The sequence below is a fragment of the Oncorhynchus kisutch genome, linkage group LG4, assembly GCF_002021735.2.
Source record: "Oncorhynchus kisutch isolate 150728-3 linkage group LG4, Okis_V2, whole genome shotgun sequence".
In the NCBI taxonomy this organism is placed as follows: Eukaryota; Metazoa; Chordata; class Actinopteri; order Salmoniformes; family Salmonidae; genus Oncorhynchus; species Oncorhynchus kisutch.
This window is the reverse complement of record NC_034177.2, coordinates 31,118,278-31,190,366: the sequence shown is the minus strand read 5'-3', so window position 1 is coordinate 31,190,366 and position 72,089 is coordinate 31,118,278. Positions and strand designations below refer to the sequence as shown.

General features: G+C 41.7%; 1 protein-coding gene across 1 annotated transcript; it reads left to right on the top strand.

The window, feature by feature from the left end:
• The first annotated feature begins 30,854 nt into the window (after nt 1-30,854).
• On the top strand, nt 30,855-64,478 carry LOC109889374 (ras-specific guanine nucleotide-releasing factor 1). Its single transcript, XM_031822791.1, has 27 exons — nt 30,855-31,477; nt 36,784-36,890; nt 39,088-39,235; nt 40,141-40,236; nt 40,342-40,595; nt 41,007-41,086; nt 41,239-41,432; nt 42,697-42,806; nt 42,974-43,092; nt 43,601-43,761; nt 47,448-47,511; nt 47,757-47,899; nt 48,029-48,111; nt 48,239-48,487; nt 49,628-49,998; nt 50,213-50,335; nt 59,611-59,787; nt 59,968-60,074; nt 60,183-60,295; nt 60,447-60,507; nt 60,715-60,818; nt 60,974-61,058; nt 61,184-61,381; nt 61,634-61,713; nt 61,839-61,956; nt 62,054-62,122; nt 62,296-64,478. The coding sequence occupies exons 1-27, from the start codon at nt 31,202-31,204 to the stop codon at nt 62,386-62,388; spliced, it is 3,783 nt and encodes a 1,260-aa protein (XP_031678651.1). The 5' UTR covers nt 30,855-31,201; the 3' UTR covers nt 62,389-64,478.
• Nucleotides 64,479-72,089: the final 7,611 nt, after the last annotated feature.

Genomic DNA, 72,089 nt, shown 5'->3' with positions numbered 1-72,089 from the left:
GAGAGAGAGAGAGAGAGAGAGAAGGGTACATGGGGACTGGCTGTCTTCCTGGTTGACTGGCTGGGAGATGGTTCTGGAGGTTGCCCGGATTGTGCAAGTGGTGAAACAAGTGACATCTACGTCATTGCAGTAAATAAACTCTCAATCAAAAGGCAAACAATATTGTCTTGTAGAGAGCTTCACATTTAATACAACATAATTAAGGAACCAAAGATACTGCCCAAGCAATTGTAAGGGTATAGAGGTGTCACATGTTCCCCATTATTTGGATCGTTACACCAATTCGGTGCCTTTTGAGAAGTGCAACTTGGTCAAATAAAAAAATATATCTAAATAATTTTAACATTCTGTCATAAAGGGCCCATGTTCAACTTCATAAAAACAACTTGTTTTCCCAACTCAAGAGGTTAAATAAAAAATATGACTTTATTATGTACCTATTAAGTGACAAATAAAGTAACAGGGTTGACAATTTCTTCTTAAATCAGCCCTAAATCCCCTTGTGACAGGGGGAATGGAAGCTTGTTGTGTGCAATTGAATGCAAACCTTTAATTTTTTTTTAAATTGACATGTTATGCTTGACCCTCTGTTTTCTACCGCAAACACCAGAAAATTGCCAAAAATAGTAGAACCAGCTCACCTGCTTTTACACTATGATTTGACTATTAGATGTTCAATGTTTCTTTTTAAAACTTTATTTTTTAAAGAATTGTTTCATCATATTAAAACGAGAGTACAGTTCGGTAACAGGGTTGACCTTAAAATAAGGAACAGACAAACATGTATCAGTAATCGCATGAAACAAATTATCTTCAGAAATGACTTTGTCAAAGCAACAACATAATTAGAGCTTTACAATGATGGTGAAAATGTGGAGAAATGTTGGGCCTAAAAGTCACAGAGGGTGCTTGAACAGACATGTCAAAATACTGAAATGAATCTTCATTCATATTGAAAATTAAATGTATTGAATTCTCCATGTGGTCTATATTAAAGGGCACTTCATTTAATTTAACAGGCTTTTAAAATATCAAAGGGATGCCAAAGGCATTCATTTTGTGGAACGACCCTTTCCGGGAAGGACACAATTGCTTTAAATGACTAAGTCAATTCTAAAACTAGATACCAAAGGCGGCAAAGATTCTCTTGTCAATAAGATTTTCGCAGAATAACCTCCATTGTCTAACCGATGCAGCAGCCTCATGCTCTGCTGTGCAGCATGTGCATCAGTGATTTCAAATATCTTCCAGTAGAGGGCATCATGGATCGTTTCTATTTATAGCAATTGACTATTATTTCCGAAGGGAATTAGAGGCTTCTTGAGGATGTCTTCCCCCGTTTTCATGAGAAAGTGCCCATTACCCTACTCTAACAAGAGATTGAGGCAATCATTATTCAATTTTGAATGTTTGCCAATGTACATACAAGCAATCAACATCCTGCAAATCAGTGTGTTGTATATATACGTACAGTATGTAGCTACAATATGTAATTTAAGTCTTTGGTTTGCTAGTTATCTTAAATTGCTTGTAGTATTGTATGTTTTTATGACATTGCATGTTTGAATGTTGTACATTGTGTAAATTGTGTTCATTCAGGGCTCCCTTGGAAAAGAGGCTCTTTTACTTGTCTCTTTATGTGGCTCATAAGGCACTGATCATCTAGCACGCATAATATATCACACTGCGCTTTAAGACTTTTGCCTAAACCATTTTTGGCTGCGCTGAACTGCACTCAGTTGCTATGGACACAGATCATGTGTTTTCTTTTATTTTTTTTTTAAACTGTGGCCATGACAACAAAGCTGCTGTTACAGAAAACCTACAATGAAATGCATTTTATGAGTCCACAATGAGATGAGGAAAAAAACCCTTATCAATTATGGCGGTTTTATCCATCAGTGATTTTATCCATTTTCCATTGTGTGGCCTATATATTCTCCCATTCTAAGAAGTATGACATGGATGTAAACAATCAATATGTGTAGTTATAATGGACGATCTGAGAAAAGATACATGGAAATAATGTCGCTCATTACCACTGCTGGTGGTACTGTGTCTGTCAATCCCCATGTAAATCATTTAAATTAGGATTTGATTAATTCATTATTGATTTCCAGCTTGGCAGTTAATTATACTGTATTACCCACAATGCAACATAATGTGCCCCTGCATGTATGGCGTGTGTGACACGTGCACTGTTTTATTGCTTGAGAGCGAGTGGATTGTCACCCTTTCTTTTTCTGTGACACTAATTGTGGCTTGGGTGTGAAGGTAAAATAAAGAGTCTTGGCTTTAATGATGAATGGCATACAAAGATGTAATTCTTATGCATTTCAGTAGCTATTATCCTCCATTCAGTGACAGAGGAAACACTGCCTGACACATAGGATGCATATGGTGAAGAATGCTCTGTTTATTAGTATGGACTATTGTTACTTTCTCACTGCATCTATGTGTCATTATTTTTCAATCAATGAAGGTTAGGCTCACAAATGTATCACCAGCACTGTATTCCAAATACCAAATTACCAAAATATCACCAAAAGGGGTGTATGTGCCCCATGGCCTGATGTGTATGGATGGAAAGGAGAATGTCACAGGCACACAGACAGAGCAGACACAGTGCCAGCAGAGATCCTCAAATTATTGGTCACAAACCATCAACCTCAAATGACTCATTATGACACAAGCCTGAGGTTAGAGTGACCACTGATAACTGTGTGTGGATGGAGGTGAGGGGTGAGGAGGGGGTCCACTAACACTTAGGGCTCTCCCAGGATAACATTACAGCTACCACATAGACAGCGTGTGGCTCTTAGACCCCTTGTTAGGACAAGCTTGTGCACTGGATCTGATATACTAGTGGTTATATTGAGTGACAATCGCTGCCAGCAGTTATAAGTAGTCTCCATTGAATTCTCTGTGAAATTAGAGCAGATTGGGTGTTGTCTCTCCAAAATGTGTAGAATAGACTTCCCCTTCCTACACCATTCATCTTACCGAATGGATACGTTAGCATGATGAGGATGTGCACAGTTGAGTAGTGACATTGACACATGTGAATCTACACATTACGGATTTCACTAATAAATGGCACAAATTGGAAGTGTGAATGTTAATTTTAACCCACTTTGCTGATTGAAAGCTCTGCTCCTCTTTTATATCCACTAGATGGCGACCTCATGTAGACCATGGCTGAGTCTGCTGGCTGTGTGGCCATCAGGCTCATTATTTACGCATATGATGAGGCTGCACTTCCTATAAAATGCAGCTGTTTTGGCCAGCGACGTGACAGGCTTCGGCAAATAGGGGTTTCCTGGTGGGGTTTGCATGCACCTTGTGGTCTGAGATGTTTTGCTGGGGCCATTAGAACACATCAGGCACTGATTAAGTAACTTCTAAAACATCCTACTGTATGTGGACTCCATAAACATTTTATGCAGAAGATGTTTTCTTGTCTTACTATAGCTATCATTTTTATATTGTTTTGTTGGCTATTTTGTTTGGGGGTTTAACTCAGCTACCTTACCTTACTTAGGTAGCAGGGGCTTGAAGATGCATGGGAACCTATATCCCAATAAATCATTCTACAAGGACATGCTTGTATTTGTTCAGTTATGGCCAGCTTTCCTTCTCGAAGCCTTACATGGTGAACTCTCCAAGTGGTCTTGTTACGGAAACACAAGGACAGGGAAGATGGGAAAAAAGACTGCATTTCCAAGTAACACTGCAGTAAAAAGGAGAGAAAGGGGGGTGTTAAAGATCACAACCTCAAATATCAGCTCTGCACAATGTTGCCAAGTCTTGTTGCTATGGAGACCGCATCCTATTGCAGGTGTGAGTAAAGACAGAGGAAGTCAACTGTGTTTCCCCCTCTGTGTGTTTCTCTGCCTTTTCACTAAACCATTCTTTGCTTTCTTTCTTAACACTCTTAACACTCTCTCTCTATTGTGCAAAAATCAAGTGTTAAATTAGGTCTTATCAAAATGTGCAAAAGACGGTCAATTGAAATGAGCACCACCAGTGTCGGGTAGTAGTGAACTACATGTACAGTTGAAGATGGAAGTTTACATACACTTAGGTTGGAGTCATTAAAACTCATTTTTCAACCACTCCACAAATTTCTTGTAAACAAACTATAGTTTTGGCAAGGAAGCAAATGTAACCTGCGTAAATGATTACCGACCCGTAGCACTCACGTCATGGATCACATCAACAGCATCTTTCCAGATACCGTAGACCCACTCCAATTCACATAACACCCCAACAGATCGAGGCGCAATCTCGATCGCACTCCACACTGCCCTTTACCACCTGGACAAAAGGAACACCTCAGTATTTGAGAATGCTGTTCATTGACTACAGCTCAGCGTTCAACACCATAGTGCCCACAAAGCTCATCATCAAGCTAAGGACCCTGGGACTAAACACCTCCCTCTGCAACTGGATCCTGGACCTCCTGACAGGCCGCCCCCAGGTATTAAGGGTAGGCAACAGCACGTCTGCAACGCTGATCCTCAATCAAGACAGTCGTGAAGAGGGCACGACAACACCTTTTCCCCCTCAGCAGACTGAAAAGATTTGGCATGGGTCCCCAGATCTTCAAAAAGTTATACAGCTGCACTATTGAGAGCATCCTGACCTGTTGCATCAATGCCTGGTATGGCAACTGCTCGGCATCTAATCATAAGGCTCTACAGAAGGTAGTGTGTACGGCCCAGTACATCATTGGGGCCAAGCTTCCTGCCATCCAGGACTTATATTCAGGACCTATGTACTATCTATGTACTATCTTGAACTGCATTGTTGGGTAAGGGCTTGTAGTAAGCATTTCATAGTAAGGTCTATGTAAGGAATACCTTAGTAAGGAATACCTGTTGTCTTTGTGTGTGGCAAATAAAGTTTGATTTGATTTGGCTCAACAAGCTGATTCGGCCCAAACAAAGGCTATAACAGCACACTCCAGGACTGTGCAAATATAATCAACCCTTAGGCAGAGTGTTCATAACACAGACTGAAATAAAAAGATGCAAGCATCCAAATACCGCGCAGTCATGTCCAGTGAACCGGATTGTTTTTTCTTTGAATCAGCGCTGTTTGAAAATATCCAAACTGAAAAGCCAAAGATCTGACCTGGAAATGGCCACAGCCATGAAGTGCATTCATCACATTAACTATGTCAGCACTGAGCCCTCTGTTTAGTCTAAGTGATTTTGTAAATGTAAACGAATGTTGAAACCTGCAACAATGGATGTAAATGCTGTCTTTATTTACATGATGAAAGGCAATGTAGCCAAGGATCATATTGGAAATATGACTCATGTTTCTCTCTCTCTCCCTGAATTAGATGTATGCAAAACAATTGTATAGCTCATCCAGACCAGTGTCTGCAATCTTCTCTGTGTCTAGGGCGGCATGTCTGTCTAATTTTGAGCTGCAGCGAGTCACTTTGCATTAAGGAAGAATGGCTTCAGCCACTTGTGTCACTCATTCTGGAATTATGTAGAGTTCCTGGGGTTGCTGCTTGTGTGTCACACTCTGTCTTCTTGGTACTGTACCCTTCAGAGGCTTTTGTAGTAACATCATCCCCTTTAGAAAGTTATGACTGTACAGTAAAACACACAAGGGAAGTTTTGAAGGGGAACTCATTCAGTCATAGGACGGGGTGTGGGGTCGAGGAACACAGCAGAATGCATGGAGAAACTCAGGATGAGCACAGTGGGAGACAGAGAACATACTCAGGTTTAGGCCATAGAATGTTGCAATGGAATGTGAGACGGATGCTGATTACACCAATATATTGGGAACCATTTCTTCTTGTAACCCACAAGGTACCATGGTTCCTTGAGATGCTTATAGACTGTGGTCCTGAGATGAGAAAGGAAGAGGGTGTGTCAGGAAGGGGGGGGAGATTTTATTACCGTATATGTGGTGAGAAATGTTTGTGAGTAGGAAACTGTTGATAGTTTAATTTGAACCCTTTACACTTGTGGGAATTGGCCTATATGGATAGGGCTAAAGTGAAATGTTTCTTAATGATGACAAATGAACAGCATATGCATAACCATGATAGCAATTGAAAGAAAACAGTTTGGAGATTATGGGGAAATTATTAGACCAAAGGTGAGGACACAACAGTTCACTTGACACAAGACTGAATCGAAACATTACACTGTTTAATTGTATGTGTATTTTAAATTGACTGTAAATTGACTTTCGCCGCATTTGTTGATTTACTAAATCTGAAAATAATCTGGGTACATTCATTAATATGACAAGAATATTCCTCTCCAAAGTGTGCACACACCTCTCCAAGTGGCCACACCTCTCCAAGTGGCCACACCTCTCCAAAGTGTTCATACACCTCTCCAAAGTGTTCCCACACCTCTCCAACGTGTGCACACACCTCTCCAAAGTGTTCCCACACCTCTCCAACGTGTTCACACACCTCTCTAAAGTGTTCACACACCTCTCTAAAGTGTGCACACACCTCTCCAAAGTGTTCACACACCTCTCCAAAGTGTTCACATACCCCTCCAGTGTGCACACACCTCTCCGAAGTGTTCACACACCTCTCAAAAGTGTTCACACACCTCTCCAATGTGTTCACACACCTCTCCAAAGTGTTCACACACCTCTCCAAAGTGTTCACACACCTCTCCAAAGTGTTCCCACACCTCTCCAACGTGTGCACACACCTCTCCAAAGTGTTCCCACACCTCTCCAACGTGTTCACACACCTCTCTAAAGTGTTCACACACCTCTCTAAAGTGTGCACACACCTCTCCAAAGTGTTCACACACCTCTCCAAAGTGTTCACATACCCCTCCAGTGTGCACACACCTCTCCGAAGTGTTCACACACCTCTCAAAAGTGTTCACACACCTCTCCAATGTGTTCACACACCTCTCCAAAGTGTTCACACACCTCTCCAAAGTGTTCACACACCTCTCCAAAGTGTTCCCACACCTCTCAAAAGTGTTCACACACCTCTCCAATGTGTTCACACACCTCTCAAAAGTGTTCACACACCTCTCCAATGTGTTCACACACCTCTCCAAAGTGTTCACACACCTCTCCAATGTGTTCACACACCTCTCCAAAGTGTGCACACTGTATGTTGAAAGATGAGATGTTGAAGATTATAACAAATACTACTTTGATTTAATTTAAGTAAGTCCAAATGTGCACTTCACATTTTCACATCATAAAACTCATTTATGATCACTATGTTTGATGTATAGTTACAAGAACAGAATGAGCCTATGGTCTATTGCAAAGAAAATTTGTTGCGGTACACGCACCTGAATGCACCCATGACTCCATTCTATGCACACAAAAATGATTATATGTTTCCCTGAATTGCATTGTGAAAGCCTAACACTGTAGCATGATATTTTATAACTTAGGTAGTCATGTGGGCAATAGAATAAGCTTTTAAATGATTCTCACCTGACCTAGATTGCAATTTATAATGGACCGTTGTTGGACTGTGTAAACAACAACAGTAATTGTGTGATGGCGGGGATGCAAGGTTGTGTTCCTAACATAACAACAACAAGTGTGTTTGCTCTAGCTCCTCAATGGCACAGCTATGAGAGATCAAAAAAGCACCTTATAGTTGAAGACTCTTCTTTGAGTCATGAAAGGGAATCAAAATTACTTTGCAGAGGTGTGTGAACACTTTGTAGAGGTGTATGATCACTTTGGAGAGGTGTGTGATCACTTTGGAAAGGTGTGTGCACACCTTGGAGAGGTGTGTGCACATTTTGGAGAGGTGTGTTAACACTTTGGAGAGGTGTGTGAACACTTTGGAGAGGTGTGTGATCACTTTGGAGAGGTGTGTGATCACTTTGGAGAGGTGTGTGCACATTTTGGAGAGGTGTGTGAACACTTTGGAGAGGTGTGTGATCACTTTGGAGAGGTTTGTGCACACCTTGGAGAGGTGTGTGCACACTTTGGAGAGGTGTGTGCACACTTTGGAGAGGTGTGGGAACACTTTGGAGAGGTGTGTGAACACTTTGGAGAGGTGTGCGAACACCTTGGAGAGGTGTGTGAACACTTCGGAGAGGTGTGTGCACACTTTGGAGAGGTGTGTGAACACTTTGGAGAGGTGTGTGAACACATTGCAACTGAATTAAACATTTACTTTCATTTCATTTCATTGGAGGACAAATACACTACCGTTGAAAAGTGTGGGGTCACTTAGAAATGTCCTTGTTTTTTAAAGAAGATGTTTTGTCCATTAAAATAACATTAAATTGATCGGAAATACAGTGTAGATATTGTTAATGTTGTAAATGACTATTGTAGCTGGAAACGGCAGATTTTTTATGGAACATCTACATAGGCGTACAGAGGCCCATTATCAGCAACCATCGTTCATGTGTTCCAATGGCACGCTGTGTTAGCTAATCCAAGTTTATAATTTTAAAAGGCAAATTGGTCATTAGAAAACTCTTTTGAAATTATGTTAGCACAGCTGAAAACTGTCGTTCTGATTAAAGAAGCAATAAAACTGACCTTCTTTAGACTAGTTGAGTATCTGCAGCATCAGCATTTGTGAGTTTGATTACAGACTCAAACAAATAACTTTCTTCTGAAACTCATCTGTCTATTCTTGTTCTGTGAAATGAAAGCTATTCCATGCGAGAAATTGCCAAGAAACTGAAGATCTCATACAATGTTGTGTACTACTCCCTTCACAAAACAGCGCAAACGGTCTCTAACCAGAATAGAAAGAGGAGTGGGAGGCCCTGGTACACAACTGAACAAGAGGACAAGTGCATTAGAGTGTCTAGTTTGAGAAACAGAGTTCCTCTGTCCAGTGTCTGTGTTCTTTTGCCCATCTGTATCTTTTCCTTTTATTGGCCAGTCTAAGATATGGCTTTTTCTTTGCAACTTTGCCTAGAAGGCCAGCATCCTGGAGTCTCTTCCCTGTTGACGTTGAGACTGGTGTTTTGTGGGTACTATTTAATGAAGCTGCCAGTTGAGGACTAGTGAGGCGTCTGTTTCTTAAACTAGACACTCTAATGTACTTGTCCTCTTGCTCAGTTGTGCACCGAGACTGAGCCTGTACATTTGAGTTGATTGTGTTGATTGTTGTGGAATGTTGGTTTGTGACCTCCCTTATAATTTCTATTAGCACCCTTGGATTTGGTCCTAAATGACCGTTTTAACCTTTTCACTGTCATCTGCAAATTGTTTGGTATTGTTCTTGGCACTTTCACATCAACAGTTGTGTCCACCTCTACCAATATTTGCATGGTCAGAATCACTGGTCTCTTTATTTACACATGTACCTACTGTACCTGTGAATTATATGTATTCATAGTTTGTGGTTCCTGATTTACTGGATATAATGTGAGTTATTTCCTCCATAATCACAATCCCTTGAAGAATCTTACAAGGCAAAGGAATGGAAAAGTCAAGGGGCAATCAGGGATTGTTTGGGAGGGATGGGTCTGAAGCAATGTAACCACTCTCAAATGTATAGACACAGAAACGATGGCAATATATCATTATTTTAAAAGTAAAAAAATTAAATAGATATCCCAGATTGCCCCTTAAATGACAAATAATTAGTTTTTTTCCCGCAAGACTTGCACTATTGGGCTGAATTGTCCAATTCCATCAGTTTTGGAACAGCTATTATGCAAACCAGGCGGCTGCTGTTTGGGTTTCCTGTGGCTTTGAGTCTAACCAAGACAGACTGAGAGAGGCTTATTAATGCCTGCACCGCACCGTAGATCCATTCTTAAGGCCACGACTAGGAGAAATGCATCGAGCCACAAATAGATTCCTACACGTAGATGATCTAAATGTATAAAGCACAGACATAAATGTCCACTGCACTAGGATGTTTCTTGAAGGGAGAAGGAATTCAATGTTAATAAGAGCTGACATTTTCATTTTCAATTTCATATCTCTGTGTATAAACACGAGAGCAGGCCTGTTGAGTTTGGCTTGTGTAATAGACCCAAATTGTAAAGTGTGATACTTTACAACTCTTTGGCTAACCCTTTACATTACGTTTCCCCCCTGTTAATATGTAGCTACACAGTAATAACTGCAGTAATGTCATTGTACTTACATAACTATTACTATGTAGTTACATGGTTATAGGGTTTAATGGTATGAGTTATTACACAATTATACAACTGGTGGTCCTAATTCTGAATGCTGATTTATTAAAACCGCATTCCAGTTGGTGTCTATTCCACAACTTACCACCGGCCAAATCTATGATGTTAAAATAACTATTTACTCTGTTCCATCTGACTGCGCAATCCACTGTCTAATCAGCCCAGCCAGGTAATTTATACACTTGATCTTTACTATAAAAAGCATCTAGACATTATCTCACATTTCTTTTAGACTAACATTTAGTTTGCAACAGCTGAGATTTGTATAAACCTTGCTGTCTGTCTCTCCGACATTTGCAACATTGTTTCAAAATTCTAATTTGATCTCCAGATGTCCCATAGTAATGAACATGTCGGGAGTCGGGATGAGCCAGACAGGCAGGCAGCTTTTCTCAGCCAGTCAAAATCATGAATCAGTATTACTGTTATGGATAAATACAAAGAACTATCAATAGAAAACCGATCAAACGAAATTAAGTGCAGCCAGTTTTCTGTCTTTTCAGCTTTGGTTTGAAGTGATTCAGTTTGAATCGCGCATCATTAGCTCATTGTTATGGATATATCCAAATAAACGTAACTAGAAAACGACTTAAACAAACACAAATTCAGCTTCTTTGCTTCTGCTTCTGGCTACACTGTTTGATGTACCTGTAAGTTAGCCGTAGTTGACTAGCTAGCAAGCAGGGAATAAGAACGTTGCCAGCCAGTATGGCAATGGAAGATTTACAACGACTGGGTCGCGTCTCTGGCAACCCAACCTATAGAACGAATGGCCAGCCGGCTTGGGTAGCAACCCTAGATTTGTGTCGGGACTATATCTTGTGGAAGGATGAAATAATATGAATAAATTAATCCAAAAACATTTTCATGAAAATACACTACCGGTGAAAAGTTTTAGAACACCTATTCATTCAAGGGTTTTTCTTTATTTTTTTTACTATTTTCTACATTACACTATATAATAATAGTGAAGAATTCAAAACTATATAATAACACATATGGAATCATGTAGTAACCATAAAAGTGTTAAACAAATCAAAATGTATTTTAGATGTTAGATTCTTCAAAGTTGCCACTCTTTGCCTCGACTTCGTCTCGGGCCTAATAACACCTGTGCCAATATATCCTACAAACACCGGCTTCGAGGGAATTATCCCTTCATTGGAGCAAGGACTGTGTAATTACACATCCACTTGCTGAAGGTTATTCCACATGTGCAACTCGTAAGGTTATTAAACAGTTTTCTTGTTTCACTATGTAAATACTGTTTTGTAAGTACTTTTTCGAAAGTCACCTGTGAATAATAATAAAGCCAACAAAATTGCCACTACCATCAAATCCACTGGTAATCCCAGGGTTGGCACTATCTTGATCTAATGATGTAAATAGTCTAGGACCTGGTAACAAGGCACACCTTACCTACAGCTTGTTTTCAGTAGCTTTTTTCGATGTTATAACCAGGTTCAAAGGGTATATTGAATCAAATGGTATGTAACTACAATGTTGTTAAAAATGGATACACTTGTATTTATAATGCACTGTTAAGGGATAGGTTATGCAGTTTAGACAACACACAACATCTCACTATCACTTCCACACTCCATTCCCCCAGGGGGCAGCAGCAACCTTGTCCAGATGCCGAGACTAGTTGATGAGCACATCAGGTGCTGCCAAATAAGGTCAGTCAGTGTCCCAGCTTGCAAGGCATGAGGCCTTTTGTCTGTTTTTGAGTCTTTAGTTTAGGCATGCATTTGGTATTTTTCCTTTTTCTACATACAGTGCCTTCAGAAATTATTCACACCCTTGATTTTTTTCGCATATTTTTTTGTGTTACAGCCAGATTGAACATTTATTACATTTATAAAAGGTGCTTAGCAGGACACATAATAAGTTGCATGGATTCCACATAGATTCCTCCTAAATGGTTAATTTTCCAAAAATGTAAAAGTAAAACCTAGATTGGAGCCAATGTCTTAAGTAGCTGAAACTGTCATTACGACAACCCTGTGAAATTGACATACAAGTTTTCATTTATTTCAAACAACATTATATTGAAGGAGTGCCTTTGATTTGACGGCCTGCATATGCACAGTTCAGTGCGACACCACAGTTAGAACCGATGACGTGTTTATGCACATGTGCTGTGCTAGCTAACGTCGACATGACATTGCCTACAAGTGTGATCTGGGATTTCTAATGAAGAAGCAGATTCTGCCTTTCTTCATACTGTACTTAATGTATTTGATGTTGCATTGCAGAGGAGAGAGAGCGGTGTCATTGTTTCTGAAACAATCATCCCAAAAACTCACAAAACATTAAAGTTAAACAATTTGTTCACTATTTCATGACTGATACTGTACGTTTCCACATTAAAATCAAAAGAATAATAAGAAGCCAGAAAAACACTGGGCTGACACCAGGAAATAGCGTCACACTGACCTCTCACACTTTCCTCTGCAGCATAAATGCAAAAAAACCTCTGTGCAACATGCTATTTCTGTCTCCAAATTTGTGCTGTTTTTAAAGGTTTGTGATGTGAAAAAGCAGTAGCGGTGCATGGGTAAATTCACTGAGGAAGCCAAGCCAGGAAGAAAAAGCCATATTACAACTTATGTTGAGATAATTGTGTTGTTTGTTATATAACCCATTTGTTCATACGCCACTGTGATATACAATAAAGCCGAAACAAAAATACAGCATTCACACAATGGAGGAATCATTTCAACCACACATACGTTTGTTTCATCACAAAACCAGAGAGCATGACCTACAGCAGGGGTATTTAACTCTTACCCTACCAGGGCCGGAGCCTGCTGGTTTTCTGTTCTGCAGTACCTGATAATTAATTGCATCCACCTGGTGTCCCAGGCCTAAAACAGTCCCTAATTAGAGGGGAACAATGAAAAAACACAGTGGAACTGGCTTCGTGGTCCAGCTTTGAGTTTGAGGGACCTACAGCATAGTCAAGCAAAATTATGTTTCCGACAGTTTACTAAACAACTACTGATTTAGAACCACGGAGAGTTTACGCAAGTCAGCACAAAATAAACAGTAGTACTGCCTCCATTATTCCAAAACCATTTCAATGTAAACATTTAAACATCATTAAATCAACTAGGCCAGGGATCATCAATTAGATTCAGGGGGCCGATTTTTTCTTGAGCATATGGTTAGGGGGCCAGAACACAATTACAAATAATTTGTAGATTGCAAATTGACCGCAAGAAACCCAAACAGATTAAATATTTAACTAAAACATAATCATTTCAAACCTTGCTTACATTTGTACACGATCACATGTATCTCTCTATTATGAGTGGGAATACTTTCCTAAATTAAATTCACTTGGAGCTGATTTTCTGGTATTTTTACAGTCTTATGTCCAACAATAAAAATAATAATAATAATAATCTGCCCAGAAAACTTGTGGGGCAATATATACCAACAACTAATTAGTCCAATCAATGTTGCTAAATATCAATGTTGCTAAATAACATGTGCTTGACCACGTTACTGATTTCTCTGTGAGTGTGTGTGTGTGTGTGTGTGTGTGTGTGTGTGTGTGTGTGTGTGTGTGTGTGTGTGTGTGTGTGTGTGTGTGTGTGTGTGTGTGTGTGTGTGTGTGTGTGTGTGTGTTTGTGTGTGTTTTATGTGATTTGTGTGTGCAGGCACAAGCAGAAAAAAACTTGACACACAACCTATGTATTTCCACGGTATCTGACATTGTGATGTTGCACACTCCATAATAAAATCCTGGTATATGTTGATTATCCTGGTGGATAGGAGGTTCCCAAAAAGTTATTTACATCTGCAGGCTGATAAACAACAGATATTCAACATTTGAATTCAAAATTCCTATGAAAGTAATTGGTTGAAAATGTTAACAATTTTGTGAACAATTAAACATTATACTTACATTTCGCAAAGGTATTCCTTATTCTTCTGAAACAGTGTTTCAAGGTGTTATGGGATAGACTACCCGGCAAAGGCTTGCTAGTGTCACGACTTCCACCGAAGTTGGTTCCTCTCCTTTTTCTGGCAGCGTAAGGCGGTCTGCGTCGCCGGTCTTCTAGCCATCATCGATCCACTTTTCATTTTCCATTTGTTTTGTTGTGTTTTCCTACACAACCGGTTTTAATTTCCCTCATGTATTGTTGTGTATTTAACCCTCTGTTGCCCCCCATCTCTTTGTGTGGGATTGTTTATTGTAAGTGCTTGTGCACATGTTTACTGGTGCGTGTCGGGTTTTGTACCCATGTTTGTTATTCTTTATGCCGTTGGTTTTGCAATTAACCTGCTCCGGCTATTACCAAGTTCTGCTCTCCTGCGTCTGACTTCCCTGCCACCAGTTACGCACCCCTTACAACTAGCCTAACTTCCTTGCAAGGGCAATAATGAGCTAGCTTGCTACAGTAGTTATTGTGAAGCTACATCTAGTCTACATATTGAACTTCAATAGGCTCAGGCCAGTGGCACAATGTATGAATGTATGGTTAGATCAGAATTGCCACTATAATCGTTGGCCTTGACAGAGAATCAAACAATAAGTCCAAACCCCCATCTCCATCGATGGCTTAGGAAAGGGCAGATTTACAGTGCCTTGCGAAAGTATTCGCCCCCCTTGAACTTTGCGACCTTTTGCCACATTTCAGGCTTCAAACATAAAGATATAAAACTGTATTTTTTTGTGAAGAATCAACAACAAGTGGGACACAATCATGAAGTGGAACGACATTTATTGGATATTTCAAACTTTTTTAACAAATCAAAAACTGAAAAATTGGGCGTGCAAAATTATTCAGCCCCTTTACTTTCAGTGCAGCAAACTCTCTTCAGAAGTTCAGTGAGGATCTCTGAATGATCCAATGTTGACCTAAATGACTAATGATGATAAATACAATCCACCTGTGTGTAATCAAGTTTCCGTATAAATGCACCTGCACTGTGATAGTCTCAGAGGTCCGTTAAAAGCGCAGAGAGCATCATGAAGAACAAGGAACACACCAGGCAGGTCCGAGATACTGTTGTGATGAAGTTTAAAGCCGGATTTGGATACAAAAAGATTTCCCATGCTTTAAACATCCCAAGGAGCACTGTGCAAGCGATAATATTGAAATGGAAGGAGTATCAAACCACTGCAAATCTACCAAGACCTGGCCGTCCCTCTAAACTTTCAGCTCATACAAGGAGAAGACTGATCAGAGATGCAGCCAAGAGGCCCATGATCACTCTGGATGAACTGCAGAGATCTACAGCTGAGGTGGGAGACTCTGTCTCAACAATCAGTCGTATATTGCACAAATCTGGCCTTTATGGAAGAGTGGCAAGAAGAAAGCCATTTCTTAAAGTTATCCACAAAAAGTGTCGTTTAAAGTTTGCCACAAGCCACCTGGGAGACACACCAAACATGTGGAAGAAGGTGCTCTGGTCAGATGAAACCAAAATTGAACTTTTTGGCAACAATGCAAAATGTTATGTTTGGCGTAAAAGCAACACAGCTCATCACCCTGAACACACCATCCCCACTGTCAAACATGGTGGTGGCAGCATCATGGTTTGGGCCTGCTTTTCTTCAGCAGGGACAGGGAAGATGGTTAAAATTGATGGGAAGATGGATGGAGCCAAATACAGGACCATTCTGGAAGAAAACCTGATGGAGTCTACAAAAGACCTGAGACTGGGACGGAGATTTGTCTTCCAACAAGACAATGATCCAAAACATAAAGCAAAATCTACAATGGAATGGTTCAAAAATAAACATATCCAGGTGTTAGAATGGCCAAGTCAAAGTCCAGACCTGAATCCAATCGAGAATCTGTGGAAAGAACTGAAAACTGCTGTTCACAAATGCTCTCCATCCAACCTCACTGAGCTCGAGCTGTTTTGCAAGGAGGAATGGGGAAAAATGTCAGTCTCTCGATGTGCAAAACTGATAGAGACATACCCCAAGCGACTTACAGCTGTAATCGCAGCAAAAGGTGGCGCTACAAAGTATTAACTTAAGGGGGCTGAATAATTTTGCACGCCCAATTTTTCAGTTTTTGATTTGTTAAAAAAGTTTGAAATATCCAATAAATGTCGTTCCACTTCATGATTGTGTCCCACTTGGTGTTGATTCTTCACAAAAAAATACAGTTTTATATCTTTATGTTTGAAGCCTGAAATGTGCCAAAAGGTCACAAAGTTCAAGGGGGCCAAATACTTTCGCAAGGCACTGTAACTAGCTAGCTACAGCAGGACCAAAAACACAAGGAGACCAGAAACAGACACTCGTTTCTAACAATTATGTTTTGCATTTGATGTGATTAGATTGGTGTGAAGCCAAATCCCAACTGGCCTCCCTTGGGGGTGGTTTTGCTGTGCCAGAACTACCCACAGTTGAGCTTAGTATCCATGAATATACACCACTTAGAAAAACTATAATGTAAGTCTCAAATCATGAAATAACATTATTAACTAAATGTTTCATGAGTTTAATGACGATTTTGTCAAATGTTTTGACCTAGTTGGAAAACGCGTTGACATTGAGATTAGCTAGCTGCTAGCTAGCTAGCTACATTAGCGAATTAATAGGGGAATGCTAGCTACTAAATTTATCAACCTGTTTTACTCACTAAAGTAATTATTGCTGAGAGTCTGAAATGGGGAATACATTTGAATGGTTTGAATATGATAATTTTTTCTATCCATTAAACAAAAGTCAAACCGATATTCTGTTAAGTATATCCATTCTTGTGTCTCCTAATTTTTCCTGGTTAGCCTATTGACTGCAGTGGTTGTTACATTGTAATTTCACTTTAAATTAAGTTGCTTGTTCCTGGGTAAGTGCATTGTAAATACATGCATATCCTTTGTAACAACATTGTAATAACAGAGTTGATTGTTAAAGGTTGTTATATTGTAAGTACAATGTAACCAAAAGGGTTATACCTAATTTTCCTGTGCAAAATGGCTGTTAAATTGTAACTACATAGTCATTGAAAGTTATTTAACTTAACATTAAGTTGCTTTCTCCTGAGTAATTATAATTGCAAGTGTATCCTTTGTAATAAAATTGTAGTTACATATAATCTGTTGTAAAACGTTTTGTTTGGATCCTGGATGCTGATTTGACAAACGACGTTCTAAGCAGTGCTGTATGCCGCTTTCCCCTGCCATTGAAAATGGTTTCCCGAGTCGAGTTGCCGAGTTGTAATGTTTAACCACTGACCATTTACCTTTTTATCCAAATGACAACAAATCTGTTTTTGACAACTACAACCTTATCAATATGGATAATGTAGTTAGTTTGACCATATTGTCAATGTTAGGCAAGCTAGCTACCTTTATTATTAGAAACGTTAGCTAGCTTATCAAGCTAGCTAAAATCTTATTGGTTGAAGAATTGTTGCAACCAAAAATCACATGAATTAAACAAAGTCTAGTTTCTGATGTCACACCTAGGAAATAGGAAGTTCGCAGCTGTATTCGACGAATAGGAACACCCAGGCAAGTATACAGATAGAGCACCTGCCCTTTAACTCCCCCATGAGAAATGTGACTTTTCTGATTGGTGTTATTTTATTATTATTACATTTTTATTTCACTTTTAATCTATTTTCTCTCTTGTTATTTAAATGAATGTCCCATCATACTAGTTAATAAAAATATATGTATCTTCGAAAATCTTCTCGAAATCTAAAAGCAATGCCAAGATTCGAAACAACGTCAAAACAATGTAGATGGAACTGTCATTACTACTACCTTGTGAAATTTTCATAAAAAACGACTTTACATACAGTAATTGCCTTTGATTTGACAGCTTGCACATGAATAGTTTGTCGACAAAAAGATCATCAAGGACATCAACCACCCGAGCCACAGTCTGTTTACCCTGTTATCATCCAGAAAGAGCGGTCAGTACAGGTGCTTCAAAGCTGGAACCGGGAGACTGAAAAACAGCTTCTATCTTATCTATCTATCACTAGCCGGCTTCCACTCGGTTACGCAACCCTGCACCTTTGAGGTTCCTGCCTTGTATACATAGACCTGGAATCACTGGCCACTTTAATAATGGAACACTAGCCACTCCAATAATGTTTAAATTATGTTTACATACTGCTTTACTCATCTCATATGCATATACTGTATTCTATTCTACTGTAGTTTAGTCAATGCCACTCTGACATTGCTCAATCTAATATTTATATATTTCTTAATTACATTATTCTACTTTCAGATTTTGTCACACCCTGATCTGTTTCACCTGTCCTTGTGCTTGTCTCCACCCCCTCCAGGTGTCACCCATCTTCCCCATTATCCCCTGGGTATTTATACCTTGTGTTTTCTGTCTGTCTGTGCCAGTTCGTCTTGTTCTGTCAAGTCAACCAGACTGTTACTCCACGCTCCTGCTTTTTTTTTCTTTTTTTTGCTAGTCCTCCCGGTTTTGACCCTTGCCTGCCTTAACTCTGAACTCGCTTGCCTGACCATACTGCCTGCCCTGACCTCAAGCCTGCCTGCTACTCTGTACCTCCTGGACTGACCTTGTTATGATCTTTTGCCTGTCCACGACCATTCTCTTGCCTGCCCCTTGGATACTAATAAATATCAGAGACTCTAATAATCTGCCTCCCGTGTCTGCATCTGGGTCTCGCCCTGTACCCTTATAGATTTGTATGTATTGTTGTGCATAATACGCTACTACACTGCTGGAGCTAGGAACACAAGCATTTCTCTACACCCGCAATAATATCTGCTAAATATCTGTATGTGACCAATAAATTGTGATTTGATTTGATTTGATTTAGATCAGGGATTTCTATGGAGAAGCAGTCTATAGGCCTCTTTATTCAAATGATCTTTGACGTTAGTCACAAAGATCAACACCAATCCGGCAGCAAAGAGGAGAATGGATACTGTTCCCACAAAGAAGAGAATGGATACTGTTCCTGCAAAGAGGAGAATGGATACTGTTCCTGCAAAGAAGAGAATGGATACTGTTCCTGCAAAGAGGAGAATGGATACTGTTCCTGCAAAGAGGAGAATGGATACTGTTCCTGCAAAGAGGAGAATGGATACTGTTCCCACAAAGAGGAGAATGGATACTGTTCCTGCAAAGAGGAGAATGGATACTGTTCCTGCAAAGAGGAGAATGGATACTGTTCCCACAAAGAGGAGAATGGATACTGTTCCTGCAAAGAGGAGAATGGATACTGTTCCTGCAAAGAGGAGAATGGATACTGTTCCCACAAAGAGGAGAATGGATACTGTTCCTGCAAAGAGGAGAATGGATACTGTTCCTGCAAAGAGGAGAATGGATACTGTTCCCACAAAGAGGAGAATGGATACTGTTCCTGCAAAGAGGAGAATGGATACTGCTCCTGCAAAGAGGAGAATGGATACTGTTCCTGCAAAGAGGAGAATGGACACTTTTTTAGTGAATGCATGATAAATGGCAATGGACAGATTCATGTGAACAAATGTTAGCAGACATAACTAGGCTAGCTGTAAGCTAGCTAGCTAGCCAGTTTAGCTATAGAATTGAAAACCAGTTTATGTCCAGACTATTTCCTCTGGGGAAGAATGAAATAGGATGAATTTACTTATTAAAATGGTATTTTTAAAGGTCCAATACAGCCGTTGATAATACAGCTTTTATTGAGAGTGCTCATCAACAGTGGCGTAACCTTGCCTGAGCCTGACAAGCACTGAGCTGTAGTATAAGTGATGGGTCTCTGCCAGGATCTGACCACTAAGACTCATTAGTCCCAATTGATAGCCCTGATGCACTGATAGGTACTCCGAAAGGTAGCGGCGCAGGAAAAGGTCAGCGTGTGGATATTGATTTGACCTCACTAACCCATCCCTGATTGGCAGCATCTGTCATCCTTAGATTTAATTTAGCGGTGATTGAGTGCTGGAGGGGACAGCTTGGTAATAACCCCTGCGGGCTATCTCATTGCACTGGCTCTTCCAGATGGAATCTGTGTCCGCCAACCTTAATGGCACATTGACCTCTGTGCCCACTTGATCTATGCTGCAAATGCAGGGGGGGTGTTCAAGATACGTATTTACAGTAGCGTTTGCTCTCTTTTCCCATATCCATTTTATTACTTACCATGATGAATACAAACTTCATTTCAGACAACAGATGTAAATAGTTCTGGATTGTCCAGGTATGATATATTCCTAGACTGTGACAACCTGCCCTGAAAGAGCTCCACTCTCCGATTCCCCATCAGCACACCACAACATTGTTTGTGTTCTTGATACTCTAGATCAGGAGCGTCAAACTCATTTTGCCCTGGGTGCCGCATTCGGTCTTCAATGAGGTTTGGAGGGCCACACAAAAAAATGTGTTAGGAAATCGTCCTTTCTCCATCATTTTGGGAATTTACGATGCTCCCTGACGGTCTATCTTTCATTTCTGTGATTATTAGCGGGCTTGACACAGTCAAGAAACTGTATGAATGTAGGTCCATTAGCATTTCTACACAGTCTTGATTTGGTTTTAGTCGTTTTAAAGTAGATTGAGTTTGTCCCCCCCAATTTAAAAAAAAATGCATATCCTGCCCGCGGTGCCTTATTTTTGACACCCCTGCTCTAGATAGAGGAAGACCAGGGACCATTTGTACTTGAGCGATTGCACAGTTGTTCTTAAGTCACTAATCAATATCTCATTTTAATTTATGAGGTGGCTTGGCGTCTTCAGTGAACAAATGTGCATGGTGGTAGACAGCTACTTTAATGTCTCTGGCCAACATAGCAACACCTTAAATATTACATTATTCAGTTATGGGATGCACTGGACATATTTTTTTGTTGAGCAGAGCAAGATCTGCTGGTGAATCTAATGCCAATGTTAAGAATATGGGAGGAGGAGACTTGTCCAACTATCACACATTCCCAGGAGGGATGAGAGGAAGTGTGAGCCAACCGACATCAAGCATTCCATCTCCCCCACTCCACTCCTCTCCAGCCATCCTCCAGAGCAGATATAAGACATAAATAAACAGGGGTGGTGGAATGGAGGGGTTGCAGAGAGGAGGACGGGCCTGGTTACATAATGGAGGGACTTGTTTGCATGTCCCCTCTTAGTTCACATTAGCAGATGGAGGAGGGGAAGCTTCAAGACACCCTGCCTTTCCTTACTTGGGCTATGCCACACTGCATTAATGTCTCCCATTCCTAGTCACTGATAATTGGCCTACTTTGAGGGGTTTGTTTGTTTGTACAGTACCAGTCAAAAGTTTGGACACCTACTCGTTCAAGGGTTTTTCTTTATTTTTTACTATTTTCTACATTGTAGAATAATAGTGAAGAAATCAAAATGAAATAACACACATGGAATCATGTACTAACCAAAAAAGTGTTTTAAAAAATCTGAATATATTTTATATTTTTAAAAGTAGCCACCATTTACCTTGATGACAGCTTTGCACACTCTTGGCATTCTCTCAACCATCTTCATGAGGTAATCACCTGGAATGCATGTCAATTAATCTTGATTCTAGCCATCCCGGATCCAAATAAATATATTTGCTCTCAAGCTTAGCCTTTTGTTAACAACACTGTCATCTCAGATTTTCTAAATATGCTTTTGAACCATAGCTAAACAAGCATTTGTGTAAGAGTATTGATAGCCTAGCATAGCATTTAGCCTAGCATTCAGCATGCAACATTTTCACAAAAACAAGAAAAGCATTCAAATAAAATAATTTACCTTTGAAGAACTTCAGATGTTTTCAATGAGGAGACTCTCAGTTAGATAGCAAATGTTCAGTTTTTACAAAAATATTATTTGTGTAGACAAATCGCTCCGTTTTCTTCATCACGTTTGGGTAAGAAAAAAAACGAAAATGTACTTTTTTCCAAATTAACTCCATAATATCGACAGAAACATGGCAAACGTTGTTTAGAATCAATCCTCAAGGTGTTTTTCACATATCTATTCGATGATAAGTCATTCGTGGCAGTTTAGTTTCTCCTCTGAAGAAATGGAACGCGCATGGACCTGGAGATTAAGCAAAAATTTCGACGCAGGACACCGGGCGGACACCTGGTAAATGTAGTCTCTTATGGTCAATCTTCCAATGATATGCATACAAATACGTCACAATGCTGCAGACACCTTGGGGAAACGACAGAAAGGGCAGGCTCATTCCTGGCGCATTCACAGCCATACAGTATAAGGAGACATTGGAACACAGCGCCTTCAGAATCTGGGGCATTTCCTGTATGAAATTTCATCTTGGTTTCGCCTGTAGCATTAGTTCTGGGGCACTCACAGATAATATCTTTGCAGTTTTGGAAACGTCAGAGTTTTTCTTTCCAAAGCTGTCAATTACATACATAGTCGAGCATCTTTTCGTGACAAAATATCTTGTTTAAAACGGGAACGTTTTTTATCCAAAAATTAAAAGAGCGCCCCCTATCTCGAAGAAGTTAACAAGTGTGCCTTGTTAAATGTTAAATTGTGGAATTTCTATCCTTCTTAATGTTTGAGCCAATCAGTTGAGTTGTGACAAGGTAGGGGTGGTTTAAGGAATATAGCCCTATTTGTTAAAAGACCAACTCCCTATTATGGCAAAACAGCTCAAATAAGCAAAGAGAAACAACAGTCCATCATTACTTTAAGACATGGTCAGTCAGTGTGGAACATTTACAGAATGTGAAAGTTTCTTCAAGTGCAGTCACAAAAACCATAGAGCGCTAAGATGAAACTGGTTCTTGTGAGGAACGCCACTGGAATGGAAGACCCACAGTTACCTCTGCTGCAGAGGATACGTTCATTAGAGTTAACTGCACATCAGATTGTAGCCCAACTAATTGCTTCACAGAGTTTAAGTAACAGACACATCTCAACATCAACTGTACAGAGGAAACTGTGTGAAGAAGACAAAATTAGAGACAATTAGAAGAAGAGACTTGCTTGGGCCAAGAAACAAGAGCAATGGACATTAGACCGGTGGAAATCTGTCCATTGGTTTAATGAGTCCAAATTAGAGATGTTTAGTTCCAACCGCTGTGTCTTTGTGAGACGCAGAGTAGGTGAACGGATAATCTCCGCTTGTGTGGTTCCCACCGTGAAGCATGGAGGCGGAGGTGTGATGGTGTGGGGGTGCTTTGCTGGTGACACTGTCTGTGGTTTATTTAGAATTCAAGGCACACTTAACCAGCATGGCTACCACAGCATTCTCCAGCGATACGCCATCCCATCTGGTTTGCGCTTAGTGAGACTTTCATTTGTTTTTCAACAGGACAATGACCCAAAACACACCTCCAGGCTGTGTAAGGGCTATTTGACCAAGAAGGAGAGTGATGGAGTGCTGCATCACATGACCTGGCCTCCACAATCTCCTGACCTCAACCCAATTGAGATGGTTTGGGATGAGTTGGACCGCAGAGTGAAGGAAAAGCAGCCAACAAGTGCTCAGCATATGTGGGATTCCTTCAAGACTGTTGGAAAAGCATTCCAGGTGAAGCTGGTTGAGAGAATGCCAAGAGAGTGCAAAGCTGTCATCAAGGCAAAGGGTGGCTAATTTGAAGAATCGAAAATCTAAAATATATTTTGATTTGTTTAACACTTTTTTGGTTACCTCATGATTCCATATGTGTTATTTCATAGTTTTGATATATTCACTATTATTCTACAATGTAGAACATTTTTTAAATAAAGAAAAACCCTTGAGTAGATGTGTCCAAACTTTTTACTGGTACTGTATATTCTGTAGAATTATACATTTATATAACTATGGTGTGCAACATGCAGACTGATTTCCCCGATCTGTAGCCTAGTAAACGTGCAAAAGCAGAAGCAAAGAGAAGCAGAGAGAGTGATAATGCAGTGAAATCAAATTGAAAATTGAAAAAATACAGTACATGGCTAAACTGCTACTGGAGGCTAGATTCTTTCATGCATCAGGAATTGTTCTGCATTTAGTCCCTGAATTATTGTGCACAGTCTCATTGTTTGACCATTGCAGACAATGTTAAATATCTACAATAAGAATAAAACATTTATACAGTATTCAGATTAGGATTGTATGCATGGTTGCAATCTGTATTTTATCACTAAGTAAGATACATTTATGCTAAATTACTGTACAAAATAACTGTGGTGTTTCCTTGTACACTACAGCCCAGTGAACGTGTTCTGTTTTTAATTTGGCGAACATGCAACAGGAGAAATGTTCAGGATATCAAACCTTTGAAATGGAACTGTTTAGACAAAATAAGACATTAGCCAAGAGAGGCGATGACAGTCATTCCAAAAAAGAAGCATGTTTCCCTAGAAGCTTGCACCACACACTGTACTGCATGTCTGGGATGTTGCTTTTAAGGTTTTTTTCCCCACTGTGTGACATGCCATCCCTAATAACACACTGTTTTAGCTGTGTGATGACAGAAATGAGACAACTAGAGAATCGAAGGACGTTGACAGCTTAGATGGAGTTGTTAATGCTGCATTTCTCGTAAAACTACTTTTGTCTACTTGAGGTATACGTTTAAAATAGAGACTGAAAGCTTCTTGTAAGCATATTCACAGATGTACAGATATCGATTTTTTAATGATTCTATGATACAAAATGTCTGAACAAATATTGAACAGAAATACATACTATTATAACTTCATGATACATCAAAAAGTTACAATACAGCAAGTATTTATTCATTGTAATAATTACTGAGAATTTTTCACGGAGGATTTTTGCAGTACTGAACAGTTAAGTGGACTGTGTGGCATGTGTGAAATTCAATTACAGACCCGCTGTGGAGGCCCTCTGTGCAACACTGTCTGATTGGAGGAAGCACTAGCCAGGTGGCGACCCTGCAGGCAGTATCTAACACACAGCACAATGCCCTGGGCCACGGCCAAGAGCTGGGGTTCTGCCACCTCTCAGCCCACCAACACCACCACTCACCACTCCACACAACAAAAGTAAATGGACATGGTCACTAGTCGCAGACATGCAGTCTCCACAGATGGCTCTAGCTGCCTTTCTGCACTCAGGTCACTAGGAAGGTAAAGTACATTGTTGGGCACTTTCCTCTATACCTCGTGTCCTGCTCCTGAAATAGCACGTTCTGATTGTTTCATCTCCACACACTCACAGAGTAGAATCACTGTATATGGGAGGTTTTTGAGGGGAAAACATGTGTAGAACTGTGGTTAGAAAAACACACAAGTACCGAACATTACGATGACATACACTGAGTGAACAAACCTTTTTGAACCTGCTCTTTACATGACATAAACTGACAAGGTGAATCCAAAGCTAAGATATTCTTAAATCCACTTCAATCAGTGTAGGAGAGGAGACAATGAGAGGAGACAGGTTTAAGGAGGATTTTTAATCCTTGAGACAATTGTGTATGTGTGCCATTCAGAGGGTGAATGGGCAAGAAGGAATATTTAGGTGCCTTTGAACAGGGTATGGTAGTAGTTGCCAAGTGGACTGGTTTGTGTCAAGAACTTCAACGATACTGGGTTTTTCAAGATCAACAGCTTCCTGTGTGTATCAAGAATGGTCCAACACCCAAAGGACAGCCAGCCAACTTGACACAACTGTGGGAAGCACTGGAGTCAACATGGGCCCGCCTCCTTGTGGTGTTCCTTATGTTTGGTATACTCAGTGTATATTTTGGGGGTTTTCTCTGTGGACTATTTTCCTTTGGATTATTATACTAAACTGTGCCACTGAACTTGTAAGTCTGTTCTAAGGAAGGTGTTCTTAATGTTTTGTACCCTCAGTGTATATTGTACCCTAAACATCATGGATTCCTTTGGAGTTTGAACTGGTGAAGTGTTTGTTTATGATACTGAATTCATGGTTATATATGATGTATTAGGTGAATTGAACCACCTGGTGACTCTGCCTGTCTCTGCCACTCTGAGATATAGGGACAGTAAGTGCCAGTGGCTGGGCTGATGTGGGATTGAAGTGGAACTAAGGCAGAGGTCTTTCTGGTTGGAGAGGGCTCACCCAGGCAGACATGACACCTCCATGTTGTTCAAAAACGTACTTTCTACATGTGACCAAGACTCAGTGCCTTCAAGAAATACTGTACGACAGTAGATGTACAGTAACTAGTGGTAACAGTAAAACTAGTGGTAACAGAAATGTATTATGAAATTGTCAATGGCACAGTAACAGGCAAAAGTAAAGACAAAATCAGACAAGCATTTCCTGGGTCCCCACATTCCCCCACCCATCACCATCACCTCTGACTGGCAGACCAGCTAATGGGTCCTGACAGAAGAGAATCAGCTTCAGTTGAGAGGGAGCAGCTGTTGGAGAAACACCTGCCTGCCACTCTGTTTGGCCATCAGCAAGAACGACCAGGCTTCATTCATTCAATATTCTAAATTCCATCTCTTACTTTCCTTTACCACAACCCAACCATTCCTCCTTTCTTAGCCTGCAGAACAGCACCCAATACCAAAGCTACATGATAACACCTATAGCATGATCCAAGTTTTTTTTTTTTAAGCTGTGAGGGTTGTTTGGTTACGGCTTATTGGTCAGTCATCACCTGTCAAATATAATCTCCAATGACAACTGTGTGGATCGTTACTTTACATTGGTCAAACTGTACTAGCTAGCCACCAGAAAATAATTTGCTGATGTGCTGGCATCGTTGGACTACCAGTGTAAGCTCTTAGACAAAAGGCAGAATTCAGACAGATTAGGATGCCACATTATCACTGCAATGCAGCTTCCAACATATCCCTTCGTCCTCTGCATTTTAACTCAATGAGTCCAATCGTGACACTGGTGCGATATGGACTTCTAACCCCTTCTAAACATAATGTGCTTGAGCTAAAGACTTCTGCATGCGTTGGTACGTACCAACCATTCGTCTGTGTGATTAACTGGAGCTAGAGTGGTGTTTGTAAGGCAAGGACAGATCCCGAAAAAAACATCTGTAGAGTCAGAATGGTTTGAGATGCAAACTAGTAAAAGCTATCTTTGACTGATAGGGTCAACCAAGCTCTATACCTTCCACTCTCTCTTCCAGATTCTTCAGAGGAAAATCATGTTTCAGTGATGTTAATTTGAATGTTTTGCTTACTCAGTTTCAAAAAGACAGCTTGGGACTGCCCCCACCCCAGCCACCCTGAGTATGCATAAGATCAAGAAGACAATGAGCATGAGGAGGGGCATGATCAAACCAAGCAGGCTGTTTCTAAAAAAGGAAGGAGTAATTAGTGAATTTCGTTGGAGAGGAGTATGGCGAATTAGAAACCTGCTGGGTCATGTAATTAGGAGTAGGCATGTCTGGACCACAGCACTGAGAGGAGGGTACTGTAGGGATCTCAGGGTGGGAAATATCAGAATCACATTGGTCATGCCTTCTTCATTACTACTTTAACGCTTGTGGAAATCATTCGAAAATATATTTCACACAAATATTAGAACTGTGTTTGACCATGACTATAATATTGTTGCCTTTAAATCAATATGTGCACTTATCATTCAGAATGAATTGAGTGTTAAAACAGACTTTGAAGAGGCATGGATAACTAGCTGATCATCCGTTTATTGTATCGACAGACAAGCAAGTGCCATCTCCCCTTTGTAGGAAGTGTGCATCTGGGGGTAGGCTATAGACCGTGTGTTGGTGTGTGGGGGAGAGGGGTCTCCGGCAGAGTTGCAGAGCCATTCTTCTGCCTGAGCGCAACAGTGTAGTCAGCCCGATTGGAGCTCCAACAGAACATTACGTTAGCTACCAGAGGAATGCTGATTCAGATCGCCCCAAACATATAGTGGCTTTTATCTGCTCTATGAATCTGTTGAAGAGAGCAGCATAGAGGCATCTCTAAACATACACATGATGCATGTGTTGAGGGTTCCATGCTCAAAGATCAAGGATTCACTGTGCTGTGTTTGTTTGGTGGAGCCAGAGTCTACCCACTGAGCACAACAACCCAGTTGTTTGATGGTTTCACCTGGCCCTGAGCTTGGCTCCAGGAGAGCAAACCAACAATACACCCAGTGTTATCAGCCTCTCACATGTGCGTTTAAGCAAATGTATTCAAAATAGGCCGTAAAGATTAGTTGCTGATTGGTGCTTTAAGCCAACGTTGGCTCAGTTTACGGCAAAAGGAGACATCTGCTCTTATTTCTTCGAATCTATATACATTGTACGGTTTATATAACCATTAGATGAATTTGACTTTGGATTAATATCAATCCCCATGAATAGCTAGCTAATTGACAGAATAGAGGAAAAAAAGGTCTGATTAAATAGCTGCCTTAGAAAGAAGAGGGATTTATGATAGAATGCATCTGAGAGAGAGCAGATAACCACAGGGATGAAATCATAAATAAATGTCCTGTGAGAGAGAAGTAGCCAGAGGACTGACAGCACCAGATTAAAGGCTAGGCCTTTTAAACAAATTGGGTGGTCAGAGAGGCATATTGCCTGTGTCCTAGAAGATGTTTTATAGCTCAGATATATAACCACTGTGACACAGAACACTTATAGCACAAGCCACAGGACATTATACCATGAGCTCCAACAAGTTCAGATAATGGGTTCCTCATATGATATTAATGAAAACTATGGAATACCATTATCCATTATCCAACAGAGTATTGTACACATTTATTGTCAGGTCAATCTATTAATCTGATACTGGACAGTTTTTTTTTGTGCCTCCTTTTTTATGGGAGGCTGCGTTTTATGAAAACAGGCTGAATTAGATCCAGTGTGCAATGACCTTTAAAACTCAAATCCAACACCTACATGTTCTGGAATGGAGAGGGAGGGTGAAATGATCTCCTGTTCACTGGTTTGAAACATTTGAGAGACCTCCCGAAATACTTCAACAACCCTGCTAACTCATTCTATTACAGTATTTCACTGGTGTTGATTTCCAACACCTTAAATGAACTGTTAAAGTCCGACATTTGAGTCAATTTATTTGAGTAATGCCAATGGATGTCTCACGAATCACCTTCCAAAATCCTAGTGGCTTTTAATCAACTCTATGAAGGTTAAGTCCCCCAGTAAGGGATTTGAATAGCTAAAGATATCCATTAATTGAACAGAGTCATCCTGATGTTGCTCTTTGTATCTTTTGCTGGCTTTGAATGATAGCATTATTCAGCAACATATTGTATTTTGTGAGGCGCTGTCGATTTTATTGTGTCTGAAAACGTTGTCATCAAGCCTCTTATGGAATGGCTGTAGATAATCTGCTGCCCTGGGACTAATCAGAGCAACTAATGAAAGAAATATAATACAAGAGAAGAGAGCTACCAAAGATCAATAAAGACAGATTGCTGTGAATCAATTACTGTATGGGTTAAGGAGATCTTAATATACCTCCTCATGTGTGTGACATGGATGTAAGCAGCCAGTATGATTGCAATAAGAAAGTGGTGGTTATTGGATGGCAGAGAGAGAGAGAGAGAGAGAGAGAGAGAGAGAGAGGGAGAGGTGATAAAGCAGGAATGTGTATAGCACAGCAAGGGCAGAGCAGACAGCCCTCAGATGGGCTGAAATGAGTTGTCCCTGCTACTCTGGTATGTGTGGACCTGGCTGGCTGGCTGAGGAGACCCATGTTAGGGAATGATGGATGAGTGACCATTAGCATAAGCTTAATATAATAGAGAATCTGAGGGAGGCCACGGTCTCAGCGGATAAGACAGCTATGGCCTCCAGCTCTTTGCATCATGTGTGAAGTGAAGAGAATGGATTTCATTTTTTTCTGCTAGAATAAGCACTTTGATCTTCAACAAACAAAATGTCAAAGTATTTCCTCTGCTAACATCCTGTAAAGTAGGCTAAAGCCAGTTCCATTTACATTCAATATTATAAATAAACAATTTTGAAATATACATTTGTTGAAACAATTGAGGAAACACAGTTGGATGTTATTTGAAAAATACTGCTGCTTACTGTCCTGTGATGATGGCCACTCTGAAAACATCTCACTCTTCATCCCAGATCGAGGAGCAATATGGGACAGCGTTCTCCAACCATCTGCTTTCTGTCACTGGACCCTAATTTACTGCAGCCAAATCTTTGTTAGGTAGGCTGAGAGTGCAATAGTACTGACAGCAACAAAGCACCATGTTTTATTGCAAGGAAACAGAAGGCACTGACAATTGCTCAGGTGGGTCCACTTGAATAGGTTGCCAAACATGGGCTAAAGCAATTCAAGATGTATGTCCAATCGACATAATCATTAACCAAATACATTACATGAATGTATTGGCAAGGAAAACTCGTTATTGATGTGTCAGTGAATAATACTGAGCTTCACAGTTGAGGGTTCAAGACTGGCAACTGGTCTGAGATTATTTTATTTAAACATTTGAAAGGTCTATGGTATTCTGTGAATCACATGGATTTAGGACCCTTATAAAGCCACTTGTTCAATGTAGTATAGTCTGTAATGAGCTTTCACTATATTACTGCCCCCTTTTGAAACGTATGCTTTTCATTCTCTGAGTGACAAGGAGTTACCATTCCACCTCATGAAAATAAGAAAATAAGTAGCAATTCGCCAATAAGACAACTTCCATGTTTGTTTAATGAGAGTAATCAAGTGTAATGTTTAATTCGAAACACCTGAGAAATAAGCATGAAAAAAACAGCTCATGCAATGTCTTCACTTTACTTGTTTTTAATTCGTTGTCCGAGGTTCTGAAATGTGCTTTCCCAAGGACCCGTCACGTGACTTCCCTGCCTGCCTAGCTCAGCACCGAGCTCACTGGTTTCTGGAGATTTCACGTGAGAATACGACAAACCACGTCGCGCACACTGTAATTCTCTTCCTTTGCCAGTCTCGGTTTAAATTGACAGTCGGTCTGTTTATTTTTTCTTTTTGTGGAGGAATGTGATAATCGAAGCCCTAACAAGCTCGTCAACGAATTTAGGATGATACATCCGTGTTCTTCGTTTTGTTTCTCTCTTTTTTCCTTCATGCCAACACGGTAAATGCAGGGGGTAGAGCGGACTGCTTGTCCGCAATCACAAAGTCCACGTCTGTCTGGGGACCGAGTTTAAGAAGATGTAAGGATCAAGTAGCTTTTTTCAACCAGAGTCTCTTTATCAAAATGCAGAAGGGAATACGATTTAATGATGGGCATGTCACCTACCTGGGTCTTTTGGCAAAGAAGGATGGTACGAGGCGAGGTTGCTTGAGCAAAAAGAGCTCAGACAACACTAAATGGCACACAAAGTGGTTCGCTTTATTACAAAATATGCTGTTTTATTTTGAGAGCGAGTCCAGCTCTCGACCCGCGGGATTATACCTGTTGGAGGGATGTGTGTGTGACAGAGCGCCGTCACCGAAACCCTCACAATCATCCAAGGAGTGTTTAGAAAAGCAGGTAGGAATAACACACATTCAAGTTCATAACATTGTTTCATTTGTCTTTTGGGGGGGAAACGACTGTAACTAATTTACAGGTTGATTGAATAAACATGAGTGATGCACCAATTACCGATGTACAGATATCCTCATTGTGAGGTTGAAAACAGGTGATCATGTGAATCAGACGGTTCAATGTTATCAGTGCATGTAACGGATCTTTTTTTTGAAGAGTAGTCTAGCCTACTTGAAGTATTGCCATGATTTATGTTTTTTCCTATTCCTCTTTATCCACAGCAATTATTAACATTCCAATCCAGCGGAATTATAAACTACCGTAGGCCTATATCAGATTAAATTCAGAGCCGTTTGCTCAGTGTGCGTGTGTTATGTAATCTGTGCATCGGATTAATGATTCCATTATCAACACCAAATTGAATACCGAGCTACCTCGCGATTTTGCTGCATTGTGCCTTCATCGGGTTTTCTTATTTGAGACAACAATACAATAGCAACTAATTGGAAATTATGGATTTATAGAAATGTATAAATCCCTTCATCTAAATTGCCTACATAGTCTAAAGGCCTATGTGTTTTTAAATGTGGTTGATCTGGACATATTATTGTGCAACCAACGTAATGTTATCTCACTGATATACAGTCAAGTTTGGTGATACTGTTTTTTTTTCAGGAAAATTGCGCTAAAGAAAAAAGGTATAGCATCTCAGAGTCGCCATCTTGTGGAACATGGACGTAATACCACTGTTTGACGTATTGATTTAACTCTCCCAGACTCGCACTGATATTAATAGCATCCTACCTTGGCAACTGCGTCTGCAGCAAATGGTGTTTAATAACAAGACCGTAGGCCTATTTCAAGCGAGCATTGGGGTCATCATCACTAGTGTTTTTATGTTTTGGTACATTGCATTTTGCTCTCAAAGAAATGGGCGGAGTTATTCATTCACATTGGGATCAGTGAATGGTAGGATGAGGCTGTTCAGATCTGGAAGAAAAAAAAACGTAATCATTTGTCTTGATTGGCTACCCACTGTAAGCCTATTAATAATATACAGTAGGCCAGGGTCTGTAATATTTCCAGTACTTTCAACTAATGAAACATACCCATTGATGTGGAAGAATATGATTTATAATGCTGGAGTAAAACTGTAGAAGTAGACACCATAAGATACTACGTTCTTACTTCAAATATGATGGTTAACTGATATCCTTTATTTTCTTATATGGCTCAACTTGTTTCACATTTCTTACAGAAAAACAGTAATGAAAAATAGAATGCAAAATGGTGCTGTAATCCTGGTGTTCTCCCATACCGATATAGGATATTTAGAAGTATTGTGCACATGAAAGAAGATGTAATGATTGTGGAAAATTTTGTGTGTAGGATCATTGGATTGAGGCTATATCTGTGAGTGGTTCTGTTTGTGTCTGTTTTGTTCAGTCTGCAGTCCCTATCCATGACTCTATAGGGCTGCAGTCCCTATCCATGACTCTATAGGGCTGCAGTCCCTATCCATGACTCTATAGGGCTGCAGTCCCTATCCATGACTCTATAGGGCTGCAGTCCCTATCCATGACTCTATAGGGCTGCAGTCCCTATCCATGACTCTATAGGGCTGCAGTCCCTATCCATGACTCTATAGGGCTGCAGTCCCTATCCATGACTCTATAGGGCTGCAGTCCAAAGAGAGTCCAGGCCTTTCCTGTGAACAGCTGTCCCTGTGCTGACAAAGCAGTATGTGGCATAGTGGCTAATATTTTGCTCTCCCAGTCCCCTCAAAAGAGAATGAAAACTCCTCATATCACAAACGTGCAAATTGTTACAGAGGAATTTGTCAGGAATTTCCTTGTTTTGATCCATCCTGTTCATCGTGATTATCTGATGGCTATCTAAAACAGAGATTTTGATGTTGTTTTGATAGTGTCTGTGGAGTCTGTATTTGAAGGAATGATCCATTCCCACCTGTCTCGCTTCATAGCTGCCAGAGTCAACAAGCTCTGTTTACAACTTAATCTGTGTTACATAGTTCAGATTGTATTTGTCACACCCAATTGCATCCTACTACCATCTCCAAGCCAACATACATTACTGCTTATAGCAGTTATATATTAGAAAACAAAAACACCACCACACTGTCACATATAGTACATGTGAGTGAGTGTTCATTGGTCAGTCCGTGTTCATTTGGTAAAATATGAGCAATACATTATAAATGATATGTAATTATTGAATATACAGATGCCTAATCTTAATTAGATCACTCTTTTGTTGCTGAGAATTATTTTAAACTTGTAGTGTATTCAATGTTTAAAAAGGCTTCTTTTGTCATTTCCACTTTAAAATGTCATAATTGATTTGCCCTATGTATCAACCTCTACAAAAAATGTCAATGAATTATAATCCACATAATAATTCACATTTCCTGTTGCTTGCGGGATTATTTTCCTGCTGTAGCAAACTGGCTCAAATTAAGATATGGCATCTGTAGAAGAATGAGCTGTATTTTTATGTCTTATGAGTATGTATAACCAGAGACCATTCAACTTGTTTGCACACCAGCAAGTTTACCTGAATGATAGGATATAGGATGGCACAGAGACAATCAACAGCCTAAATCTGTGACAACCCTAGGATTTAGAGAAGTAGACTTTTAATGATAATCTTCAATAGTCATGTTATGCCGGTTTGTAATGAACATTATCTATACTATTCATACAAACTGTATCACATTTATATCACTCCCATTTCTGCCCTCACACATTGGCAGATTTACATGAAATTTTACTGAAGTGAACTGCAATGATGCAGGTCGTTGTGAAGTTTGACAGCTTTAGTGGCCACCATATTGATGAGAGCGCAGAAAGACAGAGGTGCCAGTGCTTTCTAAAGCGAGCATTAATGCCCCAGGACGTCTTGCCTTTCTCATATTGCATCAAAATCAGGTGTTTAAATGACCTTTTAACTGTCACTACAGTTCTGGATTGAGCATTTATTCCCACATTTATGTATCCCCAAAGCCGTTATCTAAAGAATGCTAATGTATTTGAGCCCAAGGTTCCTATGGCAACCTTATTTGCATCTAAAATAATGATGTGTGGAAGGGCTCGGGGACTGCAGAGAGTGTGTCGTCGCGACTCCCTTCCCCTATTAATACAACCAATCGCTATCTGTGCTAAATTTGTTCCTTGCAGTATCTCGTAGGGGTCAGGGCCCATTTATAGAAAAACACAGTCACTCCTCTTTGGAGAACAGCAATATTTTCTAGCATTCCGCAGCCAGTGATGGCTGATGTATTTCTGTTCTGTTCTTTCTCACCCCACTTTGAGGTAGCTGAATGAGTGGATGACACTCAAAGCCAGACAGAATATTGGGACTTTTTATTGCTATGAGCAAAAAGATGTAGTAGATTGCCTCTATACAGTATATTTTACCACTTCAGTTCTCCAACATTGTGCATAATTATATGGCAGGATAATATGTGACTTGCTAATGCTATGCTAATTCACACGAAGCATAGATGGGAGGAAAATGATTGACGCTGCATGCCTGGTTGCTCTTGTGGACAGGTGGGATATTGTTTTATTACAAAGGCCTCTGCTCTGGCTTTTTTTGTTATTCTGTTAGGAGAATGAGTTGCAGGTACAGGCATGTAGCAGATGTTGGTTTAGGCTGTATCACAACATTGACTCACTTACTGGTGACTTAAACCTGTTTATTCCTTCCTTGGGGAGCATAGGTCATCCACAATTTTCAACCAGCAGGCACAACATTCCATTATCACAACATTGATTTTCCAGCTGCATGAGAAAAATGTTATTCATTACTTACATCTCCAAAACAAACAATTGTTCAGTTCAGATCATCAGGTTTGCAGCTTTGATTGTATATGCTAAGAAACCATTGAAAGTGTGTGAGTGGTATGACTCAGCCATAAACATAAAGCGCGAAGCAGGCTATGTGTTAAACAAGCCACTCTCCCTGCTCTTAAAGAGAGGATGAAGGAAAACTACAACAACAACAAGCATGCATCCCTGACACAAATAGATTCTCTTTGAAGGGAGGATGAATACCTAATGAATGTGAAGATGGAAAAGCATTCAGCCATGAATAGTGATGAGGTGCAGGTTGATGGGCACCTGTTGGACATCTGCAGGCCAAAGATAAGGCTTGGCTTTCACTCAACATGGTTGCTGCCAAAGTACACACAAGGAGTCACGTTTTTTAACCTTGAGCGTGATTCCAATGTGTGAGATGTGATAATGTAGGCGTTCTTTTCCCAAGCAGCACTGGTCTTTTTTCCATCTAGCTATTTTGTTGTGTGTTTTGGTGTGGTCAGAACATATTGTTTTACAAGAAAATTGTAAGTGCAATTATATTCTTCTTTGAATAAGGATTATTCATCATATGTTAAGGGAGTGTTAAATGTACAACAAATGTGTAGAAATTGACTATATGCACAAAACAGTAGTCTGGCATGGTCTGAAATTAACTTTTGTTCCATCAGCTAATGTGGATGGTCTATGATTGTGATTGTAATGGATGGTGGATGGTCTATGACCTATGACATCTATGAGGTGACTGTGATTTATAGTGGATGGTCTATGATCGTGACTGTGATGGTTTGTACACAGACCTAGTGATGCTGGGGAATTCAGCGCAGAGAAGACCTGCTTAGTTAAAATGGAGTGAGACAAGAAGCGCTAAGAGCCTATCCATTCGCACAGAGTGGAGTTGCTAGGTAACAGGTAGCACACAGTTATGTAATTGGCAATGCCTCCAGCTTACATGTCTTATGGCTTTTCCTCCTGGGAACCAGAGCCATCCCAGGCAGCCAGGCAGTCAGGGGGAGGCTTCCTACTAAAAGCCCCATCGATTGAGCTGGTGGGTGAGGATGTGGGTTTCCCTTTCCCACCCCCCTCTGTGCTGTTTACTCCCCTAATGTCAACAGTGAGAAAGGATAGATACAAGCTTAGATTGTGAGAGGGTTCATGGTTCCAATGATGTGTGTCTGCAGCACACAGATTTTTAAGGGCCAAAATTAGTCTTCATATTTTTCTGGTAAAATATACATTTAAGTGTAATTGTTTTTGTGGTGTAGCGCCTATACTGTGCATTGTCTGACCTTTTCATTGCATTTTGTGGTTATAACGTGTTATCTCATCTAGATTCCTATGGAATAATACAAATACTTTTTCTCATACAATGTATTCAAAAATAAAGAATACAAAGGCCTCCTTACCCATGCAATCTAGTAATCTGTTTATGAGCTAATTAAACCTGTGCTTTGTTTTGGTGTGTTTCAGTACTACTTCACCGTAAATTTCACCCACGAAAACCAGAAAGCCCTGGAGTTGCGTACAGAGGATGTAAAGGACTGCGATGAATGGGTGGCTGCAATAACACATGCCAGGTACCAGGCCTCTACTACTTCCGCTCTACCCAGTCAACAACTGCGTCAACACACACATGGGCTATTATTGATGCTTGCTGTATGGCTGGGTTTAGTCTCTTACTGTAGATATGACATGATGTACGGTTTGAAACTTGACTCTGTTGAGGTGTGGCATTAGTATTGAATGATTTCAGTTGAATGAAACAGGCTGACTGGTGCTGTAGTTTACTGTATAATAATCATTGTGAAATAAGCAGTGGCGTTGTTATGATTGGTGGTCTATTGTGACTGTGGATTTGAGAGTTAGAATACTAGAGTAAACAAGGTGCAATTTCGAAATGTGGTTGTACATCACCAGTTTTTTGCTTGTTAGGTCATGTTTCCATGAACTTGTCCAGTGATTTTTTTTGTTTTGTTTTAGTTTTTTGTTCTCGTAGAAAATAGATGTGAAAATTGCCTGCTACAGTGCGTTTCCATTTAACAATCTTACGTAGATAAAAACATCTGGACGTGATGTCATACAACAACAGAAAATCGACTTGTTCTCAAAACAGTGTCTAATAGAAATGAATTGGTTCAAGTGTTTCCATTACCCATTTAGGCAAATTGCACATTAATAAATTGCAGACAGCCTGCATGCCCTCCCACCTATCTCTTTCATGTTTCAGGTAGCCCGCAAAAGTCAGCATGGATAGAATGCTAGAATATTTGCCATATTCTAATTATTGTCACGTGCCAATGTATCGCCACGGTCCGTGCCCTGGTGAATCTTGCACTCCTGTAGATCTGAAATAATTGGATGGTGAAACTTGCATCCAACCAACCAGAAAAGCAAGGCGAAGCAATTCAGCCATTCTTAAAAGTCAGGACAGGATCCTACAAAGAAACATCATTTTTATAGTTGAACATTTTATTTAGCAGGCATTTGTGTGCGGTGGAGCTTCATACTGTAGGTACGTGTTGACATCACATGCCCCACGTACCTTTGTCAGGTATGCGTAAGTGGCTGCAAGGGAGTCAGGCGCAGGAGAGCAGGTATTTGGTAGCACACAGAGCCTTTTATTCAGGCGAACCAAAAGCACACGGCACAATGAACACGAAATACAAAACAGGTATATATAACCCAGTATATATAACGTGAGCATACATCAAAACAGAAAAACAATACCACACAAAGACATGGGGGAAACAGAGGGTTAAATACACAACACATAATGAGGGACAATGAGAACCAGATGTGTGGAAAAACGAGACAAAACAAATGGAAAATGAAAAATGGATCGGCGATGGCTAGAAGGCCGGTGACGTCGACCACCGAACACCGCCCGAACAAGGAGAGGCATCGACTTCGACCGAAGTCATGACAACCTTAAAACATTTTCGGCAAACATAATTTATTCGAAAAACAGTTTCTATCTATTTGTCACAATAAATAAAGTTAGACAAAAGAAAAATCCAACCCAGTCTAACAGATATAAATGGATTCTCTATCTACCATTTCCATTATACACGTTGCAATGATTTTTTTTGCGACATTGCATTTGTTGAATAAACCTGCCTACTGACAGTCACTCGATTAGCCCATGTCAGCTAACATTATTTATATAAAAAATGTGTCTATCTGCCAGCTATCTAAACCTGTAGTAATCGCGGTTGTAATACCGACCCGGCCCCCATTGATTTTGTTAGTCACTCACTCAGATATAATATTAAAAACTGAAAACATTTCTCTCCACCCTTGCCAAAATGTGTAGAATTGCAGAAAATATGCTATAAATCTGAGGAAAAACAATTCTGCCCGATGGCAAAATTAGTAGAATTGCAGCTAAATGGAGGGGATATGCAGAACCGCAAGCTACTATGGACCCTTTTCTGTGGCCCCTAACCCCACAAAAGTTGCCCATTCCTGTTCTAAACCAAATGGGCCTGCTGTATTTTGGTTTCTTATCTGAAGAGACAATCTACTGTAGTTACACTTCACTGAACACAAAGGATATTAATATTTCATAGCACTCCATTATGTGAATGTGCACAGACCTACACACCTGAGAGGGCTGTATGGGTACAGGTGTGTCTGTGGGGCGGGGGTGGATTGGTGGATGTATACAGTCTGCATGTGGGGGAGCATATAGAGTCTTGAGTGTGTCTGGAGCTTTTGAAACATGCCTGTGGAGAGTTGCTGCAGTGTGTGTGAGTGTGTGTTTCCTGTCCACAGTTACAGGAACCTGGCCACGGAGCACGAGACGCTCATGCAGAAGTATCTCCATCTACTCCAGATCGTGGAGACAGAGAAAACGGTTGCTAAGCAACTTCGACAACAGATAGAGGACGGGGAAATAGAGATTGAACGGCTAAAATCAGAGGTAATATTCATAATGATTATTTCTGCCTCGGTGGGGCATTGTTGTGTTTTTGCCATACTGAACAGGAAATGGATTGGAGCTTGTGTGGGATCTAGGGCAACTACAGTACAGTTAAATGTCTCTCAGGAGCACCGCTCAAGATTTCTAGGATTTTGTCATCTGAGTGAACTGAAATGGATAAGGGCTGTGCTAGTTGTTTCTTTATGTCTATCTTATTTGATCATTAGAGAGAGAGAGAGAGAGAGAGAGAGAGAGAGAGAGAGAGAGATTGGGAGAGGAGAAATGGGAGCGCCACTCTGTCACAAAGAGATGTGTGCAGACCCACCGGGCTCCACTTTGCATCTCCACTCATAAATAATCCCTCCAATAAAACTATGCTCCCTGCTGTATTCTTCAGATCAAATAGTCATTTTACTTTAATGTGCAAATGTGGGGCTTGAAATGAAATGGTGTGTTGAATATGCATGAACAGGGCTTTATTATACACGGTGCACCCCTCCACCATCCCACCCACCCTCCACCCCACCCTCACAAACATAATAATAAACTATATCAGTCTATACAAAGTAAATGGGGACACTTACCTTCAGACAGTTCTGAGTAGCTCCCAGCTCTTTTGTGCAACACATTTATGGCTTTTCAATGTACAGCAGCACAGTATCGCACAGTACATCTGCATTTCTAACCAATGGAAATGAGTGCTGATGTAGAGATATCAGCCAGGTGAATAGAGTTAGTATATCCACCACCACTACCACATGTCAGAGCTGGCAGCTCTGATAGCCTCTAATCTCATTTGACACAGTCACTTTGTTAATACGCTGGCAAGTGAGGAGGAAACTTGGAGAGCAGGTTGTGAGTGATGATGACTGGTCTATCCTGTCTGTGGATGTTCTCTTTGGCAGCTTTCCGGGCTGCACAAAGACAACGGGAAGATCCAGTCAAGTCCAACAGCCGAACCCAGCGAAGATGATGACTCTGAACTCAAGAAAATCAAAAAAGTACATATTTTACACAAAATATTTTAGATTCTATTTTCTGTATATTTGCCAAAGTTGGGGGAAAATACTCACCTTCCATTCCCCACAATTCCCGTGGTCCACTAGGTGCAGAGTTTCCTGCGAGGCTGGATGTGCAGGAGGAAGTGGAAAACCATCATCCAGGACTACATCCGGTCACCCCATGCAGAGAGCATGAGGAAGAGGAACCAGGTGGTGTTCAGCATGCTGGACTCTGAGGCTGAGTATGTCCAGCAGCTCCACATCCTGGTCAACAATTTCCTCCGACCCCTCCGTATGGCCGCCAGCTCCAAGAAACCACCCATCACCCACGACGACGTCAGCAGCATCTTCCTCAACAGGTGTGCAGCTGTAGATGATCACACCAAGCAAATTACTCACACTGCTGTCTCTCACCTCTCTCAGGGAGACAGTGATATGACTGTCTCAATGCTGTAGGACTTTATGTTCATGCTTTACAACTATGGTCGATAATGAGAACATAAAGACAGTGAGATGTGATGGCAATATACTATGTCAAAGCCTCATTCTAAGATGTTTATTTATTTGATTTATTTAACCTTAAGAACAGATTATTATTTGCAATGATGACCTGTCAAGAGACAAGTGCAGCGATATAACATTTAAACACACTTGCATGTACAGGCATATTTGCTGTTTGCATGTTTGAATCCTTTTAACAGAACTATGGCTTGTGTATATTTTTCTCAGAATGGATACTTAGAGTCCTGTTGATTTACCATTTTCTTTAGTGAGACCATCATGTTTCTGCATCAAATATTCTACCAAGGGTTGAAAGCAAGAATAGCAAGCTGGCCAACATTAGTTTTGGGTAAGTAGACTAAACTCCTTTTTTGGGGATCACTCAAATGGATGGATGAATATGATAATACTATGATAATAATACGCCCCAATTGTTCGCAATATCATCTGTCAATCTCTCATTCAGTGTCTCAATCTCTCATTGGTCCTCTCTTTCCACAGCGGACCTGTTTGATATTCTACTGCCCATGCTAAACATCTACCAGGAGTTTGTGAGGAACCACCAGTACAGTCTGCAGATTCTGGCCCACTGTAAACAGAACCGAGACTTTGACAAGCTGCTAAAGCAGTATGAGGCCAAGCCCGACTGTGAGGAGAGGACTCTGGAGACCTTCCTCACCTACCCCATGTTCCAGGTGGGCATACAGTACTGTTCACTCTACTGTCTTCTCATTGACTGTCCAGACCCTGTCTCTCACCTGAAACAGCTCTCTCTGTCCAGACCCTGTTTCTCACATGAAACAGCTCTCTCTGTCCAGACCCTGTCTCTCACCTGAAACAGCTCTCTCTGTCCAGACCCTGTTTCTCACCTGAAACAGCTCTCTCTGTTCAGACCCTGTCTCTCACCTGAAACAGCTCTCTCTGTTCAGACCCTGTCTCTCACCTGAAACAGCTCTCTCTGTTCAGACCCTGTCTCTCACCTGAAACAGCTCTCTCTGTTCAGACCCTGTCTCTCACCTGAAACAGCTCTCTCTGTTCAGACCCTGTCTCTCACCTGAAACAGCTCTCTCTGTCCAGACCCTGTCGCTCACCTGAAACAGCTCTCTCTGTCCAGACCCTGTCGCTCACCTGAAACAGCTCTCTCTGTTCAGACCCTGTCTCTCACCTGAAACAGCTCTCTCTGTCCAGATCCTGTCTCTCACCTGAAACAGCTCTCTCTGTCCAGACCCTGTCTCTCACCTGAAATAGCTCTATCTGTTCAGGCCCTGTCTCTCACCTGAAACAGCTCTCTCTGTTCAGACCCTGTCTCTCACCTGAAACAGCTCTCTCTGTTCAGACCCTGTCTCTCACCTGAAACAGCTCTCTCTGTTCAGACCATGTCTCCCACCTGAAACAGCTCTCTCTGTCCAGACCATGTCTCTCACCTGAAACAGCTCTCTCTGTCCAGACCATGTCTCTCACCTGAAACAGCTCTCTCTGTTCAGACCATGTCTCTCACCTGAAACAGCTCTCTCTGTCCAGACCATGTCTCTCACCTGAAACAGCTCTCTCTGTTCAGACCCTGTCTCTCACCTGAAACAGCTCTCTCTGTCCAGACAAAGTCTCCACCACTGATCACTAACAACACAGCAGCCATTTGTCTCACATGCCTTTGCTCAGAATATCCCTGTTATGTTTTTCATAACCACATAAACCGGTTGTTTGTGAAGCTCAGGTTTTCATAATGGCTCTTTTCTGGCAAGGCATGCAGTTTCAGTGCAGTCTGCTCCACTGGGGTCTACTTTGGGCTCTGCTGTGTTGGTAATAAATTTCTGCTGATGACTGTGGATGTGCATAGAGCTCCCCACTGATCTGCTGCTACGAGTTTGTGTGTGTGTGTGTGTGTGTGTGTGTTTGCACGCAATCTTGTATGCAAGTGTGTGTGACTCACCTGCCCCTATTCATTCCCTGTCATTCCAGATTCCCCGCTACATTCTTACACTCCATGAGCTCCTGGCCCACACACCACATGAGCATGTGGAGAGGACGAGTCTGGACTATGCCAAGTCAAAGCTGGAGGAGCTGTCCAGGTATACCTGCCTTACCACCTTATTGCACCAAGCAGCACACAGGACACCTCAGTTAATCAATGCTTTCCTAAGTTGTTAAACACAAACGCAGTATGATAATTACTTATTGTACAGAATGTATACACACTGACAAAGTAAATACAATGACATTCCAAATCTGCCCCTAGAATCATGCATGATGAGGTGAGCGAGACAGAGAACATCAGGAAGAACCTGGCCATTGAGCGCATGATCGTAGAAGGCTGCGAGATCCTCCTTGACACCAGCCAGACATTCGTCAGACAAGGTAAGCCCTTAGAGAAGATCCACAAAGGAACCCCAGATCCCACATAAGGACACTATCATAGAGATGGATTTTCTGCCTCTCAACTGTTTGACTGCCAGCCCCTTTGTGTTCTCACAACTTCAAACATCCATAGCCCTACCTGAGCCTCCATAAGAGAAAGACTTAACCAGAGGGTTGGGCCATATAATCCTGTCTGTCTCTGAAGAACAGCATGTACTGAGAGTGGGCCGAATCTTTCATTTCCAAGGGTAATTAGACTGTTAGGAGGCAATACGACGATGAGTCAGGGTTTGTAAATGTCATACATCCCCAACAGTCTTTGATGGACGTTTAAAGAAGAAGAGGCAAAACATATAGAGAAATGGTTTAACCCTATAGTATGTATATATCCCCCCAGTCAGTGAACAGGTGAGGGGAGGCCTCTCCCAGTCTTGCAGTACAGTTGATTTGTGGGCCTCTCGTCACTGACAGGGCCCCTTGCTGTCTCTCTCCCCCTCCTGTCATACAGGCTCTCTCATCCAGGTGCCAATGAGTGAGAAGGGCAAGATCACCCGTGGGCGACTGGGCTCTCTGTCTCTGAAGAAGGAGGGGGAGAGGCAGTGCTTCCTCTTCTCTAAGCATGTCATTATCTGCACCAGGGGCTCTGGAGGAAAACTGCACCTCACCAAGGTGGGTGTGCCCTGGGCTGCTGAGCCTGCTATACAATCTCTCAAGATGCATCATTGACCAAACTCCCAGAGCTTAATGTACAATCAAATAACATTCAGGGGATACAATACACAGATAAGGCTTTAGTTAATACACAGCAAATTGGCCGAACTTTTTCAGTGTAACATTTTGAGTGTTTATTCAGGTGTTAAATTAACACTCATGTTGTGTAAAAGAACCCCAGTGTTGGTGTTAATAACCAGTGTTAAACAAAAAACATTATATTTCCCTGAATTCTCTAGTGCTGGTTGGTTTTTAGAATTGTTTGTTTCAATGTCTATGTTTTTGCATGTACATTGATTGATTAATTAATCTTATGCTACTCATCTATAAATAACATACACTACAGTTTTTTTGTCCATTAAAATAACACCAAATTGATCAGAAATACAGTGTAGACCTTTTTAATGTTGGAAATGACTATTGTAGCTGGAAATTGTAGATTTTTTATGGAATATCTACATAGGCGTACAGAGGCCCATTATCAGCAACCATCACTCCTGTTTTCCAATGGCACGTTGTGTTAGCTAATCCAAGTTTATCATTTTATCATCAGTCCAAGTTCATCAAAATGATGAACTTGGACTGGCAGCTACATTAAATAGTACCCGCAAAACACCAGTCTCAACGTCAACAGTGAAGAGGCAACTCCGGGATGCTGGCCTTCTTGGCAGAGTTCCTCTGTCCAGTGTCTGTGTTCTTTTGCCCATCTGTATCTTTTCTTTTTATTGGCCAGTCTGAGATTTGGCTTTTTCTTTGCAACTCGCCTCTCAGCATCCCGGAGTCGCCTCTTCACTGTTGTCGTTGAGACTGGGGTTTTGGGAGTACAATTTAATGAAGCTGCCAGTTGAGGACATGTAAGGTGTCTGTTTCTCAAACTAGACACTCAAATGTAGTTTTTATCTTGTTCAGTTGTGCACCAGGGCCTCCCACTCCTCTTTCTATTCTGGTTAGAGTCACTTGCGCTGTTCTGTGAAGGGTGTAGTACACAGCATTATATGAGATCTTGGCAATGTCTCGCATGGAATAGCCTTCATTTCTCAGAACACCAATAGACTGATGAGTTTCAGAAGAAAGTTATTTGTTTCTGGCCATTTTGAACCCACAATGCTCCAGATGCTCCAGATGCTCAGGTAGTCTAAAGAAGGCCAGTTTTATTGCTTCTTTAATCAGGACGACAGTTTTCAGCTGTGCTAACATAATTGCAAAAGAGTTTCCTTATGATCAATTAGCCTTTTAAAATTGTAAACTTAGATTAGCTAACACAACGTGCCATTGGAACACAGGAGTGATGGTTGCTGATAATGGGCCTCTGTACGCCTATGTAGATGTTCCATTAAGTCGATCAGCTGTTTCCAGCTACAATAGTCATTTACAACATTAACAATGTCTACACTGTATTTCTGATCAATTTGATGTTATTTTAATGGACAAAAAATGTGATATTCTTTCAAAAGCAAGGACATTTCTAATGGACCCCAAACCTTTGAATGCTAGTGTACATTTTTCTATACTCTTCCAATCTGTTATGTGGACTTATTGCACCCATTACTGAAATAGTTGTCCAGTTAAGTTGGTTCATATCTTAGTCTTCCCAACCTTGCAGTCATTCATTCAAAATGTTAGATCTGGCTAGATTCCAATAGGAATTGCACATCACTTTGCAAGCTATCATAATGTGACTTTCAGGCCTGAAAATCTTGAGTTTCAGGCTACTGTATTAGGTTAAAACTAGGCCCTCAAAAGAAGGCCTTATTAATTAATTATTTTACTGCACTGGGCTAATTCGGGTCACACAGAGTGTTTCTTGGTAGTCTTAAATAAATCTACTTTGTAACAAAAGTATATACCTCCCTCCCTTATGTGTTTAAAAAAAACACCTGTACCATGTCAGATATAGAGTTCAAATGTGTACATTGTAAGTTTTTATCCCAATATTACACTTTATATACATACAGTGGGGCAAAAAAGTATTTAGTCAGCCACCAATTGTGCAAGTTCTCCCACTTAAAAAGATGAGAGAGGCCTGTAATTTTCATCATAAGTACACTTCCACTATGACAGACAAAATTAGAAAAAAAATCCAGAAAATCACATTGTAGGATGTTTAATGAATTTATTTGCAAATTATGGTGGAAAATAAGTATTTGGTCAATAACAAAAGTTTATCTCAATACTTTGTTATATACCCTTTGTTGGCAATGACAGAGGTCAAACGTTTTCTAAGGTTTTCACACACTGTTGCTGGTATTTTGGCCCATTCCTCCATGCAGATCTCCTCTAGAGCAGTGATGTTTTGGGGCTGTTGCTGGGCAACACGGACTTTCAACTCCCTCCAAAGATTTTCTATGGGGTTGAGATCTGGAGACTGGCTAGGCCACTCCAGGACCTTGAAATGCTTCTTACGAAGCCACTCCTTCGTTGCCCGGGCGGTGTGTTTGGGATCATTGTCATGCTGAAAGACCCAGCCACGTTTCATCTTCAATGCCCTTGCTGATGGTAGGCTTTGTTACTTTGGTCCCAGCTCTCTGCAGGTCATTCACTAGGTCCCCCCGTGTGGTTCTGGGATTTTTGCTCACCGTTCTTGTGATCATTTTGACCCCACGGGGTGAGATCTTGCGTGGAGCCCCAGATCGAGGGAGATTATCAGTGGTCTTGTATGTCTTCCATTTCCTAATAATTGCTCCCACAGTTGATTTCTTAAAACCAAGCTGCTTACCTATTGCAGATTCAGTCTTCCCAGCCTGGTGTGCAGGTCTACAATTTTGTTTCTGGTGTCCTTTGACAGCTCTTTGGTCTTGGCCATAGTGGAGTTTGGAGTGTGACTGTTTGAGGTTGTGGACAGGTGTCTTTTATACTGATAACAAGTTCAAACATGTGCCATTAATACAGGTAACGAGTGGAGGACAGAGGAGCCTATTAAATAAGAAGTTACAGGTCTGTGAGAGCCAGAAATCTTGCTTGTTTGTAGGTGACCATATACTTATTTTCCACCATAATTTGCAAATAAATTCATTAAAAATCTTACAATGTGACTTTCTGGATTTTCTTTTACAGGCCTCTCTCATCTTTTTAAGTGGGAGAACTTCCACAATTGGTGGCTGACTAAATACTTTTTTGCCCCACTGTAGATCACAGAAGACTGAAATAAAATGTTGAAAAAAACGTTTGATATAGAAACACCGGATTTCTGGTTGGTTTTTGTAAATGTTTATTAATTATGAAATGATGACAAATATTAATACAATTCCACCCATGAGGCCACAAGAGGGCGATTACATTTTTTTACCTTTATTTAACTAGGCAAGTCAGTTAAGAACAAATTTGAATTTTCAATGACAGCCTAGGAACTGTAGTATAACTGCCTTGTTCAGAGGCAGAATGACAGATATTACTTTGTCAGCTCAGGGATGTGATCTTGCAAGCTTTTGGGTTACTAGTCCAACACTCTAACCACTAGGCTACCACCCCAGTTTTGGTCATTTGACTGTATCTGATTTCATCTGTTTATTGATCTGTAGTCCTACATGTGTTGAAAGTTGTTGAGCTACATAATAATGTCAGTGATATTGTTATTGATTATTCAGTAGTGGAGGGGATTCATAGAATGTGGTTGTGAGTGTGCTAATGCATATTGTTGTTTTCAGAATGGCGTGGTCTCTCTTATTGACTGCACTCTTCTGGAAGACCCCGAGGGGACAGATGATGAGTGTAAGCACCACAATGTTTCATCCCTACCTCACTGAAATATGGAGCATATATACAGTGCTGTATAATGTAGGATTCCTGTATGCACAGTGTAAGATATGGTACAAGATGTAGTGTCACAATTTGATTGATACTATAGACTCCCTGCAAGGTTAATCTCTTCTTACAATAAGTACAATAAACCTCTCATTTATGCCATAGTAATGGCCCATTTCTCCTATTCACCTCTGTTTTTGTTTTGCCCAAAGCCAAACCAGACAAGGGTGTACAGGACATGGAGCATCTGGACTTTAAGATCGTGGTGGAGCCTAAAGAAGGCCAGTCGTTTACAGTGATCCTGGTGGCCTCCTCGCGGCAGGAGAAATCTGCATGGACCAGTGACATCAGCCAGGCATGTCTGTTCTGCTCTGCGTGCATTTCATCTGTCTCTCTCCAGCAGGGAGACATGGGTGTCTGTCTGCAGAGTGGCTGTACTCACACCTTTCCTCTCCCTCATGCCTTCTCTTCTTGTCTCTTACAGTGCATAGACAACATCCGCTGCAATGGGCTTATGATGAACGCATTTGAGGAGAACTCTAAAGTCACCGTGCCACAGATGATCAAGTGAGCCCCATTCACAATCACAGCAAAACAGTCAATGAGATTTTCACGCAACAGGCAGATCTTTGTGATGTCTTTATTTGTGTGTTCTAGTGTTTTCATATGTGTTTGTGTGTTTTTCTGTGAGCAGGTCCGATGCCAGCCTGTACTGTGACGACGTGGACATCCGTTTCAGTAAGATGATGAACTCGTGTAAGGTGTTGCAGATCCGCTATGCCAGCGTGGAGAGACTCCTGGAGAGGCTGACAGACCTGCGCTTCCTCTCCATTGACTTTCTCAACACCTTCCTGCACTCCTACCGCGTGTTCACCAGTGCCAACGTGGTGCTGGACAAACTCATCACCATCTACAAGAAACCCATCAGTGCCATCCCAGCCCGGTAAGGCCATAAAGGAGCTGCTAGTGCTTTAGCCTTGACTTTGACAAACACAGTCAGCAAAATGTCTAGATCTATCTCATGCGTAGTGCTTTAGCTGTTTAAAGAAGATACATTGTCAGTGTTTTTGCATTGCAATGTCCCCGACACAGTAAAGAGGGCTGTAGTTAGGGCTGATGACGATAACATCCCCTGACAGGCCCAGCAGCCTCTGGCCTCCTCTGGCTGCCTCTATCTCTTTTAGCCCACCACTGATTCCCTCACAGCTCTACTTCCACAGCCCACAGTATTAGGTATTTTTAACCACGTCCTGTGTCTGTGTGTCTATGTGTGTGTGTGCGTTTATGTTTGGATGTGGGTGGGTGGGTGGGTGGGTGGGTGGGTGGGTGGGTGGGTGGGTGGGTGGGTGGGTTGGTGGGTGCGTGTGTGTGTGCGTGTGTGTGAGGGTGAGGTGAGGTGAGGTGAGGAGAGGTCATGTCTGTGTGTGTCAGTGTGGTGTGTTCTGTGTGAGAAGGCAGTAATTGGGCCCAGACTCTTCTCCTGCTTGCCTAAGAGCGTCTCAGCGGGGCTCTGTCGCTGTCACCTTAGCAACCGGTCTCTCTGCTGCAGGACCCCACCCTCCCCTGGTCTGCAGAGGATCTATAGTATGAAATATTTATGGTCCGTGTTGTCGGCCAGAGCAGAGCAGACCCCTTCTCCGGCCTAGGATAGTGAGCCCAGCTCTCAGGCTCTTATCAGGGGGAGCTCCCTCCCCATGCCCACACCCTGCAGCATGTTCTCCTGTGGAGACTGTCATGTCTCTGTGAGCCACCGCCACTCTGATGCTTGTGTCAGCAGCATGGCTGCTCGCTCGCGGTGTCACTTGCTGTGCTATTTATGGGAACTCATGAGGTCTAGAGGAGGGTGGCAGTGAGTGGGAGAGGTCTTCTGCAACATTGTATCAGATTTTTTTACTTTTATTGCAGAAATACCATGTTGCCTTGTGTTGTCGCTGTTGACAATGTATTGATTTCTATATTTAACACAGAAAGACATGTATAATTCAGATGTCTTAGTTATTTGCAACACACTGAAGTGCTGAAGTACATAGCTACAATACATTCTTCTGACTAGAATAAAATGTGTTGTTTTTTCCTGATGCAGATCCCTGGAGTTGTTCTTCGCCAGCAGTCAGAATAATAAACTCCTATATGGGGAGCCACCCAAATCCCCCAGGGCCAGCCGTAAGTTCTCTTCCCCCCCTCCTCTGGCCATCACCAAGACATCGTCCCCCAACCGCCGGCGTAAACTCTCACTCAACATCCCCATCATCACTGGGGGAAAGGCTCTGGACCTGGCCGCCCTCAGCTGCTCCTCCAATGGCTATGCAAGCATGTACTCCTCCATGTCCCCCTTCAGCAAGACCACCCTGGACATCAACAAGTTATATGTCACCAGTCCCAGCACCAGCAAGATCCCTGCTGAGGGAGAGGGCAAGACGGACAAGGCAGAGGAGACCACTGTGTCTAAACAAGGTAAGCCAGCTAATCTGCACTGTGGAGATGGGGGGATTTATGTCCTTATTGATGCTTCTAAAGAGGAATGTTGGGCTATTTATTTGAATATAGAATGAGGGTTCAGAATTGTAATCATGACAGGTGTCTAGAATGTGGTATTTACTGACCTGTTTTGAATCATGACAGGTGTCTAGAATGTGGTATTTGCTGACCTGTTTTACGCTTGGTGTAGATATTTCTGTTCCGGAGGAAAGTGACATTGACCAAAGCCAGAGCGATGATGCAGACCCAGAAACGTCTCCTATCAAGTCGCCAACCACTCCTCAAAAAAACGTGAAGTGCAAAAACTCCTCAGGTACATTGTGTCCCAGACAGCACAGTGGTGTTTTTATCACTCATGCCATGATACCAGAGCACCTGAATCACATGCTGGCAAGCTACCTGCATCCTCCTCTCAGCCAAAATACCATATTTGTGACCGACCGGCTCTAATCGATCTTATGTAGGAAAATTTGAAATTGCCTTGGTATATCATACACTACAGTTGAGGAACAATGGAAAAGTAATTTTGCTTTGAAAGTTGGTCAATTTGTAAGCTCAGTTTTGAGAAAATGGCCTTTTAATGTTTTGGTACTACTATTGGAGAGCCCTCTTTGTCTACACCCATTCAGCATTGTTCACACCCTCTTAAGCTTTAGCCCCACACATCTCTTTATGGGTTGATCCGAATGTACTAACAGCAGTCAAGCACCCAAGCTAACTTGCAAGCTACTTCCAGACATCTAAGTGAGAGAAAACAACTCACGGAACATTACTCGCCCAAGCAGACCTGGTTAGGCTGTTATGTTTTCCAGAGCATCGGTGACTGCAACTGCCTTGTCAGATTGTCCGTTCCTAAATTCAGAGCGTTTCGCATTCAGAGCGCATACCTGACGCTCTGGCTGATCCGAACGTTCTGACCTCACAACGGTAGTCAAGCACCGAGCTAACTGTCTAACATTGGCTAGCTTGTTAGCTACTTCCAGACACATAATGAAAGAACACCCCACTCTTGACCATTTTACCCGCCCTAGCAGTACTGGTTACCCAGCCATCACAGTGGATTTGGGCCAGCTCCGGCTGAGAGTCAGGGCACTCAGCTGAGAGTCAGACTCGGCCGACATCATGTGGCCCTAGTCTGAGCCGCCTTCGGCAGTATTACTTATGGCTAGGATGCAGGGATTGAGCTTGGGCCGATTCCGGTGTGAGTTATCTGGCCCAAATATATTACTTGGGGCTCGGGCCGATGGGGGCTACTCTCTGGCAGATGATTACCCATGCTGCTTTATATAATTAACATTCTGTGGCTAATACAACTAGGCTCATAATTGAAAATTTTTATTCGTATTTACAAATGGCATACAAGTTTATTATTAAGGCACATGAAAGTTCACATGTTCAAGAAGACGTTTCTGACCAAAAAACGCATTTTGATTTAAAAAAAAGCAAACGTTCAAACGGCTCTCCTGCCAAGTACTGACCTGCAACATACGCTTCGTTTCCTGAAACGGGTCACATTTATCAATGACTTATCAATGTTCTCCTGTTAAACAGAGTCAGTGATACGAAATCAAAACATACAGTTTTAAGGGGTTGTTACTTTTATTTATTTATTTCACCTTTATTTAAGTTGAGAGCAAGTTCCCATTTACAACTACAAGGTTCCCATTTACAAGTTCCCATTTACAACTACAAGGTTCCCATTTACAACTACAAGGTTCCCATTTACAACTACAAGGTTCCCATTTACAACTACAAGGTTCCCATTTACAAGTTCCCATTTACAACTACAAGGTTCCCATTTACAAGTTCCCATTTACAACTACAAGGTTCCCATTTACAAGTTCCCATTTACAACTACAAGGTTCCCATTTACAAGTTCCCATTTACAACTACAAGGTTCCCATTTACAAGTTCCCATTTACAACTACAAGGTTCCCATTTACAAGTTCCCATTTACAACTACAAGGTTCCCATTTACAAGTTCCCATTTACAACTACAAGGTTCCCATTTACAAGTTCTCATTTACAACTGCGACCTGGCCAAGATAAAGCAAAGCAGTGCGACACAAACAACAACACAGAGTTACACATGGATTAAACAAACGTACAGTCAATAACACAATAGAAAAGTCTATATACAGTGTGCGCAAATGAGGTAAGATTAGGGAGGTAAGGCAATAAATAGGCTGTAGTGGCGAAGTAATTACAATTTAGCAATTAAACACTGGAGTGATAGATGTGCAGAAGATGAATGTGCGAGTAGAGATACTGGGGTGCAAAGGAGCAAAAAAACAAAAAAACAATATGGGGATGAGGTAGTTGGATGGGCTATTTGCAGATGGGCTATACACAGTTGCAATGATCTGTAAGCTGCTCTGACAGCTGATGCCTAAAGTTAGTGAGGGAGATTTGAGTCTCCAGCATCAGTGATTTTTGCAATTCGTTCCAGTCATTGGCAGCAGAGAATTGGAAGGAAACACAGCCAAAGGAGGAATTGGCTTTGGGGGTGACCAATGAAATATACCTGTTGCTAAGGTGAACAGTGAGCTGAGATAAGGCGGGGCTTCAAACATGATTTAGAGCTTGTTTAAGGGAAAAAAAATGACAGCACAGCAAAAACTAACAAAGACTTACAGATGACCTGGAGCCAGTGGGTTTGGAGACGAATATGAAGCAAGGGCCAACCAACGAGAGCATACAGGTCGCAGTAGGGGGTAGTATATGGTGCTTTGGTGACAAAACGGATGGCACTGTGATAGATTGCATCCAATTTGCTGAGTAGAGTGTTGGAGGCTATTTTGTAAATGACATCGCCGAAGTCAAGGATTGGTAGGATGGTCAGTTTTACTAGGGTATGTTTGGCAGCATGAGTGAAGGAGGCTTTGTTGCGAAATAGGAAGTTGATTCTAGATTTAATTTTGGATTGGAGATGCTTAATGTGAGTCTGGAAAGAGAGTTTACAGTCTAGCCAGACACCTAGCTAGGTATTTGTAGTTGTCCACATATTCTAGGTCAGAACCGTCCAGAGTAGTGATGCTGGACAGGCGGGCAGTTGCGGGCAGCGATCGGATGAAGAGCATGCATTTAGTTTTGCTTGCATTTAAGAGCAGAGGCCACGGAAGGAGAGTTGTATGGCATTGAAGCTTGTCTGGAGGTTAGTTGGTGTCGTCTGCATAGAGGTGGATCAGAGAATCATCAGCTGATGTATACAGAGAAAAGAGGGCCCGAGAATTGAATTGAATGGGTCGATGAATACGGCTGCATAGTATTGTCTTTTATTGATGGCGGTTATGATATCGTTTAGGACCTTGAGCGTGGCTGAGGTGCACCCATATCCAGCTCGGAAACCAGATTGCATAGCGGAGAAGGTACGGTGGGATTCAAAATGGTCGGTGATCTGTTTGTTAACTTGGCTTTCGAAGACCTTAGAAAGGCAGGGTAGGATAGATGTAGGTCTATAACAGTTTGTGTCTAGAGTGTCTCCCCCTTTGAAGAGGGGGATGCTTCTAATCTTTGGGGTTCTCAGACGATCTCAGACGATACGAAAGAGAGATTGAACAGGCTAGTAATAGGGGTTGCAACAATTGCGGCGGATCATTTTAGAAAGAGAGGGTCCAGATTGTCTAGCCCAGCTGATTTGTAGGGGTCCAGATTTTGCAGCTCTTTCAGAACATCTGCTATCTGGATTTGGGTGAAGGAGAAATGTGGGAGGCTTGGGCAAGTTGCTGTGGGGGGTGCAGAGCTGTTGACCCGGGGTAGGGGTAGCCAAGTGGAAAGCATGGCCAGCCGTAGAAAAATTATTCTTGAAATTCTCAATTATTGTGGATTTATCGGTGGTGACAGTCTTTCCTAGTCTCAGTGCAGTGGGCAGCTGGGAGGAGGTGCTCATATTCTCCATGGATTTTACAGTGTTCCAGAACATTTTTGAGTTTGTGCTACAGGATGCAAATTTCTGCTTGAAAAAGCTAGCCTTTGCTTTCCTAACTGCCTGTGTATATTGGTTCCTAACTTCCCTGAAAAGTCTCATATCGCGGGGGCTATTCGATGCTAGTGCAGTACGCCACAGGATGTTTTTGTTCTGGTCAAGGGCAGTCAGGTCTGGGGTGAACCAAGGACTATATCTGTTCCTGGTTCTACATGTTTTGAATGGGGCATGCTTATTTAAGATGGTGACACTACCGTTCAAAAGTTTGGGGTCACTTATAAATGTCCTTGTTTTTGAAAGAAAAGCATTTTTTTTCTCCATTAAAATAACATCAAATTGATCAGAATTACAGTGTAGACATTGTTAATGTTGTAAATGACTATTGTCGCTGGAAACGGTAGATTTTTTATGGAATATCTACATGGGTGTACAGAGGCCCATTATAAGCAACCATCACTCCTGTGTTCCAATGGCACGCTGTGTTAGCTAATCCAAGTTGATCATTTTTAAAGGATCATTAGAAAACCCTTTTGCAATTATGTTAGCACTGCTGAAAACGGAAGCAATAAAACTGTCCTTCTTTAGATTAGTTGAGTATCTGGAGCATCAGCATTTGTGTGTTCGATTACGGGCTCAAAATGTCCAGTCTATTATTGTTCTAAGAAATTAAGGCTATTCCATGCGAGAAATTACCAAGAAACTGAAGATCAGAATAGAAAGAGGATTGGGAGGCCCCGGTGCACAACTGAGCAAGAGGACAAGTACATTAGAGTGTCTAGTTTGAGAAACAGACTCCTCACAAGTGGCAGCTTCATTAAAGAGTACCTTCAAAACACCAGTCTCAACATCAAAAGTGAAGAGGCGACTGCGTTGCTGGCCTTTTCCTTTTCTTTTCTTGTTCTTTTCTTTCAAAAACAAGGACATTTCTAAGTGACCCCAAACTTTTGAATGGTAGTGTATGTAAAGTACCTTCGGAATGTATTCAAAGTTTTAAAAAAGTACCCCTTTGAGTTTTTCCACATTTTGCTACGTTACAGCCTTATTCTAAAATGAAGAAAAACAATCCTTAGTAATCTTCTCACAATACCCCATAATGACAAAGGCAAAACAGATTTTTATTTTATGTTTGCAAATGAACTATTCAGACCCTTTGCTATGAGACTCAAAATTGAGATGCATCTTGTTTCCATTGATCATCCTTGAGATGTTGCTACAACTTTATTAGAGTCCATCTGTGGTAATTTCAGTGGATTGGACATCATTTGGAAAGGCACACACCTGTCTATATAAGGTCGCACAGTTGACAGTGCATGTCAAAGAGTTGTCCGTAGAGCCCCGAGACAGGATTGTGTCGAGGGACAAATCTGTGGAAGGGTACCAAAAAATGTGTGCGGCATTGAAGGTCCCCAAGAACACAGTGGCATTCATCATTATTTAATGGAAGAAGTTTGGAACCACCAACACTCTTCATATTGCTGGCTGCCCGGCCAAACTGAGAAATCGGTGGAGAAGGGTCTTGGTCAGGGAGGTGACCAAGAACCCGATGGTCACTCTGACAGAGTTCCTCTGTGGAGATAGGAAAACCTTCCAGAAGGACAACCATCTCTGCAGCACTCCACAAATCAGGCTTTTATGGTGGGGTGACCAGATGGAAGTCACTCCTCAGTTAAATGCACATGACAGCCCCCTTGGAGTTTGCCAAGATGGGACTGGGAGACTCGTCAGGATCGAGGGAAAGAAGAACGGAGCAACGTACAGAGAGATCCTTGATTATAACCTGCTCCAGAGTGTTCAGGACCTCAAACTTGGGCAAAGGTTCACCTTCCATCAGGATAACGACCCTAAGCACACAGCCAGTACAACACAGGAGTGACTTCGGGACAAGTCTCTGAATGTCCTTGAGTGGCCAGAGCTTGAGAGGATCTGCAAAGAAGAATAGGAGAAACTCCCCAAATACAGGTGTGCCAAGCTTGTAGCATCATACCCAAGAAGACTCTAGAATGTAATCACTGCTAAAGGTGCTTCAACAAAGTACTGAGTAAAGGGTCTGAATTCTTATGTAAATGTGATATGTCAGGGTTTTTTGAAAATAACAATAGCAAAAATGTCAAAAGAACCGTTTTTGCTTTGTCATTATTGGGTATTGTGTGTAGATTGATGCGGGGGAAAAACATATTTAATCCATTTTAGAATGAGGCTATAACCTATCAAAATGTGAAAAAAGTCAAGGGGTCTGAATACTTTCTGAAGGCAATGTATATATATTCTTGGTCATATATTACACAGTACTAGTCAAAAGTTTGGACACACCTACTCATTCAAGGGTTTTTCTTTATTTTGACTATTTTCTACATTATAGAATAATGGTGAAGACATCAAAACTATTAAATAACACACATGGAATCATGTAGTAACCAAAAAAGTGTTAAACAAATCAAAATAGTGTAGATTTTATATTCTTCAAAGTAGCCACCCTTTGCCTTGATGGCAGCTTTGCACACTCTTGGAATTCTCTCAACCAGCTTCACCTAGAATGCTTTTCCAACAATCTTGAAGGAGTTCACACATATGCTGAGCACCTGTTGGTTGCTTTTCCTTCACCCTGTGGTCCAACTCATCCAAACCATCTCAATTGGGTTGAGGTCGTGTGATTGTGGCGGCCAGGTCATCTGATGCAACACTTCATCACTCTCCTTAGTCAAATAGCCCTTACACAGCCTGGAGGTGTGTTGGGTCATTGTCCAGTTGAAAAACAAATGACAGTCCCACCAAGCACAAACCAGATGGGATGGCGTATCGCTGCAGAATGCTGTGGTAGCCATGCTGGTTAAGTGTGCCTTGAATTCTAAATAAATCACAGACAGTGTCACCAGCAAAGCAACCCCACACCACATTCAGAGACTTGTCCCGAAGCCACTCCTGTATTGTGTTGGTTGTGTGCTTAGGGTTTTTGTCCTGTTGTAAGGTGAACCTTCACCCCAATCTGAGGTCCTGCGCGGTCCTGAGGTCCTAAGGAGTGGCTTCCGTCTGGACACTCTACCTTTAAAACCTCTTAAGGATCCGCCGCTTTTAAAAAAAAATATCCTAAAATGACATACCCAAATCTAACTGCCTGTAGCTCAGGCTCTGAAGCAAAGATATGCATATTGTTGGTACCATTTGAAAGAAAACACTTTGACGTTTGTGTAAATGTGAAAGGAATGTAATAATAATAATATAACACAATAGATCTGGTAAAAGATAACACAAAGAAAAAAACAACCGTTCTTTTGTATTTTTTTGTACCATCATCTTTGAAATGCAAGAGAAAGGCCATAATGTATTATTCTAGCCCAGGTCCAATTTCGATTTTGGCCCCTAGATGGCAGCAGTGTATGTGCAAAGTTTTAGACCGATCCAATTAACCATTGCATTGCTGTTCAAATTTCTGTATCAAGACTGCCCAAATGTGCCTAATCTGTTTTTGAATAACTTTTCATGTTCAAAATTGTGCACTCTCCTCAAACAATAGCATTGTATTATTTCACTGTAATAGCTACTGTAAATTGGACAGTGCAATTATATTGGCAAGAATGTAAGCTTTCTGCCAATATCAGATATGTCTATGTCCTGGGAAATTTTCTTGTTACTTACAACCTCATGCTAATCGCAGTGCTGCAGAGATGTTTGTCCTTCTGGTAAGTTATCCCATCTCCACAGAAGAACTCTAGAGCTCTATCAGAGTGACCATCGGGTTCTTGGTCACCTCCCTGACCAAGGCCCTTCTCCCCTGATTGCTCAGTTTGGCCGGGCGGCCAGCTCTATGAAGAGTCTTGGTGGTTCCAAACTTCTTCCATTAAAGAATAATGGGGACCTTGGGGACCTTCAATACTGCAGACATTTTTTGATACGCTTCCCCATATCTGTGCCTCGACTCAATCCTGTCTCGGAGCTCAATGAAACAATTCCTTCGACCTCATGGCTTGGTTTTTACTCTGACATGCACTGTCAACTGTGGGACCTTATATAGACAGTTGTGTGCCTTTCCAAATCATGTCCAACCAATTTAATTTACCACAGGTGGACTCCAATCAAGTTGTAGAAACATCTCAAGGATTTGAATTGAATCCATTTTAGAATAAGGATGTAACGTAACAAAATGTGGAAAAAGTCAAGGGGTCTGAATACTTTCCGAAGACACTGTGTATATATATATATCTTATTCATGTTTTTTTCTCTATCTCTGTTTTTCTAATAAAGAGTCAAAAGTGATATAGAAAAATGATTATTTGAGTGTTCTATGCCTATTCAATTGTCAGTGGCATGGTGCATACACTTCAGAAATGCTCAATTCTGTGTGCAGTGATCTCTGCCACACAAGATAAAATTCATGCAGACTAATTCGGTGGAGAGAATATGAACATGCAGGGAAAGCCAACGCTGGGAATGAGTAGGTGTTGGGGATACTTGTGTCATAGCAACTACAGTATGAGCGTGTTTCCCTGCCTGCCGCCCCCGGTAACGAGGTTGTTTTAGTACAAGACAGTCAGTGAAGAAAGCTCTGCTGTCTGTCTTCCTGCTCTCAGGACAGAATGTACACCAGGTCAAAGGTGAATCGAAATCTGCCATAATTTGCATTAACAGTACCGGGGCAGCAGGTAGCCTAGCAGTAACGAGAATTGGGCAAGTAACGGAAAGGTTGCCGGTTTGATTCCCTGAGCCGCCTAGGTGAAAAATCTGTTGATGTGCCCTTGAGCAAGATTTGGTCATGTAAGTCGCTCCACTAAATTGTACTCAGATTCGTTTTATATTACTCTCACCATACAGCTCAATTGATTTTATTTGTTAATGAATGGTTATTGTAAGTCAGTGTGCAGACAGTGTGCACAGAAACCAGTCCATTCTTCCATTATGCTGATATTGGTGGCTATATTTAGCTACACCCATCTTAAATATCAAAGCCTCATGTAAAGGCTATGTTCTACTGGGAGAGAATGTGGTGCTCTTGGATTCTGCTGCCCTCTACTGGAGACAGAATAAATGAAAACCTGTCCTGTTACACAATGAATTAAACTGACACAATAGCTAATGCCTTTTTGGGTAAGATCCATTTAGTAGCATATCAAGATTAATGTTGCTTGCTAACTGTTGTCAACTACCTCTTAAATCTCAGCGAAAAGGTTAGAGTTGCAGTACCTACTGAAGTAGTAGTGATCCAATGGACACAGACGTCCGTCTAACGTCTAGATGAATTGTCAACTATTGTGAATTCAATGTGAAGTCAACAAAAAATTTCACCATGTCATTGGATTTAGGTTAAAAGTTAGGTGAAAATAATAAATGCCCTTAGGTTGATTAATTTGTTCCATGTTGATTCACTGTCATCATATTGATTTTTGGGGGTTGAAATTATGTGGAAACACTGTTGATTCAACCCGTTTTTGCCCAGTGGTTAGAGACCAATAAAGAGCATTTCATGCAGCTGACACTATCATGGATCACTTTAGTGGCTGTCCAAGTGCAGTCATAATCTCAACAATTTATTGGCTTGGAATAGTCTTTCCATTTTTTACCTACAGTACTTTATTGTAAAGGTATCGCATAACATCAATTAAGTTCACTAAAATAAATCCCATGGCATTTTACAGCCAGTATAACTGTCTCCATATTGTATCTTCCTGTAGAATTCTCCCTGTTCTCATACAACAATGGCACAGTGATGTCTTCGTGTCGCCCTGAGATGGACAACAACAACCGCAGTGCCCTCTCTGCAGCCTCCGCCTTCGCCATCGCCACGGCAGGAGCCAATGAGGGCACGCCCACCAAGGAGAAGTATCGCCGCATGTCCCTGGCCAGCACAGGTACAGAGCGTGTTAAATATCAGTTCTGTCCACAATGGGACAATTTTAATATACCACATTTTCAAAAGCATGAGAACTTTAATGTCATTTTTGTTCTTCTCAAGATAAAAGAAAAATCTATATAGTCATTAAAAATGTAGGTGTGATATTTGCATGGTGTTTTTGATACATTTTACGCAGGGTTCCAAACAGACCAGAGGAATGGGGACAAAGAGTTTGTCATCCGAAGGGCTGCAACCAACAGAGTCCTAAATGTTCTGAGGCACTGGGTGTCAAAACACTCTCAGGTAATACCTCCAGATACATAGTTATGATAATTCACTACTTCTCATGTAAAATAGAGTGCAGGTTTCCAATCAGTTAACATTTTTGTGTGTATTTGTATTGACCTCCAGGACTTTGAGAGTAACACTGAGCTGAAGCTGAAGGTCATAGCCTTCCTGGAGGAGGTGATGCATGACCCAGAGCTGCTGACCCAAGAGAGGAAAGCAGCCGCCAACATCATCAGGTACCTACCAGCACTACCATCGCCTCAGCTTCTAGACACACACTGCTAACATTGAATACATGGGCTATAACTTCTATAGGGCTGATTAACACTGATGTACAGAGTAAAGAGAAACACATTATAAATACATACCTGTTGTATGGTCTATTAGGACCCTGACACAGGAGGACCCTGGTGACAATCAGATCAGCCTGGAGGAGGTTAAACAGCTGGTGAGTGGGATGACTGCATGTGGATCTGGCAGTAATGTAAAGAAGACACTGTGTTTTACAAAATATGGTAATTGAGTCAATAGAGGACAATCTCTCCTTGACATATGTTAAGTATGTGTCTCAGGAATGTTAGATTATAGTGAAGTAGTTGTCATACCTCGCGTCTTGAGAATGGTTACCACTGATGCTCTTTTGTGTGTGTACTAGGCGTCAGTAGGGAGGGCAGAGGCGTTTGAGAGCCATTCTGCCCTGGAGATAGCAGAGCAGCTCACCCTACTAGACCACCTGGTGTTTAAGGTCATCCCATATGAGTGAGTGACACCCAAACACATGTTGTATTCTCAGTTGATGATACATACAGACATACAATATGGGAGACATACAGTGATTTTGAATAACAACCATGCAGTATTAATGAGAACAAATTAGATGTATTTCTACTTGATCCTCCAATATTGTTTTACAGAGAGTTCTTTGGTCAAGGCTGGATGAAGAATGACAAGACTGAAAGGACACCATATATCATGAAAACAACAAAGCACTTCAATGATGTATGCAGCTAACAACGCCCACCCCCCAACATAATATTACAACTGTACATTTTCACTTTTTTTATTACAGTGTTTGGCTTTGCATTAGGAACATGGCTATTCCTTGTCTGTCTTGCCTCTGTTAGATCAGTAACCTGATTGCCACGGAGATCCTGCGTTGTGATGACGTGACCACGCGGGTGGCGGTGATGGAGAAGTGGGTGGCGGTGGCGGACATCTGCCGCTGTCTCCATAACTACAACGCTGTGCTGGAGATCACCTCCTCCCTCAACCGCAGCTCTGTGTTCCGCCTCAAGAAGACCTGGCTCAAAGTGTCCAAGCAGGTAAGGCCACATCTCTTCACTACACACACCCAGCTCACTGATGGCTCGTAGCCTGGTCCTAGTAATATTATTACATATTTTATCATTGCACCGGGACCTCAATACACTCTTATAAACAGCTTGTTATGACACCTCAGACCTCTATGAATCCTTATAGCTTACTACCGATAAGACATAAATTTAACAATGGTGATTATACCTGCGTGTTCTCCAACATAATATTTTGATACAGTATTTTATTTAATCTCTCAGACTAAAACCGTCATTGACAAGCTGCAGAAGTTGGTTTCGTCAGAGGGGAGGTTCAAAAACCTGAGGGAGGCTTTAAAGAAGTGAGTGTTTCTTCTGCTTGTTCTAATAACTACAAAAGCCAAAAGCCAATAAAATGTTACTGGCCAAATGGCCAGTGGCTCGATCAAAGTATTAGCAAATTTGTGACTTCTGTTTTTCATTTTAGCTGTGACCCTCCCTGTGTACCATACCTGGGGATGTACCTCACTGATCTGGCTTTCATTGAGGAGGGGACGCCCAACTACACTGAGGACAAATTAGTCAACTTCTCAAAGATGAGGATGGTAAGCGGTCTCTGCTTCGTGTAATGTCACAGAGATATTCAAATGCGTTCTGTGGCTTTGGATTGTATACATGGCTTATGTTGTTATCTGTCTGCAGATTTCACATATCATCAGAGAAATTAGACAATTCCAGCAAACAGCATACAAGATTGATCATCAGCCAAAGGTAAAGTTTTAAAGCTGTTTCGTGGTAACTTCTGTTATATTGTACATATAAAGAGAAACAGAAGAAAATGGCAATGGCCATGAGGGAAATCCTGAGTGTCGGTATTAGTCACATCGTATAGATTATCGTAGTTGTAGCCAACCTGCTGAACCTGTATATTTGTCCTGGTCTAGGCAGCACAGTATTTGCTGGACAACAGCTCTGTTCTGGATGAAGAAAGCCTGTATGAAGCCTCTCTCAGAATTGAGCCTAAAGTCAACAACTGAAGAGGATGACAGTTTCCCAAAGTGTACTCTCTGTTAAAGAACTATGTCGTACACAGTAGACATAAACAATAACTGGTGTTAAGTCATGTTTAACATTTTTGCTCTTTATACATGTGTTGTTTTGAGATGTTATCTTATGTACACATGTTCATTTAATTGTCACATTGTTGTTGAAATATTTAATTTTTCCTCTGCAACAAGGACCATTTCACTGGGCTTATTAGAGTGATAACTAAAGTCACAATGATCTTGCATAATGGTGTGTCCTTTGTAACCAATGAAATTGATTGACACCTTTTCATACTGTGGACTTTGCACTTCCTGTAAGCACACCTGCTGCCAGGGTCCTACTGTACAGGAAATATTGTTCTCTTTACTCAAATAGATATAATGTGTTTATCTGCAACTGATGTAGCATTGTAAAAATCTAACCAGGTAAAACAACATTTTTAAACCCAAAATTGATGCGGCTAAACCAATGTGTGTTCCTTGAATTGTTCTATATCAATCTGCCTCCTCCCTGCTTTGATTATTTGCTTCCATTTGAATTTCTATCAACATTTGAGTAATCTTGTCACAATTGAGATATGAGAGCCACTAGCACCACAGAGCTTTGTCTTGTCGTCATGAGGAGTGATTCTTACATAATAAGATATTACACTTGCCTGATACAGGAAGTTTCTGACTTGCAGTACAGTACTGAATCTGCTCTGAAATGAATGAAGAACAGCAAATATATAAGGGCATATCCACACAACAAGCTTTTATCTAAGAAGCAGCAAGGTCTGGTTTCTTTTGAAAACATTGAAGTCAAGTGTGAATACACCCTAACCTAAAACATGATTAACAATATTTGTAGCTTTATTTCATTACTGTTGCATGTTGCATTGTAACAGGCGGTTAAATCACAAACCTCTTACTGTATATTTGCAGAAGTAATTCAAGTCAAGTAGCCATAAATACAATTTTGTTTTGCAGAATAAACTCTATTAATCCATGCAATTGAAATGGCTGGTAATAAGCCAGTGTACGTTATATCTCCAATACGAGTGTACTTCCAGTTTGACAATGATTAGTTGGGGGTGACATCTTGTTTGACTAGGGGTTTGGGGAAGTTTGCTGCTATTCTTGGAGCATGCCATTGTAGCTGTTTCCCTTTTTAAAAGCACATGTGTGTTAGCTTTCAATTTAAACTTAACGGAGCACACATATTAAAGAAAAATAAAGCAACACCCTTGAAATTGTAGTATTTTCAGGCTTTGTGATATTTGTGTACAGTAAAAGGTTGTTCCGCTATTATACTGTATCATTCAAAGACGATCTATGTCCTTTTGCTGTTCCAGTGATTGTGGAACGTGACCGTATATCACTCTGTTAAATGCATTGTTGTTTAAGAGTATGATAAAAGTAAGTGAATGAGTTACTCCGCCTGCAGCATTCAAAAGGTATTTTTGTAGTATTAGTATAAGGTAAGGGGTTACAAGAACACAGGGAAGTATTTTGTACTTTGTTGTTGTTAATTCACCTTGCTGAAATGTATGCTGTACATTTTGTACATGCAGCCCTGCATATTTCTTAATGTGGAACAGTGTCAAGTACACCTCTGAAAAGCATTGTATCCCAAGCGTCAACACAAAATGCTACAACAATTGTAATTTTGAAACCATGACTTAGAGGTAGAAGACAACTTCAAAGTGTTTTGCATATACTGTAATCCTGTCTATAATCATTCTCTTAGCAGGAATATAGTAATGTAGTGCTTATTCTGTGAATATCTGTATGTATTTTTACCATGTACAGTCTAGAAACATTTAAAGCTCATATGGCAGGCATGCAACACTGTATCAGACAACATTAAAACAATATATATACATATATATACTGTATACACTTATACGTGCACATACTCTTATAAATGAAATACTAACAAACAAACGTTTTGCTGTTAGCAATACCCAGTGGTATGAGAATTATCTTTCAACCCTTATGTTTATTTCCACAGCTTGAGAAATATTTCCAGTTTTGTAAAAAGAAAAAATGTATGTTTCCTGATTACCTCTTGCTAATAAATCTATTCTATCTCAGGGGCATTGTTGTCTCAAGTGTGTTTGTGAGAAAACAATACATTTTCTTCTCTCTCGCTCTTCTCTCACTCCCCACCCCCCTCTATCACATGCACACACCACACAAACACACACTCTACCATAGCCGTGGGAAGTACGGGTGCTGGAGGTGAAAGAAATTGTGTTGTTGCAATAAAAAGCTATTGAACAATTTTTGTGTTGCATTATATTATCCTCATACTAGGCCCTGTAGATAGATAGATATACTACATTTTGTTTTCAACTTCAATAGCCTGTATGGAATTACTGAGAAACTAGGATACTAGAAACTGTCTTATCTAATGCATATTGGAATGCACTGTATCCACATAAAATAAAACAGTCAATTCACAATGACCTGATTTTTTTTGATGCTACTGTGTCATCCATGCAGTACAACAAGGTGTGTGACATGGAGGAGTACTACCACAGACTTCAGATCTTCATTGAGAACAAGAGGATTGACCATCACAGTGAAGGAAATCACAAGTTCACAAGTATGAATAACTGCATTACAGTTGTGTTTCTTCAGTTGTTAGACATGTGCATATCCTTTGAGTATGTCAATATATTAATTGTGCCTTCTTCTGACATTTGACCTCCTTACCTAGTGGGACTGAATCAGTTCTCGGACACGACTTTACTTTGCTCAGGCCTTCAACAACCATGGCAGTCAGGGGTGAGTGTCACCACTGGAAAACCCATTTCCTTGTAAATACTGTATATTCACAAAAATCTCTTGGTCTAACTGGACACTTTTAGATTCTTACTCCGGCTCTGAAAAAAATATATATTTTAGCAGTCAAGCATTTGAGTACATCAAGTATAACAAGGGACTCATGACAGAGGATAACTATCCATAACAGCACTAATATGTAAATAGCAACAACTACAGTACTAGCACTTCGAAAGGTGACAATCTATTAACATCATTTATGCTGGAATCATTTTGAAGGAGGGCACTTGCAAGTTCAAGACTGATTTGGCCGCTGCTTTCGTTAAGGATATGGTCAACATAACAAGGGTAAGTAAATTCACATTATTCATGGCAGTATGATGAAATGGGTATGCTGTATGCAGTGGCCAAACACAACCCTGTCAGCCTTGCCTATGAGGTGACCTCTGATTTGATGCATTACCATAGTGGTGTGTACAGCACGTGAGAATGAGTCTCTACTATGTTTTTAAACCTAGAATAATGGTAATATCTGTTGTGGTGTACAGCAGGTCAGCCACCAGGGGGAGACTCGTCACGAGGCGTACATACATCACGAGGCGATGGCTCCATCTGCTGGACGTGCCAGGTCTCGACGGGGTCTCTAGCCAGGACTAATTGGGGCTGATTGAGGATTGGTGAATAATCAAGGGCTGATGGCTACAACTCCCATAAAGCTGCCAGAAGGGCAGCACACAACAGAGAGACTGGGGGAGGAAAGGACTCCCGTATAGTTGGTGACGGTACCAGAGGTAACAGGAGGGAGTTCAGTTTTTGATCCCCACAGGATACAGCAAGACCCGGAGCCCAGAAGACGGTGTCCCAAAGAAGGTCTCTTGGGGTAGACCTATTATTTTCTTTTGGACTATTATTTTAAGGAACACCTTTGAAACTGAGCTAATCCAAGGACAAGGACCCGTGGAGAGACGGCTGGGGTAGGGTCGACCCGCCACCGACGACCCCAGGTGGATGGAGACCAAAGGAAGTGTTTTGAGTGTGGTGCCCGGAGGCACATTGCCTGGAATTGCCCGGCTCGAGAGGAGTAAATGCCATCAGCCAGCCCCGGAGGCAAGGTGGGTCACGTAGTGAACTACATCACCTCCTGTTGGGCACACCACAAATCAACTGCACCCATGGTCCCGGTGAAGGCTGACGGACATGACACGGAAGCTCTATTAGACTCCGGGAGTATGGTTACCCTCGTAACCACGAGCCTGCTGAACCAGGATACCGAACGTGGTAGGGCGATGTCCATTTCCTGTGTTCATGGGGACACAAAGCGGTATCCAACCGTATGGATCAACATCGTGACGCCACAAGGGAACTGCCAGTACCAGAGTTGCCGGTACCTCTCCTAGTGGGACGAGATTGTCCGCTGATCGCGCCCCTGTGGGGGCACGAACTGAGGAAGAAGGTACAAGCGGGCCGAAGACGAGAGTGAGGACAACCCATTGCCTGTGCAGCCCGGAAGCAAACGGTTGATCAACCTGTATCTACGGGTCCGGAGTCGGAGTCAGATGGGGTGCCGGAACCTAAATTCTATCAGCATATCGATTGTGAAACCAGCGCTGGTAAATCCCTGGGTCATTGTTATTCTAACTTCTGCGACGCATATAAGGCCCTACCCCGCCCTCCTTTCGGAAAAGCTGACCACGACTCCATTTTGTTGCTTCCAGCCTACAGACAGAAACGAAAACATGAAGCTCCCGCGCTCAGGTCTGTTCAACGCTGGTCCGACCAATCTGATTCCACGCTTCAATACTGCTTCGATCACGTGGATTGGGATATGTCCCGCATTGCGTCCAACAACAACATTGACGAATACGCTGAGCGAGTTCATTAGAAAGTGCATCGGCGATGTTATACCAACAGCAACAATTAAAACATTCCCAAACCAGAAACCATGGATTGATGCCAGCATTCGCGCGAAACTGAAACCACTGCTTTTAACAAGGGCAAGGTGACTGGAAACATGACCGAATACAAACAGTGTAGCGATTCCCTCCTCAAGGCAATTAAACAAGCTAAGCGTCAGTATAGAGACAAAGTAGAGTTGCAATTCAACAGCTCAGACACAAGAGGTATGTGGCAGGGTCTACAGTCAATCACGGATTACAAAAAGAAAACCAGCCCCGTTGCGGACCGCTACCAAAACCTGCGGACTCTCCTTCACTGCAACCAACTTGAGTAAAATATTTAAACGTGTTAACCCTCGCAAGGCTGCAGGCCCAGACGGCATCCCCAGCCGCGTCCGCAGAGCATGCGCAGACCAGCTGGCTGGTGTGTTTACGGACATATTCAATCAATCCTTATCCCAGTCTGCTGTTCCCACATGCATCAAGAGGGCCACCATTGTTCCTGTTCCCAAGAGAGCTAAGGTAACTAAGCTAAACGACTACCGACCCGTAGCACTCACTTCTGTCATCATGAAGTGCTTTGAGAGACTAGTCAAGGACCATATCACCTCCACCCTACCTGACACTTTAGACCCACTCCAATTTGCTTACCGCCCCAATAGGTCCACAGACGACGCAATCGCAACTACACTGCACACTGCCCTAACCCATCTGGACAAGAGGAATACCTATGTGAGAATGCTGTTCATCGACTACAGCTCAGCACCATAGTACCCTCAAAACTCGTCATCAAGCTTGAGACCCTGGGTCTTGACCCCGCCCTGTGCAACTGGGTACTGGACTTCCAGACAGGCCGCCCCAAGGTGGTGAGGGTAGGTAACAGCATCTCAACCCCGCTGATCCTCAACACTGGGGCCCCACAAGGTTGCGTTCTGAGCCTTCTCCTGTACTCCCTGTGTTCACCCACGACTGGACTCAATCATCAAGTTTGCTCGGATGACACTACAGTGGTATGCTTGATTACCAACAGCGACGAGACGGCCTACAGGGAGGAGTTAAGGGCCCTCGGAGTGTGGTGTCAGGAGAATAACCTCACACTCAACGTCAACAAAAGAAAGGAGATGATTGTGGACCTCAGGAAACAGCAGAGGGAGCCCCCCCTATCCACATCGACGGGACAGTAGTGGAGAGGGTAGTACGTTTTAAGTTCCTCGGCGTAGACATCACGGACAAACTGAATTGGTCCACCCACACAGACAGCGTTGTGAAGAAAGTGCAGCAGCGCCTCTTCTACCTCAGGAGGCTGAAGAAATTTGGCTTGTCACCAAAAGCACTCACTAACTTCTACAGATGCACAATCAAGAGCATCCTGTCGGCCTGTATCACCGCCTGGTACGGCAACTGCTCCACCCACAACCGTAAGGCTCTCCAGAGGGTAGTGAGGTCTGCACAATGCATCACCGGGGGCAAACTACCTGCCCTCCAGGACACCTACACCACCCGACGATGTCACAGGAAGGCCATCAAGGACAACAACCACCCGAGCCACTGCCTGTTCACCCCGCTATCATCCAGAAGGCGAAGTCAGCACAGGTGCATCAAAGCAGGGACCGAGAGACTGAAAAACAGCTTCTATCTCAAGGCCATCAGACTGTTAAACAGCCACCACTAACATTGAGTGGCTGCTGCCAACATACTGACTCAACTCCAGCCACTTTAATAATGGAAATTGATGTAAAAAAAATGTATCACTAGCCACTTTAAACAATGCCACTTAATATAATGTTTACATACCCTACATTACTCATCTCATATGTATATGTATATCCTCTCCCCTGTAACTATTCCCCAGGTCGTTGCTGCAAATGAGAATGTGTTCTCAGTCAACTTACCTGATAAAATAATGGATAAATAAATAAATAATACTGTACTCTATATCATCTACTGCATCTTGCCATCTTTATGTAAATCATGTATCACTAGCCACTTTAAACTATGCCACTTAATATAATGTTTACATACCCTACATTACTCATCTCATATGTATATACTGTACTCAATACCATCTACTGCATCTTGCCTATGCCGTTCTGTACCATCACTCATTCATATATCTTTATGTACATATTCTTTATCCCTTTACACTTGTGTGTATAAAGTAGTAGTTGTGGAATTGTTAGGTTAGATTACTCGTTGGTTATTACTGCATTGTCGGAACTAGAAGCACAAGCATTTCGCTACACTCGCATTAAAACTTGTTGGGGATAGGGGGCAGTATTTTCACTTTGGATGAATTGCGTGCCCATAGTGAACTGCATCCTACTCTGTCCTAGATTGCTAATATATGCATATTATTATTACTATTGGATAGAAAACACTCTGAAGTTTCTAAAACTGTTTGAATTATGTCTGTGAGTATAACCGAAATCATAGGGCAGGCAATCTTCCAAACAAGAAGTGAAATTCTGAATGTAAGTCAAATTTGACATCATCGCCCCTTCCTTTCCCAACAAGATATGGATCTGGTAGCACTTCCTACGCCTTCCACTAGATGTCCTCATTCAGTAGAACGTGGAATGGAGCTTCTGGTGTGAACTTTGACCGAATGGGAGGGGAAATAGTCACGGTCTTGGCAGAATGCAATTTCCCTGTGGCGCATTTCTCTGTGGGTGCCACCGTCGTTCCATTTGGCTGCAGATGCAAACGTATGATCCGGTTGTAACGTTATTGGATATATATGAAAATAACATCCTGAAGATTGATTCTCTACTTAGTTTGACCAGTTTATTCGACCTGGAATATATATTTTTGAAGTTTTCGTGCGAGTTGTCCTGGACCAGCGTCAGCTTTTGGGCACGTGAGCTGAAAGTGCTAGCAAATGCAGCTAATTGGACACTAGTATTGGACATTATGGAACAAAACAATGATTTATTGTGGAACTACGACTCCTTGCACTGCATTCTGATGAAAGATCATCAAAGGTAAGGGAATATTTATGATGTAATTTCCTATTTCTGTTGACTCCAACATGGCGGAGAAATACTTTTACGTCTGAGCGCTGTCTCAGATTATTGCATGGTAGGCTTTCTTCGTAATGTTTTTAAATAATCTGACACAGCGGGTGCATTAAGATCCAGTGTGTCGTTAATTATATGTAGAACATGTATCTTTAGTCAAAGTTTATGATGAGTATTTCTGTTATCTGGCGAAGCTTTCTATAATTCCTCTGGATATTTTGGAGGCACTTCTGAACATGGCGCCAATGTAAACCGAGATTTGTGGATATAAATATGCACATTATCGAACAAAACATAAATGTATTATGTAACATGTCATATGAGTGTCATCTGATGAAGATTTTCAAAAGGTTAGTGATTCATTTTATCTCTAATCATGCTTTTGTGACTCTATCTTTGGCTGGAAAAAATGGCTGTGTTTTTCCTTTGATTTGGTGGTGGTCTAACATAAATATATGTTGTGTTTTCGCTGTAAAACATTTTAAAATCGGACATGATGGGTAGATTAACAAGATGTTTATCTTTAATTTGCTGTATTGGACTTGTTAATGTGTGAAAGTTAAATATTTCTAAAGAATATTTTTGAATTCCCTGCCCCACCTTTTCAGCTGAATGGGTGGGTGGAGTTCCCCTCTGGGATCGCCTTGCCATAACAGGATCTGCTAACCATGTGTATGTGACAAATACATTTTGATTTGATATGAACCAGACCCCCCCCCCCCCCTGGGGGAACCACAGAAGGAAGAGCCTCCCCCTCCCCCTCAATTTCGAGGGGCCAGTCAAGACACCCCCTGGGGGCCAACTGAGTGGACAATTTGGGACGGCCCAGTGGGAGGATCCTAACTTAAAAGCCGCCGCAGCCCAAGTGATAGCGGTGGATGGACAGCTACTTCCGGGGGTGAGTGACTGGCGATACCCCCATTTCCAAATCAAGAATAACCTTTTGTATCAGGTGTCGCGCCAACAGGGGGAACTTCGAGAGGTATTGTTGCTGTCCCGATAGTACATGGGAACCGTTCTTCAGTTGGCCCACACCCACCTGTTGGGGGCGCACCTGAGAATGGAGAAGACCCAGGAACAGATCGCCGCCCATTTCCACTGGCCCAGGATGAGGAGGTCCGTGGAAGCTTACTGTCGCAGCTGTCCGGAGTGTCAAAAGACTGCCCCAAAGGCACCCTTCCGAAACCCACTGGTCCCCCTGCCCTTTGAAAGCATCGCCATGGACATAGTGGGACCCCTCGTAAAAGCAGCACGAGGACACCGGTACATCCTGGTAATAGTGGACTATGCCACCCGATATCCCGAGGCCATGCCCCTACAGGCGGCGGTATCCAAGGGAATTGGCCGGGTGCTGTTCCACCTCTTTAGTAGATTGGCATCCCAAACGAGATCCTAACAGACCAAGGTATTGAGTCTATGTCCCGCCTAATGAAAGATTTGTGTGCTCTCCTGCAGATCAAGCAGATCCGGACCTCCGTCTTCCACCCGCAGACGGATGGACTCGTCAAGCGGTTCAATAAAATGCTCAAACAAATGCTGTGGAAGGTCATCGAGCAGGGCGGGAAGAACTGGGACCGCCTTATGGCCAGTCGTGAGGGAACATATGGAGAAGGCCCAATGCGCCCAAGTCCAGGGGAGCCCAGTCCTGAGAATTCCAGGTGGGAGACAGGGTGTTTGTCTTAATCCCCACGGCCGAAAGTAAGATCCTGGTGATCGAGAAGCTGGGACCTGTCAATTACCGTGTACGGCAGCCGGGGAGACGGAAACCCCAACAGATTTACAACGTGAAACTGTTGAAGAAGTGGCACGAGAGGACAGCCTTGGCCGTGTTATGGTCGGGACCCCGGGCGCCAAGTGATGGTCCCGAACAATGAAGACCTCGAACCAGCCCAGAAGCAAGATCTCAGGGAGCTCGTCGATCGGAACATGGCGTTGCTCTCCGTGAAGCCGGGCCGTATGACCCTCATTGAACACCACATCCATACCCGGCCCAGGGCAACGGTATGAAAGA

Coding starts and splice junctions, on each gene's coding strand:
- LOC109889374 (XM_031822791.1), top strand. CDS start 31,202: ATGCAGAAGGGAATACGATTTAATGATGGGCATGTCACCTACCTGGGT. Junction 42,807..42,973: donor AAGCTGGAGGAGCTGTCCAG/GTATACCTGCCT, acceptor ATCTGCCCCTAG/AATCATGCATGATGAGGTGA. Junction 60,296..60,446: donor GCAGCCGCCAACATCATCAG/GTACCTACCAGC, acceptor ATGGTCTATTAG/GACCCTGACACAGGAGGACC.